Here is a 54,218-nt window from a genome sequence, read left to right on the forward strand (position 1 = left end):
CAAATCCGAGCCAAGCCCAAGCCTCACCATCGACATGCACCGCCTGCAGTCACCGTGCGCGACCACCACAGTCGCGACACCATTGCCCTTCCTCCTTCGTCGATTTCCGACCATCACCTCGCCACACCGACGCCACCGCCTGACTCAACAAGCAACGAGGAGCAAAAACCCAGAAGTTCTGCCACCCACCGAGGCTGGACGACGCCGCACGCACATCGCCGGAGTCATGGCTCTGCTTGTCTCTGTTCTTCGACTTCCGGCGAGTTCAGGCCACACCACCACTATAAATGAGTTCAGGGCATCACGATTTTCCATAGCCCTCTAACTCCGACCCCCCCAATTTCGGCCAGAGCCGCCGCTGGCACGTGGGTCACCCATTGTCACCGTGAACCACCTTATCACCACCACTGGCAACTTGCTTAGCTCGTTTTGGGTAAGCTCAAGTCGAAACCTTTTTCCCATACTGGTTAAGTTCTGTTGGAAAAGTTATGGACATTGATCTTCAAATCCCTAACTCTGTCATTTAATTGGGATTATGTGAGGTTTGTGGAATCTGGAAAATTGAAGCTTTGGAGAAGAGATGAGCTACTGGGTCAGTTTCGATTGAAATCAAATAAGGTGAGAATCACAGACTCTGTTGAATACGAAATTGGATGAGGGTTGTCCATTAACTAGTGTTTTGCTTGCTAGGAATTTGAATGGTTGACAGTGGTGGAATACAGCTACGGTGAGTTCGCTTCTAATTTGGAGAAGAAAGGAACTATTGGTTCAGTCAAATTGGTATCGGGATTGGTAAGGACCTCAAACTCTATTCTGGATGTGAAGTTGGTTGAGTGTTGAATATTGATTGTATTGTTTTTCTGCTAGAGGTCCGAATGGGTTGATGGTGGTGAAGTGCAGCTATGTTAAATCGACCACTAGTCTGGAAGTGAAGAATGGTAAGGGCCTGGGTTTGGTGATCTTATAATGTTGTGGTTAAACGAAATATTGAGTTGGTGGTGATATTGATATGTTGTTTAGTGGAATGGGATTGATGTGAAACTGTCCTTGGTTGATTTAATTTATTAGAGAGATTAATGTTGGATTGGTGATGAATAAGAGTAGTTGCTCCAGACGGTAAACAATGACAATGTCTATAACTATCATTCCGGATACCACGGTTGTAAGAAAAGAAGTAAGATGGTGATTGTTAACAAAAATGTAAATTGCTCAAGTTCATAAGGAATTGGTATCCGAAATGAAGTTATATTGGCTATTGATCATTGGGCCGAACTTAATAAGAAATTCGTTTAGTAAATACTTTGACGATTAAAAGGGAAATTAAGGAAGCTAAGGTATACCAAGAGAATGGAAAAGGTCTAACGAGTTGACCTAAAAATTTAATTACAGATCATTGCTTTGTTAAATTATCCATGTCCCGAAAATTGAGATAAATTTATTTAATGGAATGTTCGGGAATGGAAATTGTCAATTGTTTTCTTAAAGAAAAAGGTTAAAGAAATGAAGGTCAAAGTGTTAAGTACAATCACCATATCCCGAATGATTCAAATGCTACGTCGATCATTTGGGAATGGATAATAGACTTTATCCATTATAGGAAGATCTCTACAAACATAAGTTCTAGATCACTGTTCAATTAAAGGATAATCCGATGGACTTTAAGGAAATTCAATAAATGCTTTAGGTGTTTGGTTAATTAAGTTAATGATGTCGAGTTACTCATTGGTTAATTTTATTATAAAGGACTCGTGCGTGTGCATTTGGAATCGGACGAAGTATTGAAAGTCGGAAACGAAGCTAAGTTTGGGCGAGGACTCCAATTCCAGGTAGGGTGAGCTGTCACTTCCTTGTTAGAGGCTTTTCTATATGTGGAATGCTCTAGTATAATAATATGTTGCCTGCAAGCATGCTTTTGGTTGTTCATTAGTCGATGCCTCGTGATATCCGTGTTTCCATAACTGATAATTGCTTATTGCGAAAACCGAGGCTAGACTTGCATGTTGAGATACTGTACCCATCGTATGTTTGTACTTGTGACCTGAAAGTGAATGGGACCTAGACGCGTAGATTCCTAGGGATCCCACGGTGTCGATAACCGTGAACCTCCGGAGGGGGCCGTGCTCCTATGTTTGTCGAGGAAGAGTGAGTACAGACAGTGAACCAATCATAGGAGACTCAGGGCAAAGAAATGGACACTTTCGCTACTTGTAGTCAGAAGTACTACAAAGTAGTTAGCCGGTTCTCGAAGGATGACGAACCAGGTCGGTCACCGATTTATTTGAGTTTAGCCGGCAGGTAAGTATCTCAGAGCTCCAAGTTGTGTGAAACATGCTGCATATGTTTTATAAAAGAAACAAATATTTGTGGTTGCCTCTTTTTAAAGTATTTTCGATAAACGTGCACAATATTATGTAGTAAATATTTTTGATTATTATTATTATTTTCAAACCTAGCATGGTTGGGTCGGCCCTTACTGGGCATGCGAGGACGAAAGCTCACCCCTACAACAGTGTGCAGGTTTCGAGCATGTGGTCGGGGAGCGTGCAGGGAAGGAACTTGGTCCGGCTTGGTGTATTTTTCTTTGACTTTATTAAATTAAGATCTTAATCCTTTACCGGACTTTGAAGTCTCTTTTTATTTACTTTTGGATTAAATACTCGTTACTCCTCATACTTTTCCCTGAAAAACAGTTTGGTCCATCGCCTTTTAAATTAAACTGAATAGTCCTTATTCTCTCTAATTCTCATATAACAAGTCCAAAATAATCTGAAATGACTATTATGCCCCTCATTTTCTATTTTTATTATTATTTTTATTTTTTTCTCTATTTTTTTAATTTTTCTCCCCTTTTTTTATACTCTCTCTCTCCCTCCCTCCCTCTCTCCTGGCCTCACGGTCTCTCTCTCTCCCTCGACCTCTCTTCTTCTTCTCTTCCTCTGCCATCACCGGAGACCACTGTATTCCGGCCACCATCTCACCAAAAACCTAAACTCTCCCTTTCTCTCTTCTCAGCCGTGCGTCCTTCTCTCTTTCCCCTGACCTCTCGCTCCCTCTCTCTTCTTCTTCCCTCTGCAACCACCGGAGAACACCATCTCCTACCACCATTTCCCTAAATTGAATCTGCATTCCACATCTAGCTTAAACTAAACAAACCTTTTCCAACACAACGTTCATCTCAAACCCAGAAATCTAATACAGTGAAAGAACGAAACCAAGAAACACAGATTCAGAAAACCAAATCCCACTTCTTCATCTCCACGAATCCCAATAATCAAATTCGTCTATCCTCATATCGGAAGCCTTCAAGTCCTTACTCGTCAACCTCCTCCTGGTCCTCGTTGTTGAACGAACGCGCTCTCATTTTGCCCTCCTCCTCTAGCTCGGCAACATCGTTTTACAACTCCGAAGGTGGACTCGGTCCCCGATCCGCCACCCCGAGTCGCTCCCGTTCTGAATCAATATACCAGGGCTCGCGGTCGTACGGCGGCGTCTTGCCGGTAGAGTTCGCGGCGGAGGAGCTTATGCCCGAGACGGTGGATGCTTCGAGGTCTGGGGATAGTGTGTCGGTCACGATTCGGTTTTGACCTCAGGTAATTTTGGTAGATCTGTGGGAATTGGATCAGAGGTGATGCGATTTGGGATAAGGGGAATTTGAATCGTTTGATCCTAGGATTTTTGAACTGAGGTGATGTGATTGAATTGTTTGGTTTTTGGGCCTTTTGGTTGCAGCGAGAGAGAGTATCACAGAGGAAATGCAAAAAAGGGAAGAGGCTAAAGATGCGAGCTTTGAGGTTAAATATATATTTTGAGGAGAAAGATGGAGACTTTGGAATTCTGGAATGGACTCGATTTTGCTTGTAATCTTAGAGCCGAAGAGAATTTGAGAGGAGGAGAAGAAGAAGATGGGGAAGCAATCGGTGAGGATGAAGAGAGAGAGAGAGAGTATAAAAAAAAGGGAGAAAAATAAGAAAAAAATAGAGAAAAAAAATAAAAATAACAATAATAATAAAATTAGAAAATGAGGGGCATAATAGTCATTTCAAATCATTTTGGACTTATTATTCAGTTTAATTTAAAAGGCGAGGGATCAAACTGTTTTTCAGGGAAAAGTATGAGGAGTAACAAGTATTTAATCCTTTACTTTTTTATTTATTTATTTCCTACTCGTTTACCAAAAATTTCGGGAGACCCGTAACCCTGGGGCGCGTCTCTCATACTTGTAGTTACTTAGTGATTTTCCTTCCAAGTTGGGCTCCGATTGTAAGCCCAAATTCTTTAGCCCACTTTAAATTCCGCTTTTGAAAATATGTTGTTCGGTTGCTAGAATGATTTGTCCAAGAAAGTGTTTTGTAAACCAACAATCTAAACCCAAAAGGCCTTGCGATTTCGGGTTGATGAGTTATCAGGATGTTATTCGTAACCGTTCGTATTCATTGTTGTAAATTGCAGTTTTGAATGCCTTAACGGTCACCAATTTGGCTGAAATTTTGTAGGGATGATCTATACATTATGACCTAAAAACTGAACGGTTAAGATGTAAAACTATGATCGGAAAGTGGGGAAAAATGAGAAATCCGTACCTAATCCTTAGGTACGGACGTCCGCAGCCAAGAACCCCTGTATATATATATATATAGGGTTAAAGTCTGTTTAGTCCTTGTACTATGCCTCTCTTATCGTTTCAGTCCCTGACATTCCAATTTAATCTGAAAAGTCCCTAAGGTCTCAATTTCCGTCTAATAGGTCCTTTCCGCAGGAAATTAGGAATTGGCCTTGGGTGAAATGTCCAATATACCCCTCAGTTATTTTTTTTTTTTTTTTTTTCCTTTTTAATTTATTTTTTTCCTTTTTTTCTTTTCCTTTTTAATTTTTTTTCTTTTTTCTTTTTCCTTTTTAATTTCATTTTTCCTTTTCTTTTTTTTTCCTTTTTCCATTTTAATTTATTTTTTTTCTTTTTAATTTATTTTTTTTCTTTTTCCTTTTTAATTTCTTTTTTTGTTCTTTTTCCTTTTATTTTTATTTTTTTCCTTTTTCCATTTTAATTTTTTTTTCTTTTTCCTTTTAAATTGTTTCTTTTTTCTTTTTCCTTTTTAATTTCTTTTTTTTCTTTTTCCTTTTATTTTTCTTTTTTTCATTTTTCCATTTTAATTTCTTTTTTATTTTTTCTTTTTAATTGTTTCTTTTTTCTTTTTCCTTTTTAATTTCTTTTTTTTCTTTTTCCTTTTATTTTTCTTTTTTTCATTTTTCCATTTTAATTCCTTTTTTTATTTTTCTTTTTTCCTTTTTAATTTATTATTATTTTTTTCTTTTTTCTTTTTCCTTTTTAATGACCATCGTATTCTGCTGCATCAGTAGCTCCACGTCGGCGAACCAATCCAGATCGACCCGAAACCCCAATTCTTGTTCTCCACGCCAGCGACCATTTTTCTTTTCCATCACTATTCTTCTTCTTCACTTCTGGTTTTTGTCAACTTGGCCATCAAAAACCACCATTTCAACCAAACCCAAAATCCAAATCACCATTTTGAGCAAGACCCAAAAACCTTAGAGTTTGAAAAAATGGTAGTTTTCAGTGAAAAGTTAAAAAATGGTAATTTTCAGTGAAAAGTTTCCAAATTGAGGCCTGATGTGGAGAGAGAAAGTGGGATTTGAGTGGGAGAGAGAGAAGTAAGCTGTGAAAACAAGAGGGGAGTGGTTTAGAGGCGAATTTCTGAGCTGATTGGGAAACAGATGGGTTGTGGAGTTTGATCGGAATGGGATTGGTGGGTTGAGGAAGTAGAAAGTAGGCAAAACGAAAAAGAAAAAAGAACTTAAAAAGGAAAAAAAATTAAAAAGGAACAAGAAAAAAAGAAATTAAAAAGGAAAAATAAAAAAGGAAAAAAAAGAAATTAAAAAGCAAAAAAGAAATGAAAAAGAAAAAAGAAAAAAGGAAAAAAAGAAATTAAAAAGGAAAAAAATGAAAAAAAAAAAGAAATTAAAAAGGAAAAATGAAAAAAAAGGAAAAAAGAAATTAAAAAGGAAAATGAAAAAAATAAATTAAAAAGGAAAAAGAAAAAAGAAAAAAGAAAAAATAAAGAAATTAAAATTGTAAAAGGAAAAAAATAAAAATAAAAAAAGGAAAAATGAAATTAAAAAGGAAAAAGTAAAAAGAAAAAAAGGACAAAAAAATAAAAAAGAAATAACTGAGGGGTATATTGGACATTTTACCCAAGGCCAATTCCTAATTTCCCGCGGAAAGGACCTATTAGACGGAAATTGAGACCTCAGGGACTTTTCAGATTAAATTGGAATGTCAATGACTGAAACGATGAGAGATGCATAATACAGGGACTAAACAGACTTTAGCCCATATATATATATATATATATATATATATATATATATATATATATATATATATATATATATATATATGAATATGATGTTTAATGAAATACTTTATCATTACAGATCTGTGAACATGATGATTCACTTTTACTACTAGGGGACCGCCTGTTGCAACAATATGTCGTTGATAATTATATCAAAATTGAAACACAGAAGTTATGATGGATTCGTTGCAATCAAACTTCTATTCGACGCGAGTTGTATGATGGACTACAAGACTCGCTAAATTCTGGTGAAAATAATGCAGGTACAAATCTTATCACGTACTATAGTAACATTTAAGGTTGGCTTTAATATGGTTATAATGAAAATATTCATGAAATGTTACACTTTCAAATAGGTAACATTGGTCGCAAGACCGTCTTGCCATCATCATTTATTGGAAGCCCACGTGATATGAACCAGAGATATCAGGATGCAATGGCTTTGGTCCAAAAATATGGCAAGCCGGAAATATTCCTCACAATGACATGCAATCCAAACTGGGAAGAAATAAAAGCAGAGTTATTACCTGGTCAAATAGCACAAGATCGTCCGGATCTAACTACAAGGATATTTCGTGCCAAATTTGAAGAGTTAAAGAATGATGTTATCAAGAAAGGAGTCTTGGGTATAGTGGTTGCATATGTATATGTCATAAAATTTCAAAAACGTGGTCTCCCACATGTTCATATGCTTCTGATGCTCGGTGAAGATGATAAGTTGGCAAACCCTGATGATTGTGATCATATTGTTCGGGCTGAAATACCAAATCAAATTGAAGAGCCAGAGTTGTATAGTGCAGTGTTGGGGCACATGATACACGGTCCATGTGGACGCAAAATCAAAGATCCCCCTGTATGAAGCATGGGAATTGCAAGCGAGGTTATCCGAAGCCATTTTCGTCGAACACATTTCAAGGAAATGATTCTTATCCTGTCTACCGTAGGCGAGACAATCAAGCACATATGCAGTCTGATCTTAATGGAAATACACCAGTGGATAATAGATGAGTTATTCCATACAACCCTTGGCTACTCACGAAATATGATTGTCATATCAATGTTGAAATTTGTTGTAGCATTAAGAGTGTCAAGTATTTGTACAAATATGTCTACAAGGGTCCAGACAGAGTAACATTTGAAGTTCGACCTGAGGATAATCAAGATGAAATAAGAAATTTTGTTGATGCAAGATGGGTTTTTGCACCAGAAGCTTTGTGGAGGATATTTAAATTTGTGATGAACAGAATGTATCCATCAGTGCAGCGATTGCAAATTCATCTTCCCAATAGACACAATGTCTTCTTTAATCCCAATGAACCTATAACAGACATTCTGGAAAATGACAAAAACTCGATGACGATGCTCACCGAGTTTTTTACCAACAATCTATACTATGAAGGTGCGCACCAATACTTATATCGAGAGTTTCCTGAATGATTCAAGTGGGATGGGAAACATAAGACATGGGAAGTACGGGAGACCAACCAAAAAGTAATTGGAAGAATATATACCGTATCGCCTTCAGAGGGAGAAAAGTTCTACTTGCGTGTTCTTCTTAATCATGTTAGAAGACCTACCTCATTTGAGGATTTGAGGACAGTTGATGGCATCTTACAACCAGCATTTAAAAAGGCAGTCGAACAACGAGGTTTGTTAGAAGATGATGATAGTATCAGACAATGTTTACTTGAGGCCTCCAATATACGTATGCCATCATCCTTAAGGAGATTGTTTGTCACCATCTTGGTTTATTGCGAGCCGCATGGGGTACGAAGTTTTTGCCATGAATTTTATCCCTTCATGATAGAAGACTATCCGTCTTCAAGCACCACGGATAATACACGTATCACAAATAGACTTTTACGATACTTGAATGGATTGCTGGTGCAACATAGTAAGTCTATTTCTCATTATGATTTGCCTGAAATGACTGAAGATCGTGGTACAGATTCAACACTGCCAAAGGTAATAGAAGATGAGGTTTCAGTTATCATCCCACAAGAGGATCGTGATGCGGTTCATCGTTTGAATAAGGATCAAGCTTTTGCGTACAACTCAATAATATCTGCTATTTAATGTCGTGAAAATGCTATATTTTTTGTCGATGGTCCAGGAGGGACCGGAAAAACATACTTATATCGTGCATTGTTAGCAACCTTGAGAAGTAATGATCATATCGTATTGGCAACTGCAACTTCTGGAATAGCAGCAACAATATTGCCTGGTGGAAGGACGACACACTCCCGGTTTAAATTCCACTCAATCTTGATGCGTCTTCCACATACTCGATTAGTAAACAATCTGATTTATCAGAGTTGATAAGAAGATCATCAGCAATAATTTTGGATGAAGCACCAATGATGAATCGATAAGCCTTTGAAGCTCTTGATCGAACTTTCAAAGACATAACAGGCATAGATTTGTCATTTGGAGGAAAGGTGATGATTTTTGGGGGAGATTTTCGACATGTTCTTCCTGTTATCCATAAAGGTACGAGGTCTGAGATGGTGCAAGCCAGTTTAATTAATGCTTCCTTTTGGAAGGATGTAAAGATCCTTCATTTGAGACAAAATATGAGATTATCAATGATCCTGAGTTATCAGAGTTCTTACTCCAAGTTGGTAATGGAGAACGACATACTGTGATTGAAGACATAATACAATTACCTTCACCTAGGGTCTTACCATGGGAGGGTAAAGAATCAATCAACCAATTAGTCAATAAAGTGTTTCCTAATTTGGATTGCCATGTAAATGATGCTTCGTATATGGTTGAAAGGGCAATAATTACTCCAAAAAATGATGATGTAGATGTACTCAATGAAATGATCATAAAGCGGTTTCCGGGACCAGTGCGCATCTTATACTCTTTCGACTCTGTTGAGGATGACACAAGAAATATGTACCAACAAGAATTCTTAAATTCAATTTCCCCTTCTGGTATGCCGCCACATCAATTGACGATAAAAAAGGGTGCTCCTATTATGCTTTTGAGAAATATTGACCCAAATATGGGGTTGTGCAATGGTACGAGATTGACTTGCCATGGATTATATTACAACCTCATTGATGCAGAGATTCTAACTAGACAATTTCCGGGAACAAGAGTTTTCTTACCAAGAATCACTCTAAAGAGTGCTGAAAGTTCAAGACTCCCTTTTGAGATGACAAGAAAGCAGTTCCCTGTAAAGTTGAGTTTTGCCCTTACCATCAACAAATCACAAGGACAAACAATACCAAATGTGGGTATTTACCTTCATGATCATGTGTTTAGTCATGGACAGTTATATGTGGCTTTATCAAGAGGAGTTTTAGAGGCCACCACCAAAGTTTTAGTCAAGAAAGGCTCATTCGAAGGCGAGGAAGGGATGTTCACAACTAATGTTGTCTATAAAGAGATTTTACTTCCTTCCGGTTAATGCGATCTTATAAGGTACATATAATATTATTGTTAATTTGTAAAGGCAATTTTAATCGAGCTAAGAAAACTCTATATTTAAACTATTTATATTTTGCAGGACACCATGGGTAACATCCACACTGGCCAGTCTACCTATTTGGGTGATAATAATATTTTCTATTGTTATTCATCATTATATAAGTTGCGTTAGTTAGTTTTTGTTATTGTGTTTAGTTTGTTGTTTGTATGAGCATGATATATAAAAACTGTTGTTTGTTTGTTATGTATCAGTTACGTTTGTATTTTACTTCGTGTAGGATTAAGATGGTTGTTTCTTTTTCCATTTTCAATTTCTAGCGAGGGTTAAGGCTTCTATGTCCCCCCTTGACTAAGTGTACTATTTCGTTTCATTAGGTTGTAGAAATTTTCCTCGCACCGTCGAGGTTCCCTAAATAAAATATAGAAACCCAACCTCAAAATAGTTGCAACATAACTGTTTATGTTCAAAAAAAAATTGTAAATAATTAGGAACTTGTTAATATAGAAACAAAATAACAATTGTAAAACAAGACAAGCGCACGCGCAAGGCGCGTGCAGGAAGGCAGTATTAATAATGGGAATGAGAGTGACACTCAAACTCTGATCTCTTTGCGTTCCTGTGTCCTGCCAGCTCCATTCAAGGTAAACTTGCACCTGCGTTCCTGTGTCCTGCCGCTCCATTCAAGGTAAACTTGCACCTGATTTACTTCTATTTATCTTCGATTCCTTTCCATATTTATCATTTCAAGACACCCAAATATACCCAGTATGCGAGTTGTTAAAGTTTCAACCTTTACTGCTTTGGATCGTTGGTTGTATTGTTTGTTTCGATTTTGGCATGAGATTGAATCAAGTTACTGTGATTAATGAATAAATACACTACACACTTGGGTTTGTAATTTTATGTGCTTCCCTCCTGATCAGATTGCTACTTCCGAATTTTTGTACTGATCCATTGACCATAAAAGATCCAATCTTCCCTTATTGCGTGTTTTGATGGCTTCATGGGTTTCTAGTCATCTTTTTCGTTTCAATATGTGTCATCACATTTTGGTTTCTCCTAATTAGTTTGAGTTTAGTAGATATATTTATTCAGTTGTTCTAATACGGGACTTCGATTTATGATACCCTCTCCAATTGAGTTTCTGTAGTTTGATTCTTGGAATGAATGAATCTGGAAATCTAGGAAACATATGTATATAGGAACGCACAGTAATCATATACGAATGTGTATGTGTTTGTGTGGTAACAGATGAAAAACTGCTATGGACCTTAAGTTTGATTAGTTTGTTCAAGCAGTTGATTATTGTGAAATCTCATCACAAGAAACTTCTTTTTATACTTGGTTTTTCTTGTTTCATAGTCTAACATTTTCTTAGCAACATTTCTATTTGCTTAGTGCAATCAAGATTTCTGTAGTCTTTGATTGCTTATATTTATCAGAGTTAGAAATTTAAGTTTATAAAACAGACAATCCATTGTGGTATTTAGCCTTGTGCATGAAAAACCAAAACTGTATTTGATGGTGCTAAAATGGAAAGCCAAGTTTAGAAGCCCATATTACTGGTCTGATAATTACTGTGATCTCTGTCTAATCCTGAAGGTGCTTGGGGACAAATGGCCTTGGTTACAACTGCTGAAGTCTGCGATGCACATTCGTCGCTCATTGTAAGTGGTGAGCTTCGGGTGCTTGAGCCAATCTTTCAGATATATGGGCGGCGACAGGTCTTCTCTGGACAAGTAGTTACCTTAAAGGTATTCGAAGACAATGTTCTGGTTCGTGCGTTTCTTGAGGAGAAAGGCAATGGCAGAGTTCTTGTTGTGGACGGGGGTGGAAGCAAGCGGTGTGCAATATTGGGTGGCAACCCTGTAGTTCAAGCCCAGAATAATGGCTGGGCTGGTATAGTGGTCAATGGCTGCATAAGAGATGTGGATGAGATTAATGGCTGTGACATTGGGGTGAGAGCTCTGGCTTCCCATCCAATGAAGGCCAATAAGAAGGGAACCGGAGAGAAGCAAGTACCGATAACCATTGCTGGGACAAGGATCAACGATGGGGATTGGCTTTATGCAGACACCGATGGAATTCTGATTTCTCATACGGAGCTATCTGTGTGATTCTCAACACCCTCTGGAATTGATCGTCTCCCTTGGAAAACAAGCTAGTCCCTGCAGCATAAAGTTTCTCAGTTCTGGATGTTTGTTTTTCTGTAGTTGCTCTACTATTGTAACTTGGTTGTATTGCTTCCTTAATTGCGATAATTTTACTGTATTCAGCGACTTACATGATGATCAATATAAATTATGTTCTGGTTTCTGTTTCTACTTACCATTCTAAAGTATACCTTTGATTTTGACTCTTCTTCAATACTGTACATCTTTTGGGTAAAGGCAACAGAAAATGTTGCTTTGACATATACCGTGATAGTGCTACTATAAGTAATGACTATGTTGCTTGAAGTTGTTGCTTTGACATATAGACCAACAGAAAATTACTACACCTAGGATTAGTAAGAAATCGCTAAAAGTTCAAGGATCTTTCATGGGATCATAGACCAACGTGGTCATCTTTGTCACTTACTCCTCTATAAAAGGAGACTCCTTCTCACTTACTCCACATTCCATTACATCCTCATGTAATCCCCTTTGGGCCGCAAGGCCCAACACACATAGTTAAACATTCAAGTGGACCTTAGCGGGAGACGAACCACTATACATCTTCTCTCTCTCTCTCTCTCTCTCTCTCTCTCTCTCTCTCTCTCTCTAACGTTAACTAAACCCCTCGATCAGCTAACATTAACACTATCATTCCTAACTTATTACCTTAAACTAGACTTTTCTTGGTTTTCAAACATATGAATCTAGAAGCACATGTAAAAGAGTGATGGAGAAGGTGGTTTTCATTACTAGAATCTCTAGATTCTGTATTGTGTTAAATAAATAGTTTATCTAAAGCTAATTACTTGACGCTGACTTCTTTTTTCTTTTTGATATCATGGAATATATCAGGCCATGTATTCTAGGATAGCAGCAAATAGGTTTAAATATGAAGATGCAAGGCAATGAATTCCACATTTCACATTTGCACATAAGTGCAGGTAGTTGAGCTAAAACACAGTAACAGAAATCAAAAAGGAAAATGAACATTGTGGATGATGATAGTTACAGTGTAATGACCAAGGCATAGTTGTATTGTTTTATGTGGAGGATGGAAGAAGTAAATTGTGGAAAGCTTCAAGTGTTGTCTAAGTATATATGCCTGATGCTGTTTGATATGTACGTGATCTTTAACTCATTTGTTTTTCTTCCAGGCATTGCCATCTCCCACTACCGGAACTTTTCCATTGCTTCCTCCTAGTGATGACAGTTCAATGCTGAAATTTGCAACTAATGAAGATGTTCGTAGGGGGAGTGGTTTTGATTCATCCTTCACGTTGAAGAGTCAAGGAGATCCTAAGTATCTGCCATGTTATTCTGGTTTTGAAAATCAGGTAATGGTTTCATGTCTTGAATCTTTCTTCCAGTAGTAATAGGGAAAGTTACGATGACATGCCTCCATTTTGGAACTGAGTAGGATTAAACTCTTCCAACAGTAATATGCATGTTTCCTTAAAATGGAGATATTGATCATTTAATTACTGTTGAACATAACTAGTCGATAATTATTATCAATTGCAACTGAGAGAAGTCCATAAAACAAATTTTTCTAATTTATAATATGTTGAATACTATAATAGTGGGAGCTGACATGAGTGAATAGTTTTGAGCAACTACAATGCATTACCATCTAAATTTAGACCTTCAGCTGATGCTGCCATGCTGTAACTAATGTTTAACCCAAACTAGGAGTCAAATATTCTCTTCCACGAACCTGACCATTTAATGGGGCTCGAGGTCCAAACAGATGGCCTGCCCCTTTAAATTTGGTAGATAATAGAAACAACTACATGCATGCCCACCATCTAATGAGATATTTAATATAATTATTTTTAATAGAATATGACAGTTTTTCCATTGCATTTTTTCTTAGGGATCTAATGTTGACTATCAAGCTCTTGTTTTGGAGCAACAACCAATGGATTTTACTAAACTATATGCAGGGATTACAATAAAATCTATTTTGGATTGTGTGCTTTTCGGTGATCTTCTGAACTAATTTTCTATGCAGAGATTACCGGTTTTCATTTAGAATGATTTGATTTGTCACGGTGGTGACATGTGTGTTCCTTAAAAAGAAAAGAATTTTGTTGTTGGAATTAATCTCTATGTTGATTTGTTGTCCTTGAGTCGGAAACGTGTTGTGTAGTTATTAGGGTTTACTCACACGAGCTTGCAAAAGCTTACCGGGTTTTTTGTTTCAACCCGGTGCACTATTCCATGGTGTAGGGGTTATTGTGTAGGTTAGAATATTGAGTGATCGTCATCGAAGCTGAGGTGTACGTTCGGTAGCGTGGACATCGAAGAGTACTCTTAGTTTTAATCTTCCGCTGTGTAGTGAGAGTGGTGGGTGTGTTTACTTATTGAATTGTTGTTCAGTTTAATTTGTAAACTCTTTGTAATATAATATGTAACTCTAAAGAATGAGTCGGTATTGACATTGGTGAGTTTAGTTTGTTTTGTTGGATAGTTTAAATGAAAATTTGTCTTAGTGTTTTCTTGTGCTTGTTAAGTTATCGCGTTTCGGATTCGAATTTCTTTATTTGAAATTCGGGGCGTGACAATTCAGAACTAATCTCTTTTATGGTTCTCAATATACTTCAAGATATGCGACCAACAGATTGCTTCTTACCGCCTCTTAAGGCGTCATTCCAATGCCTCTTCAATAACCTTATTATTATTATTTTTTTTGAATAAATAACCTTATTATTATTTGTCACAAGTAATATTCCATAATTAACGACCTTTCAAGCCCGATATGCATTAGGGGGATCGAGTGGCCAGTTGGGCTCTAACCCGAGTATTATATATATGAACATACATTTAGTGACAAACTACCTTTAAATAACTTTCCATGGTCAACATGTGAACCAAAATTTCATGGCAAAGAATTCCTACAATCTTCCAATATCGAGACTCACTGATGAAAAGTATGACCTATTGCCAAGTACACACCGGATGGTCGTAGTTCGAATTTCTACCTTTACACGTAAAGAAAGAGGGTCCATCTTCACCTTGCTGAATGTGTTTGCAAAAGGTTCACCTTAATCGCGAGTGTCATACAATGACTACATGCTAACAATTTCCACCCCTATATGTTAAGTGACTACCAACCGCACTTGAGTAAGGCATCTTTCTCACATCAAAAATAATTTGAATGTAGTTGCACCTTTTCAAGTTTCTGAGTATTTCTCCTCGAATTCATAGCTTGCTGACCAAAGAACACCTCGCTAGTACGAAATAGTGTAGTGTTGAAGCAATCTACAATTTCAAGAATAACATGTAGGGTAGTGACTCGCATCCACCCCAACATCATAACTCATCTAGATTAACCGAATGAAATCCGAACTATGTTTGAATAATTTCTTATTATGTCACGCCATAGAGAAGATTGCACCACACAAACATGTACTTAACGTTAGGTACTATATAGATATCTTGGAAATGTCGCTTACTCCCATAACCGAACTTGAAGTGGATACAAGCATCAATTGACAAATCATTGACATTGACAACGTACGCGATTAAGCTAAAAGTGTCATGGTGAGAACTCTACATGTGGCTCTTAAGATACAATCTACAAGGTAGACTCACTCAAACGTGATCCCGGAAATCCCAATGCAAGTTTATTTTCATGCCGACATAAGAAAACTACAAACTACTGTCTCTGTACCGTTCTCGATATGTAGATAACGAATTTGTTGAAGATGGTCATAAGCTTTCAATCTTACACATAATTACTCAGCTTGGTCTCCTAAATTTTTCATCTGTCAAGGTTAACTATTATTTTGTTTCCTTTAGCATCCAGCTGCCAACATTTGTGGGGTTCATTCTAATGAACACAGTTACTTAGTTCCAAGACGCTAGAGATTTATTTCGTGTTATTGATTTCTGGTTTAAAATAGACTATTTTAATCAGTATTAATTATTTTGTATCAAAATTTGATGATTGGGATTTAAGGGCAGTGACATGTGTATTTTTGTCGGAGTTTGTTATTATAATGGGAGCAAGTAGGCTCCAGGAAGATTGAGGTTGGATTGTGATATTAGAAGTATTGAGTTTGTATTTGCAGGTTCTAGGTAGTCCACTTTTAGGGGAAGTTCTGCCAAATTTTTGGTAGAATTTCTCATAAGATGGGTCCCGCGGGGTCACTTTAGATTTTAGGGTGAAAGGTGGTGCGGGTTCCGTCACTAGTCGACCTTATTCTTCGACCCGTAAACCCAAAACGATGACTCGATTCCTCCTCTCGATTCCGCCACCTTTGGTTGATAGACCAGTGGCGTTTGAATCTCCTCAGTGGCACAAACTGGGGCTTGGTCCCCTTTAGTTCAAACGTTGAGCTCTACATGCCTATATACTCGGATTTCAGTTTTAGTCGATATTAGTGAAAGCTAGTATTTTCAGTTATAGAGCCACTGTCGTGTTCCACTGTTGAAAGTGGCGGATTTAGTGTTCCTTGGGCATTTTTATCTTTAGTTGTACCTCTGAACATGAATTGATCTTTGAATGTATCTGACTGTCTCGTCCCCCTGAGAAGGGTTTGACCGCGGGGGGGGGGGGGGATGACATGTGACCCCCAGGAAAACTTGTCCTCAACCTAATGGCTTTGAGCGCAAATTGCATTCAAAAACTCGATGGTTCACAATATTCAACCATTCACACCAAGTGTCACATTTCACTACGTTCTTCATCGCTGCGAGAGCAGAGATGGTTGAGTTGGTAAAAAAACCCAGGCTTGAGCTGCCTCTGTTTGCTTTGCCATATGACAATGTTATTTTGATCTTGGCAAGAATGCAGATTTAGAAAAGACTGGACAATACAATTCATGCCGATAATTTCAGAATATTCAAGAATTGAGTTGGCATGTGTTGTGTTGTTGTCCTTATTGGAAAGTGCATTGAAAGTTTAGTTGGGAGTTAATTGATTTCAATGGTTGCGAATAAAACGTTAAGAATTATGGCCAATTTTGAACTCTGTTTGCTGTATTTTCCTTGGTTGGCATTTTGTAGTGAACTTGTTGTACATGTTATAAATGTTGAGAAAGAAGTTGAATTGGAATTGTGTTGAGTTTTCAGGTATCAAAAGGTGAGTTTAAGTTCAGGTATTAAATTGTCTTCTTTTGAAGATTAGGTATCAAAATGTTCAATTGGTCATACCTCAGGTACTATGGAAGAAATTTATCAAAAATGTGAGTCTAAGTTCAGGTATTAAATTGTCTTCTTTTGAAGATTAGGTATCAAAATGTTCAATTGGTCATACCTCAGGTACTATGGAAGAAATTTATCAAAGATTAAGGGATTCCCAAAGAAAAAATTAACAAAATTCAACTCTCTACGATACTTCTCCATCATTGATTCATTCAAAGAAAAAAAGTGAGAAATATAAAAAAGTCTTCATTGTCAAATCTGGATTATGATACGAATTCCCAATTTCATATTGCAAACCGTGCGGAAGTCTTCGGAAAAGCAGTGGAAGCTTCTGAAGAGCAAACTTCCTGAAATAACCTCCAACAAGTTGTACAAACTGGACCAAACCAACCTCACGTTTCCGAGTATATTTAATTCCTCAAGGACAATTAGGTCCAATTACAAAACAAACGCGGAGGCGGCAGTTACATATATATGGTCTTACGAATCCGCGTCCCATCCTATGAATCAATTCTCACAAAAGTCTCAAGTCTGTATATAACAACTTCAACCTCTTCTGTACCAAACCCACCTACACCAAGAAATCACAAAATTCGTATTACAGAGAAGAACATCTAGAGGTAAACCAAGGGTTTTATCGATCAGAGAAGAAAAACTGATCGATCAAGAACAAGAAAAACTGAGTGAGAATGGGAGGTTGCAGACCATTGGGTTTCTTGCTGGGATTGCCTTTTGCTTTGGTCGCCTTGGTAATATCTGTCGTGGGTTGCGTCATCTGGGTTTTTGGGTGAGTTGCTCCATCTTATTCTTCTTCATCATCATCTTATTCTTCTTGTACGTAAATTGCAATGCCTTTCTTTCTTAAATATCTTCATGGATATAATTTGGGAATGCACCGTCTCCAAATTGGGTATTAATTTTCTTGAATAATGTAATCTGTTTGTTTGCCCTAACACACAATATTCGGTGCTTTTCTTGATATTTAAAACCCAGAGACTAGAGTACTATTATTAGATTTCTTGGTGTGTACGTATTAACTTTGCATATGTGCATTTGATTCTTTGCAGGACTGTGTTGAGTTGTTTGTGCCCATGTTGCTGCTGCGTTGCTGGATTAGCAAACATGGCGGTGTCTCTTATCAAGCTTCCTATCAAAATATTGAAATGGTCCACTGACCAGATCCCTTGTTGAGGAAGATGTGAGAAATCTTTAGGAGGTTCGTTGTAGATTTGTTACAAAATTATTTGTTTGGGATTCTTTGGAAAATTCTTGATTTGTAATTACAATGTTCGACTCGAGTTCCCCAGTATTGAAAGAACAGAACTTTTTCCTTTTTTTTTTTTTTTTTTTTTTTGTCTCTGCTCTTTTCCTTGATCGGTTTAAATGGTTCATGGGATACATGACTCGATGATATTGGATCTTGACCATCATGGGTGCAACTTTTCAAATGAAAATTGGGCAATTAATCAATGATGATTAGGATCATCCATGGAATTCATTCAAAGGAATATTTAATGTGGTTTGTGGCTGGCATGAATCAAATGTACTGGTACTCGAGGTTCCCATTGACCGAAAAACCAACATATGGGAACCGAACCTCATTTTAGAGGACTTTTTTGTGGAGGCAATGCAACGTGGCAATTACTAGCATTGATCGGGGTGGTAGACTAGCTACTTCATGTAATTTTGGGCTCACAATTCACATGGAGAGATAGTCACCTTATACATATATTTTGTGAAGAAGAAGAAGAACATTCCTTTCGTCTGTGTAGACATTAGAATAACATTATGACTCATAAATAATCCGGAATTATTTAAAAAGTTATAAAAGTCAAAGGAATGCATATAAGAGCATGTTCAGCAGTTTGCAATTGACCGGCCTCCACGCTCCAGCTATGATTGCTGAGGTGGTGACCATAATTTCCCACCAGTTTATGATTGACCACTGGTGGTATGTTGACTGGCTTTAGAGTTTATATACGGTCACTTTTCGGTCGCATATCCACATCTCGACCATTCAGTTTTTAGGTACTAATGTATAGATCATTTCTACAAATTTTCAGCCAAATTGATGTTCTTTAAGGTATCTAACTCTCTTAAACCAATGGACAAACTAAATTTGTCCAACATGAACCCTACTAGCTTTAAGGCAGTTATCAATGCCTTAACGATCATTAATTTGGCTGAAAATTTGCAGAGATGATCTATACATTAGTACCTAAAAACTGAGCTGTCGATATGTGGATATGCGACAAAAATCCACCATATAGTGTACCATAGGCGACAGTGACACACGCCTAATTTACAATTTCCTCACATGTGTGGGTGTTAGGGCAGTATTTACATTGACTCCTAATTTCTCTCTTGCCATAATCCACTTCTGGTGGCATTTCATGGTATAGCCATGTCAATCGGTTTTCTTACTATACAATGAGATCTATGAGACGGGGAGATTATACATCTCTAGTAATATTGGAGGCACAGAATGCAAAGGGACAATAATGTGTGCTCTTCTAGAGCCATCAATCAGATATGTAAGATCTGAGATGATTGTTATATTAGCCTCATAAGCATAAGCCTTAGTAATGTTTTCTGGACACCATGGATAAAATTGCATTGCCTGAAAGTCACTCAAAACATAAAGTTTGAAGATGACACAAATCAAATTTGCAAGAATTGAACAGTGGATCTCATAGGATATACACGAAGCTTCTGGTTCGTGTTATACAGGTAAAACATGACGTTCAATTATTGTATTGTTGTTTGATGTAGATTAATAACAACAAATGCATTTTGAACTTCTGGCCAAAATGATTATTCGAAATACCGAGTTTAAACTTTATGACCATAACTTATGAGTGAAAGACTTTAGATGGTCATCTAGTTAGTTTGGTCATTGAGGAACTTCAAGTCCTCATGTAATTAAGGATCAAGGAACTACAGGTTCTGATCTCTTTTAATTACAAAATTCACGATCACAAATTTGGGGTATACTCATCCTCATTCGTCATAAACCAACGGTTAAATATCTGCTTACTTTTAAATTGGTGTCAATATAATTCCCTCAAAACTTCAGGTTTGAGGTTGACCGAGATTAAAACTCTTCGATAAATTGTCCATATATCCACTCGAAGCTTAAGGCTCGAGTCTGCACAATTAGAATTTCAAGTTCTAAGGTGGAATGCTTTAAGCAGGCATAAAGAAGAATGTATCAATCGACATATGAAAATTTACTCGAAACTTCTAGTTCGAGTTGACATAAAGTCAAATAAACTATGAATGAATTATATGTGTAATCGAAGCTTCAGGTTCGAAATTTTTTTCTATGAACTGCAAGTTCTAAGATTTTGTAATTTGAACTTCGGGTTCAAATAAATTTGGTGCTCGAAACTTCAGGCTCGAGGTGACTAAAGTGAAGCTTCAAGTTCACTTTTAACTAATTTATACTTTATACTCAAAGCTACGGGTTTGAGTTTTACTGTTAGAACTTCAGGTTCTACTATGAAATTTTGAACTTCTGGTTAAAAAAAAATTACATTCGAAATTCATATGTTCGAGGTATAAGTCTGTTGGTCCGTATGAGTAAAAAAAATTAATTTAAAAGATAAGTACTGTAACGAAAGTACATAACAAAATAGAAAAATTGCAGGGAAGAAAAATAAATAGATAAACTATGCAATAAAATTAACTGTGGAAACTTCTGGTTCCATTAATGAAGAAAATACACAGAACTTCTGGCTTCACAAAATGATAATCTTTTTTCTCTCCTCTAATCACACAAGAACATAATTTTATCTTGTGGAGAACGTAGCTGCTAGCTTTAGCCAAGTGCTCAAAATTGAACTTCAAATTCACATTGTCGTACGGAGGAGGGAACCCCAATACCAAAAAAAAAATTTGAGGAACTTCTGGCCCTCTTATAATTATTGGGGATCAAAAATATGTGAGTTCATATACTCGATTATATAATTCTGAGGATCTTCTGGCCCTCGTAATTGTATAAATTTGAGAGACTTCATGTCGCAATCTCTGAAGAACATCAATCAAGTCGTCTTGTAATCAGATCAAGAGACTTTAGGTCTCGATCAATTTTGATTACCATAATAAGGTGGTCAGATCAAACAATAAATCAATAAAATAGAGGCCAAAAAAAAACCTTGTTCGATCAGTTAAGTTCACCCATACGGTTTGTAGACCAAAGGAAATCAATTGCTTTGATACAAACCAAACAAATTTATTTCCTCACTGCAAATCTTGCATATGTGAACGGTGGTCTAGCCGTAACAAAGCATATATCTATGATACAGAAAAAAAACAAATTTGTTTCGAATCGGTATATATATATCATCTATAAACAATCAGATCTGTAAAACATGAGCCATAAAATTTCATTAAAAAAATTGGTAAAGCAAGCAACGTAAGTGCTAATACCAGCATCAATATTGATATACATTTAAACTATAATTGAATTAGACTGCATATCAAGATCATATTTTATATGATAACGACTTTTGGAGTCAAATAAGTAATAAAAGCATTTATTTGATGAAGGCTGGATAGAATCATCGGGTTGATCATACCATGATCCTTTAAATCTTGATCAATCTGAAATACCTACCCGTTAATCAATAGATAACAACAAATAAGAGAACCAAATAACTGATGAAGCTATATAGGTAAGAGCAAACAATAATCGTTCAATTGTATCGAAAATCATTTTACTTCAAAAAAAGGATCATAGGGCTGATGATAAATATCAATCAAACAAAACTCATAGATCAAGATTTAGGGTCAAGCAACAACGTTGCACCATATGACTCATGGATCATCATAGAGTTAAAAAAATAAATAAATAAAGCACTCAAGAAAACAGAGCAAAACGTGCTGATAACGTGTTATAAAGTTGAGAAAGTATGGAGAGAGAATAGTTGGGAGGAAGTAGAAGTGTTCTCATTCAGTCTCATTAGCCTCTTTTATATAGAGGTAGAGTTTACATCAAAGTACATAACTAATGAGTATTTACATGGACATCCGCATAGATAATAATATTTACAACATATATATATCTATATATATATATAATGGTAACCAGGTGTTTTTTCTTTGTGGGACTGGACTTGCTTGTTGTCTAGGTTGGGATGTTGGGTAATTAAGACTCTCCTCTACAATCAACGAATTACGAACATCTTGCTATGTCTCCTTCGAAGCTCAATTTTTTTTTTTTTTTTCATTTTCTAATGGTAGGACTAGTTCACTAGGCTCTGAGTTCATCTTTTTTACGTTGTTCTTCATCGAAAGGTCTACTGTTTGCCATCTTTGTACTTTGTACTGTAATAATTGATTATGTAAAATTATTTTCTTTTATCAAAATATGTAAAATTATTTTAGTAATAAGAAGGACATGTAAGTACAGCATTAATAAAATTAACTTGTCTGCTGAATCAAAAAAAAAAGAAAAAAAAAAGCATGTGATAAATTAAAGTTGAAAAAAAATGCCATGATCAGCGGGCTGGGAGGGCTTTCGACAGATTTCTGGAACCTTCCACACTATTCTCAAGGCATCAAAACTAGTACGCAATCCTTCCGAAGCAGACACCAAATTGATAATAAACTAGCCACAGCACAAAACCCAGAAGGGTCTAAAGCTCAGTGGTATAGAGGGAGCAACAATGGGAGTGGACTACTACAAGATACTCCAGGTCGATAAGAACGCAAAAGATGAGGATTTGAAGAAGGCTTATCGGAAGCTCGCCATGAAATGGCATCCCGACAAGAATCCCAATAACAAGAAACAAGCCGAAGCCAAGTTCAAAGAAGTGTCGGAAGCCTATGAGGTATATATCTCTTAACTTCATGTTCCCCTACTTATCTATTTCTTTCTGTATTTATGGTTTTAGAATTTCATGTTCATGTACTCGGGATTTGAAATTATTGCCTATCCATTTTGTTGTTTATGATTAATTACCCATTGCCAATCGATGATAGATAGACGCACTCAGATTCAAGACCCCTTATTGCTACTTTAGATTTACAGAGGTTGTCAAGATTGGTGTGTGTTGTGTTTTTTTTTTTATCGAGATCACAGAGTTCCTCAAATGCTTTCTAGGCTCAAAGACTAATCTGTGCCGGAAGATCATGTCAAAACGCTTTCTCCCCCCTGGCCACCAAGAATATATTGGGATTTAACTCCAATAAGCGTTGCCGGGATTCAAACCCGGGTGTGGGGGTTCCACACCTGGAGGCTCTTACCAACTCGACCACATGTGGTGGTTTGTGTTGTGTTATTAATCAGTATTGAAAGTATTACACATTGGATTGACTATAGGTGCTACATCTATGCACTGATTGGTTCGAATAGGTATTAGGCCTTGCCAAATCCAAAACAAAAACTTATCGGTTTTGTGATTGAGGTACTAGTTAACAAACTGAAATTTTCGGTATTTGATAATTGATAGTATCGCCAATTTTGGTACATCTGTACTTGGACATATTAATACCGGTTCTTTGCATTCTAGAGTATCATAATTCTATCATCTGACTTCAACATTTAAGCGTGTTATATATGAGTAACGGTGTCAAAAACTCAAAATTCGGTTTTTGGGTTTTCTGTATGCATTGTTGGTAATATGCTGATACCAAACGACATCAATTCGGTGACCAAGCACAACCCTTTGTAGTGGTTACTAGTGCTAAAGCTTCTGGATTTCATTCATTTTATATTGGCATTTTTGTAGGTTCTGAGTGATCCCCAGAAAAGAGCAGTGTACGATCAGTATGGTGAAGAGGGGCTAAAGGGTCAAGTGCCACCTTCTGACTTTGGAGGAGCTTCCTACTTCTCAACTGGAAATGGGCCAACAGCGTTTCATTTTAATCCTCGGAATGCAGACGACATATTTGCCGAGTTTTTTTGGCACGAGAGGGGGAGGGTTTTCAAGTAGCTTGTTTGGTGATAGTAGCTTCTTTGGTGACGATGCATTTGCTTTTAGAGAAGGTGGAGGTGGTTCAATGAAATACGGTGGTCCTCGCAAAGCTTCTCCAATTGAGAACAGGTTGCCTTGTAGCCTTGAAGAGCTTTACAAAGGAACTAGCAAGAAGATGAAGATATCCAGATATATTGCTGACACCAGTGGGTGAGTAACTATCCATTCATGTATCTTTTATGCGCTGTTAGGAACTTTTGGCTCTCTGACTTTAACATGTTAATTTGGTTTGCTAGTGCTTGCTGTTTTGGAGTTATATAGTTCCTTAGTTTTTCTTTTCTTATTCTTTTTCTCTTCTTCTTCTTCTTTTTTTGTTTTTGTTTTTAGCAAGGGTTTTTGGTTTTACTAGAGTTTTGTTTGTCTTCTCCATTCAAGATGACAGTTGAATGTGTGTGTGAAATGTGAACTTTACACTCTTGCTAGGAAGATACTCATTAAGCAGCTAAAGAGTAATTGCTTCTCATACTATAGATAATCAACACTAATCAAGTAATTCCGTTTTATCCACCTGGAAAAGCATGTCTATTTGGTAACCCTTTGGACTTTGGATAGGTGCTTCTGTCTTCTTATGCACAAGAAAGCTCAAGGCTTTCTGTAATTTAAAAGAAAATACTGCTTTGCCATTCTTGAAGTTTTAATTATTCACAGATGAATGTATGATAGATCTTATCTTCCTTTGTTGTTTATATACTAGGCTATTTTTATTTCACATGAAGTTCTTATTTTTATTATTATCTAATTGTTCAATTCACATTGAAGTATCTAACTATGGGATTCTCTGTGCGTGTATTTTTTTTATTTTTTATTATTGAATAAAAATGGGATTATGTTCTATCGGTCTTTTCTTACAATATAGTTTGCACACTCAGTCTCATATAAATAACAAGAAAATATAATAAGTTGCTATTACATGGTAATTTTTTTTCTTGGTCAATTTGTTAATCTTTCTGACTGGGTCTGAATAAGAAGCTTTATGAATTGAGAGAGGTATGCCTTGGTAAGCAATAATGTTGTAGACTTGTAGATGTAGTTGTCAGCTACAGAAGCGATATTGGATCAGCAGAGTATTAGTGCTTATTTTCAGTTGAGTGCATCTATTACAGGCTTATGTCATTCGAGGCACAGAATTCAGTACTCTTTAGCTGAGTAGCTGAGTTTCTTCTTGAGAACTCAACTATTGGGTTTCCCAATTGAATACAAATTTTCCAGAGCATCTTACTTGTAATGTCGTCCTACAGTGAGTTAGCAATTTAGTTTGTCATGGAAAGATCAAGTTATTGTAGGTTAAAGAAATTCTTGAATGCTGACTAATCATGCATCGTCATTATGTTCATATGTTCTTTCTGTTCAAATAACTTACCAGAGGTGGAGGAAATTATATCGCACAATTATTGTGGATGCAGGAAGGGCATGGAGGTGGAGGAAATTCTGACCATTGACATAAAACCTGGCTGGAAGAAGGGTACTAAAATTACCTTTCCAGAGAAAGGAAATGAACAGCCAAATGTTATTCCTGCAGATATTGTTTTCATTATTGACGAGAAGCCACACAGCGTGTTCACTCGTGATGGAAATGACTTGATAGTGACACAGAATATATCTTTGGTCGAGGCTCTTACTGGCTACACTGTCAATCTCACCACCCTGGATGGTAGGAGATTAACCATCCCAGTCAATAATGTAATTCATCCGAGCTATGAGGAGGTTGTTCCAGGGGAAGGAATGCCAATCCAGAAAGAACCCACCAAAAGAGGCAAGCTGAGAATAAAATTCAACATCAAGTTCCCAACAAGGTTGACAGCAGAGCAGAAGGCTGGAATCAAGAAGCTTTTAGGATACTGAAATTAATCCTAGTGTTCAGAAACTTGAATGAGGGGTAGACCTCGCATGGACATAACTACAAGTTTATGTTCCAAGTCTGAGAGGTTTACTCACTTCCAACTATCAGCTTGGTTTTGATAATACCATTTCCTACTTTGTGCTTAGGTTTTTTAGTGAATTTGCCTCAAAGTTATTACTCATCGAATGAAGATTACTTGGTAAGTGTTATTTGGCCTTGTTTTATTTTGTTAATCACTTAATCCTTGGTGTGGTTTTGACTGGATTTAGTTGTGACAACTATTCTTGCCCTTTGTTGTTTAAACCTCCCTATTATGTGACCTGCAAACAGACAATGGCCGGTTGAACAGCATTGACCGCTCATGTCAACCGCCGTATCAGCCGCCTCATTACAGATCTTAATAAACCGGCGTTAACCATCTCAGATGATTAGTAATTTCTACCTTGTACAGTGTTTCGCTCCAAATATGCTAACTAACTGATCTGACCTTCATTGTAATTTTATTTCAACTAAAAAACAGAAAAAATGAAGTCCAATCATCTGGTTTGATCTGTTTGATAACAGTTTGACGCCTAAACTCTGTTTGACTTGGTTCATCTTTTCTACAGATAAAAAATTATGACCGAAGTTCGCTTAAGATGCATACTATTGCATTAGTAGAGTACCCTAGTTAACCCACTTGATCATTTAAGTTAATGAACAAGGAGGAGCAATCTGCCCTACCAATACATAGTTGGACTACAGGGAAGCCTTTAACCAAAAATTAATTTAAGAATTCTTTCTACAAGTTTCATGTCAGTTTAGTCACTATAGTCTGAAGACGAAGATCTGGTACCTTCACCAAGTTCCATGTCTTGCTGTCCATCATCAGCTATGTGTTCCTCTTCATCCCACTCTCCATTGATAATATCTTGCACCATCAAAATCCCCTTTTGAATCTTGTGCTCCTTCACCTTCATCGTCATCCACCTCATCGTCGACATCATCTTCGTCACCCTCCACGTTATATTCGCCTCCCTCCAATAAGTCATCAGACTTGCCATTGAAGCCACCGGCATAGTCATCCACATGCACATGATCAAATTCATCTCCTGATGCATCCCCATTTTCCACCTCATACTCTGACCTTCCAGAACCGCTTGCATTTTCTGCCGCAGTTTCACCTACGTTCCAATTCTCCTCAACCAAGTCCTCTGGTGATTTATAATAGACACTGTCTTTGGGGCCAGTTCTCTCCCCACCAATCTTAATTATCCTGTTAAACGTTGTCTCCTTGCCTCTAATGCTCCGATTTCCACGCTTTCGCCCTCCTCGTCCACGTGGTCTGCCTTTCCATTTCAGTACTTGCACCTGTACTAATTTATCTTTGGCTGTAACTCTACTCTTCTTCCTAGGATTGCCCCTTAAACCAATTGCCTTTTTTGGCACTCGCCTACCACGAGTTCGACCACGGCCTTGTCCATGGCCAGAGCCGGTAAGTCCACTCCCCAGATACTCCCAGTTGCCTTCTTTGGAATCTTCAGATTGATGTGGAGTTCCTGAGATCTCCTCATTCTTGGAACTTTTCATGACAGCAGATCTTGTTGGAAGCTTCTGGAATAAAAAGTAAAGGGGAAAATATCTAGTCATTAATGGAAAATATCTAGTCATAAAGATTTTCATGAAAGTATCGAGTCATTAATGGAAAATATATCTACTTGGTTAGGTAACAAATTCTTGATAAATCTGTGTCTACTTGGTTACATAACAAATTCTTTAGATATATCTACTTGAGGAAACACATTTACGACTTCCTCAAAACCATGTAATATAGTTACTATTACACCAGGAATGAACTCTGTGAAGGACCAAGATATATTGTCTTGGTAGCATTTGAATCTCAACCTTGTGCTTAATTGTTTTCTTTGTTCTTTTTCTTTCTCAGCCTTGTGCTTATACCAAACCCAAAGTCCAATCAACATCTCTTATTATTTTGGTCAAATAGACATATATTTCTCTAGAAGCCTATTAAAGCCTATTTTGGTCAAATGGAATGCAGGAGAGAGTACATTCTCCCAAGAGACATTATCAGGATCACTGACCAGCAAATAAGTATATGGATATCAAATATATTGCAGTTGATTACATTTGCTTTCTTTATTTCCACTTCAAGTGCACACACACATCTATCTTCTATTGACAAAACCTGAATGCTTAATGGCTAGGAGAAAATTACTGATTACTTGATTAGGGAACACAACATCTGCATGCACTAGCCAAGTGATTCATTCCTCCTCATTATACCCATTCCGGATTATTTTCTAAAATAAATTATATGATATTAAATTATTAATATGATATCACTTACTTTAAAATCCCCAGATTCCTTGTCCTTCTGAGTCGCCAGCTTCTGCTGTAGCATGTTTGAGATGGCCGTATCAAACTCCATGAGCCTAAGAGCCACAGCAGCTGTTGTAAGTGGTATCCATGGAAGCACAGCAACGCTATCAGGAGAAGAAGAATTGCTAGTAACACGTCCTTTTTCATTTGAGGAATATAGCAGCTCACCGGTAGTCTCAAAGTTTGAAGATAAATATTCTATCTTTACAGCACTCTCCAACGATGCCAGAACCTGAAAAAAATATATATAAAAAGAAAAGAAAATTACTTAAGGCGCTCTACATGGTTCAGACTAGTACATGTTGTGCAAAAATAATTTCTGTAATTCATAATTAAGAAATAAAACTAGAAATCTGTTATTCTTTGACAGTTATTATGGTAATTTTGTTGTCAAATGCCATGTGACGCTTATGCTGGTCAAGTGATTATAATGACATTCCCAATACCAACACAGGGAACTTCCATCACCTAAATGAAGGGATATGTGAACTGGACCAAATTGCAACAATTAATAAATTTTGAAACTACGGAAGTCCAAAGTGTAGGATACTAAAAATGTTACCTCTGACTCTGATTAAAAGAATCATCTTTAACAAGCTTACAGAGGCAAGGTTAAAGAGAATGGAATGATGGGGCAGGCTACTAAAACTCTCCAAAAATAAATTGTTATTGCTTCCCAAAGTACTAAAGCCAGTAGCATTCTCAATTCTGTAGAAATTATTGTGTTTGAAAATTACTGGATGTAAACCTCCACTATGCATCGAGTCACTGACCTCTTAATGGTGCCTCTCTACATCTTTTTTACACATGTTCCAAAAGAAAAAGGAAAAAATGTTTCATTAATAGGGAGCAATGCCAATTTGTAACCTGGAGAAGGTCTTCAGCTGTTGACGAGGAATGCAACTTTCTACCCCAAGATTTACGGTTCATGTCGGTCCAAAGAGGTTGAAGAGCTTCTAATGGAACAGAAACCTATCATATGGTGTCAAAAATTATTATAGATATAGAAGTAGAATGAACTGCAGATTATAAAGCAAGAATGTCAAAAGCAGTTACCTCAGTCAAAGCTAATAGCACCTTCAGCAACCTGATCCTAAGGGGAGAAGAACTCAAGCCACGTAAATTACAATCAGAATTCAACTTCAGTTTCTCTTTACACAGTACCACATGTTGTGAAAAATCTATTTCGCCCTTACCAAAAGTTCTATGGCAAGAATGACAGTGATTCTCTTCAAAATAAAAAATTCCACGACAAGAATTACAGATGTCCAGTAGCTGGGGACACCTTTTTTTCCCATTTTTGTCAGCACATAATATTGAAGAACCAACACTTTCTTTCAAAATCCACCTCTCCAGATCTTGATATCTGTTTAAAGCACCAGTTTTCTCAGTTTCGTTCTTTCCTAGCTCAATTGAAAAAGTCATTGAGCTCTCCAACATATCGGAGTCAGCAACAGAAACAGAGCTGGTAGGGCTATCTGTACCACCACTGCAATCATAACCAGAAGGCATTTCAACATCTTCTGTTTTAGCAGTGTCTTTGATATGCCTCCCCCGGTTAGAATGCAACTTGTTTCTTCTAACAGTTTCCTTGAAGAATATTTCAGTCTTCTGCAACATTGTCTGCAAATGGGATTCCCTATACCCACGCACATCCAAAGATGCCAAAAGACCATCAAAGCCCTGCATCCAGACTGTACGAAATGAAACCCCACATGATAAAATAAAAAATAAAAAAGAACAGATGAATAAATAACTAAATAAAAGACTAAAAACAGCAGATAAAAGAAATTAGTGGAAACAAAGAATCCAATAGGTCACTGTTTCACATAATAGCCTTTCATATCAACAAAACCTAGACGACATTATAAATTGCAATAGCACTGCAATGTGGAACAGATATGCAAAAGTCCAAAATAGCTTATAATTCTTTATTTAGAATTCATAATATAATCTAGGACAAACAAACATTGGGAAAACAGAGACTCTTAAAGCAAGCTGGAGTAGGGGAAACCAATAGTAGATGCACAATATATACTTGACAGAACACATAATGCACGCCTAGAGAAAACTACCTCTTCAGAATCAATAAGCCTCCAACGACCGTCATGCAGCTCAACAAAGATCCTGCCACAACCAGGATCATTTCGAGAGGCAGATGTAATAAACTGCCAGTATCTATTATGCCTACGATCCTGACCAAGAGGCAATGATCGATAAACATACATCTCCTCTGCTTTGTGACCAATATAAGATTTTAATTGTTTGTGTGACTTATCAGCAATAAGACCGGGTTGCTGAAATGGGTGATTGTCTGGACCAACAGAGTACTCCTGCATTTGGAGGTTTCCTACAGAAGGAAAACTGTTGATATAATTTTGCTCATTTTGTGGATCAACCATCTGCTCTTGCAGGACGGAAAGCTTCACCGTCGTCTCAATGTTTTTCTCATCAACGGTAGGAGATGGACTTTGCCTATTTTCTGAAGAAGGAATTGTCAGGCTCTGCTCAGTCTTGTTCCCAATGAAAGGGGTATATTGCATTTTGATGACATGTTCTTCTTTTAGACGCCGTTTATCAACTTGCGCCACTGCCCACAATTGCTTCTTTAAAGCATTTGCAGCTTCTAAACGTTCCTGAAAAGAGCTAACATTTCAAATACAAACACTAAACCTGCTTTGGCAAATTATCCAATTTCATAAATATGAAAGGTTAAATACCTCGAGAACAATTCGAATCGAGTTTCCTTCTATTGCCACACCAATTAATGCAGCAAGTGCATTGAGGCGCTCCTCAACACTAAGATCAGAGTACTCCCCTTCTGTAAGTCCTTGAACCCATGGCTCACCAGGGTTGCTATCATCAATCTCTGTATCTTCTTGATCATGATTAGCTACATTGTTGCAGATTCCTGCAGCGTCAACAGAATCCAAGGAACAACCAGTGTCTTCAACCTTGATGGACGCTTCAGAATTGATTGAAGGAATTCCTTCTGTGACATTCCTAAGGTCTCCTGGAGCTTTACTAACCACGTAACTTCCTTTTCCACTTTCCAAAGATATTCCGTCACTGACTTTTCTTGCTTCTTCAGAATTCTGAGCTACTATCTTTGGATTTATTTCAGTGCCTAAATCATCAAACTCAGGATCCTCTACTGCATCACTTTCAGATTCTTCGTCTCTTTCAGCTTCATCAGCTCCTTCAACATCAAAAATCCTACTATTGAATATTTGAATTCTTTCTCTGGCTGCAGAAAGTACTGCCTCGGAATCACTTGTGTCCTTTCTGTAGGGAGCGCGTACACAGTAAGTAGAAGGAGCAGTTCTCTCAAATAGTTTTGAGTCCCTAGACAAAGCAGCAGCTATCGAGGCTTCTGGTGTCTTGCTTGTTGTGAGATCCCGAAGTCCTGATTTCTTGAATAAATAAGCAAAAGAAGTTAAATACTAGTCAAGCAAAAATGCAAGTCATCACATCTTGAGTTACCTGAATCCTGTCTGCAACTTCTAATATGTTAAGGCCCTTGCTCCCCTCAAGAGAAAGAACATGAAATGCTGCGAACTTAACAGTTCCAGGAGTCAAGCAATGCCTTGATTTGCGAGGGTTAGAAAAACCCCTTTCTTGCATAATAGCGAAGGCATTTTTTACAGCTACTCCACTGCGTAAATTGGAAATTATATCCTTGACATCATTACCCTGCAATTGCATCCAGATATATATTACTAAGTCGAATACGAAACAGTACCGTCGAAAAGATAAATATATCACAAGGTAAAGAACTCCTGGAGATTTGTGGGTTAGTATGTTTAAAGTCCTTAAGACTGCAGCAAAAATATGACATCATGAAAATTGATTCATAAAAATGGGGAAACCTACTTTTTTTTTCTTTTTTTAACACAATATAGTACTCCTCTATATAAGTAGCCAAGCACCTTATACCAATGAAGACTAGAGTCACTAGACAACATTAGAAGCCGCTTCTTTTCTATCAACTGATTAAGTATTTTGATCTAAAACATTTTTTGACTAAAGGACTATTTCATTAGCTTATAAGTAACAGAATGTACAAATATTCAGAAGCCAATCCCACGCCCCCAAAGCTCCAACCCCTCCTCATGTGCTTGGCTTATCCTTCTTTCTACCAACAACCTTTTGCTTTCATGCTGCTGGGATTACCTAACTTGAGTCAAATTCCCCAAACAACCTCAACCAGAATTTTAATGGTACAGGGAGGAAAGAAGCAAATGATATGCACTCACTGTGCCATATCGTGCACCAACCGGGAACTGGACAAAGTTGGATCTTCACTTTTGAATGAAATAACAAGCATTACCCTACCATGAGCAACCATCTCACGATTATCATATAACAGAAGGTAGCTTAGCCTTCAACTATCTTACAAGTAAAAGAGGTATGGAACACCGAAACAGATTTGTTACCTAACTCTTTAAAGTATGACACAAAAGGAGATAGAAACAACCCAAGGACTCCAACTTCAACCTTCTACTATGTGGTCTAAAAGAATATAAGTAAACCATCGCTAGCAAACACAGCAAATAAGTAAGCTCTCAATTTCTTATCCCTATTAATTTCTTTTTCCAAAACTTAAAATTCTGCCTGTTTTACGATAAACCAAGACTATAAAGTGACCAGCCTGGTTTACCATATGTAAACAGAAACAATTTAATGGAAGAGCATGAACAAAATCAATGAGTCAAAATTATCACAAATAACAAGTAAAATCCTTGTAAACACATTTGCAAGGTCCCCATTTTCCAATGTGTGATTTTCTTCATATTCTCAGAGAAGGCATCAAAAACAACTAGTTAAAGATTGAAAATGAAGCATAATAATAACTGCCAGGTTAGAAAAAAAGTCACCTCATTGTCCTCATGAAGATAAGCTGGTTCAACATCCCTCTTCTTCAGTTGCGGTCCAAATCCTGCTGATACAGAAAATTGCCGCAATATTTCTGGCCATGTCAGTGGATTTAAGTTGCACTTCCAGCTTTTGATGTCAAATCCCCAAGCATATGCCTAAATCAACATGCCAAAGAAAAATGGTAATCCGAAAGAAAGAACCTAGCAGAAACCAAATTGAAATGCAGATCTACAATAACCGCAGAGCTTCTTACCCCTTCTACAATTTGAGGGTGACCGCCTCCAGGATTTGCAGCGCAGTTCTGATTAGCTCCCACCCCCATAGAGGGTATTCTTGCAACATCTTCAATGTCTTTAATGATGGATCTTAGAAGTGAAATATGTATCTCACCCAACAACCTAGAATCCTGAACATAAGAAAGCAAGTCTTACGTGAAACACACATACATAATAAAAAAAGATAAAAAAAAATAAAAATAAAAAGGATAAGAGCCATGGACTCTCACCAAACCCATTACAGAAGCTAAAGATTTCAACCAAAAAAAAAAAGCACAACTTACATAGTCATGAAAAGCTTGAACGAATTCATCGAGAGTAAATGGCCAAAGCCCAAGAACATCCACAAAAGTAATTAAGAATCTCCATGCCTAAACAATAAGCTTGGGTCAATAAATTGCAAGGTAAGAGTATTTGTAATTATGGATAAAAACATCATTCGATTTCAAAACTGATAATATAGGCCATAGAAAGAAACAATTTGAATAAAACCAAAATAACCAATTACACAATTAGTCCTTTAACATTGAATTAGGTCCTCAATGGATTGGTAAAGAAACAATCAGGTACACGTGACAATCGTTGAAGTCATTAGGCCCTCAATAATGTTGTTTAAAAACATGACAATCGTTGAAGTCATTAGCTATTAAGTAATTATGTTGTATGTGGGGTTGAACAAAGGGCTTTTATTCTTCATACAGAAACAGACCAACAGGTGGTGAAAATCTATGGTGTAACACTGATCTGTCAGAAGTGTGAGTAACACTGGCAACATTTAGGTCAATTGATAACTTTTCACATGAATTATATATTGCCAACCCTAGCCTTGGATCTTATCATAGTGTTCCCAATATTTTAAGCCAAATCGATATGGACTATCATTCCATGAAAGTTCTAGTGAAGATATGTAAAAGATAAATACAAATCATAATCCAACACTGATGGAATTATCAGAGATACTGACTTAACTTAATATTTCAAATACAGACAGTCGAGAGAAAATAAAATCAATATATCCAAATCAGAATCTCTAAAGATCTTAGATTGACTTGAAGTTGTGCATGATGAACATGATCAAAACACTAAATCCAAAGTACGATACATGAAAGGAAATCCTCCAAATAATTGACCTGCATACATCTGGTGTGTGTGGTGTGTCCACATACATCCAGAGCAAATATTCATGGGTCATTTCCTCCAAAAACGATGTGCAGAGAGAGAGAAGTTACATAATTCTAGATAAGAGTCTAGTGGATCATACAAGTCAGGAAAGCAAAAGAGACATAAGAACACTCACCATAAGAAGATTGCCAATGTTCTCCTCTGAATCTATCCAAGGTTGAATACCAAAAGGTTTTTTCAACTGCACAGATTTGGGTGGGAATGTACTCCGCATATCTAGCAATAGAAATTATATAAATAAATAAAGTCCTGTTAGATGATACATACAGAAAAGCATCCATACTAACCAGGCATACAAAGCAAGATTAGGTGACTGAATGGCACTACAGAGGGGAAAAAGATTCAGGGATGGCAAATTATATAAATTTAAATCACAGCAAATAATGCACATTATTTGTCAGTATCAGAAACCTATTTAGTTCGGACAATATCAGATGACTTGTCTATATTTTGATTCTCAAATGAGTGCTACAATATGGCACCTTATGTGTTTTGATATTATTTTCTCTAGTATATTATACTATATGTCGCTAGGTGTATGGGCATATTAACCGAATAAAAATCTTTTAGAGCAAAATATTTGTTTTCTTTTTCTTTCTTTGGTCTGGAAAATAAGAAATAGGTTTAAAAAAAGAATTCAAGAAGGCTAAAAGTATATATATCTTTTGTGTTTTCTCATAACACAGTTTTAACGACCAAAATCCAAACATCAAAAAATCAAACAATTTCAGTATACTGTACAGTCATGATATAGTAGACAAATTTAGTATTATGAAAGTCCATTTCAATTTAAATTAAGAAATATAGATCAGCCTAAAAGTAGCCTATAAAATTTGTCTTACACAAACGACCACAAAGATGAGGATATCCAATAAAACCTTATATTATAAATGAGTCGTAGCAGGTCTATGCCTTCAATTGAGTCATCGATCATCCTCAATAGTTTCATCCATTTTAAATAAAACGTTTTGATGAAAACAAATTAGACATGATCATACTCTCATATAGATTACAACAAGATTTTAGACATTTTCAAGTCACAATAGTTTATACACTACAGACTCATGTAACTGCATATCTAAACTCATATATCTGTGCATATCTAAATTCTCATTTCATTTTTAAAAAAAAATTGTATCTGGATAATCAATTAACTTTTTCTTTTTCTTTATGAGAAGAAAGGAACTAGGCAAATTGTGAGAAAGTACAAGCTTGGAGCAGAGGGACCACAACAATTTACAGGAACTAGTACAAATAAATAAATAGAATCAAAAGAAAACGGAAGTGAGCAGACCTAGAGGATGACTAACTAATCACTCCATTCCAATTACACAAAATGGAAGACAGTTTTTCACTCTTAGAAGCCACTGAAACAGAAGCCCAGAAGGAAGACCAATGAACAATCTTTTCCCACAATTCCTCCACTTCAGCAATCTATGTTCCTCAATATCTTGGCAGTCTACAACTCTATATTGATGTTAAATTTTCTAAAACTTACTGTTCTTATACAATAACTCATTTTATTATATCAAGTATATATTAACCCACGTTTTTATAGTATTCTTCCAATCAAGAAATGTGGCTTCAAGAACTAGGGAACAAGGCAAATGTTACGCCATAGAAAACACAAGGACAACATTTCTCTACAGCAGACATTAAGTTTGAAGTTTGCAAACATCATTGACCATTGTTGGAGATCACCCCACAACGTAATGCAGTGATCCAAATTATCCAACTTTTAGGTCCCATTTAAGGATCCTCATAGCCCAAAATAGCAAAAAAAAAAAAAAAAAAAAAAAAAAAGATCAAATTGGAAACCAATTATTGATCTACCTGTGATAGATGGCAGTGTCTAAGAAATAATCATAGTAATAATCAAATGGCTACCAAATTTTCAAATTACTAATTTCTAGCAGAAAAGACTGTAAAAGGGAGACCTAAAAAATAAGGAACAGTTTAGATGAAAACAAAGTTATAATTGGACAATAATGTTTATAAATAAAAAAATATAAGTTATGTGGATATATCAATTATAGAGGATTGTTGCAAACTATAAATATATCTCTATATCACATGAACATTAACCTGGAGACATACTTTCGAACTCAATAAGACCTAACTCTTGTTACCACATAAAAAGGAAATAATTAACGGACTCCTGTAACAAAACAACATTGCATCCAACTTAAACATCAATTGGGGTTACCTCTAAATGATTCAAGATTTTGCAAGGTTTCATAATCAAGAGACAACATGGAAGGAAGTTCCTTGCTTGATGCAGCTAACTCCATGAGTTCCAGGCATTCATCCTCAATGAGTTCCATTGATTCTTTAGCATTTTTACGAGCAATAGCTCTCTCATTAGCAGCTTTAAGCCTTGCTGCCTCTTTCTCTCTGCGTAATTCTTCTTTTTGTCTCATTTTCTCAGCCTGAGAATATCAAGTTCACCTTTAAGAAATCTTTATACTATAGAATAGCAGCCAAGAAGTAGGTTGACTTACTCTTATTGACTCCTTCTGTAAGAATTTCTCCTTTCGCTCCAGTTCACGCCTTTGCTCCCTTAGGTATCTCTCCTCCTCTCTCTGCTTTTCACGCAATAGCCTTTCTTCTTCCTTCCTCCTCTCCCGATCAATCCTCTCCATTTCTTTCCTCATCTGCTCTTCTCTCTTGACATATCAAACGGAAAAAAAAAGATCAGCATATATAAAGTCCGCAAAACATGCATGATTGGTGAGGACCAAACCTTTTGTCTCAGGATATCTTGTTTTTCAAGCTCTTTACGTATCCTTTTCTCATGGGCTTCAACTTCCCGCATTATTCTTGCTTCTTCACTCTGCAAGAAGTAATAATATGCTTGATATGATGATCAAAATTATAAAGTCATGAATACTGTGTAGAGCATTAGAGACCTTGTGCTTCCTTTCCAATCTTAAAACATCATCCTCGTCATGAGCCACCCTTCTGGCAAATGGTATAAAAGGATTGTTCAGTTGATTAATTGGGTGAGCACTAAAATGAGCATCCATGGTAATATTCGTGAAGTTCTTTCCATGAACATTGCCATATTCTTCTGAAGCAGATGGCAAGAGGTGACCAGCCCTGCCTTGCTGTGACAAAAGATTTAGTCCAGCCATCTGGCTTTGAAATCCATATACAGTGGGTACTTGTTCATTACCATGAATGAACGAGGACACAGTAGATAATGGAATCCTTGCATGGCGAGATTCAGTGGGTGAACCATAGTGGTGAGATGGAGCAGCCCTTTCATAAGTGTCTGTCCTAACAGTTGGCTTTTCTGGAAGAAACTGGTATTCATGGACAGTCCTTGAAGCACCCTGACAATGAACCAAGGGCACATATTAGCTGGTTAACCTTTTGCTTCTTGAGCAACAGATTTGAGTAAATCAAGAAATGCACAATTGTTCCATTAGGAGAAAATAACAGGGCATCAACAAAGGACCAAAGTAAAAAGCAAAAGAAAATCATTTCTATAAAATATTTTGAAGGGTGAAGAGATAATTAGATTACAGGAACTGAAACAATGGTACAAAAAATCTTCATTTACACAGAATTAACAGAGGAACCAATGACATAGTTAGAGAGAAGGAGAGTAGCACCTTCAAGATCGGTGTTAGACAGTATTTTTAGTATTTACTGTATATAATATTAACTACTGGTGTCAACAACTGTAGTTTAGGACTTCATATTGACCTTTTTGTCCTTGGACTATAAAATATTACCTCCTAAGAGATAGACACACAGAATTATAATCTTGTACAATATGAAAAATTTGACAGCATTTTTTTTTATTAAATAGAACCACAAAAGAGAAACAAACCAACAAACCCATGACTTTTAATGGCAAAACGCACAAATTCAGTGGATACAAGAAAACACGCCACTGGGTTCTTTTTTTTTTTTTTTTTTTTTTTTTAAAGTCGAGTGTATCATGTATATTTGCAGAGCATATTAACTAACTAGCTTTGATAGGACATGAAATGAGAATGAACATCAGCAACAGAAATTAACACAATGACAACCAGCTTTGATAGGACATGAAATGAGAATGAAATTATCAAATCCATCAGCTACAAAGAATCAATATGGGGACAACCAACTACGGCCGAGAAGAAAGAGGAATTTTAGTATGAATTACATCAGCTACAGCCTTCATAACAGAATGAAAAATACAAACCTTAATCGGTTTAGCATTAGACTGCTCATATATATTTGCAGAATATGGCCATCCAGATTGCTTCTGCTGCCCAACAGTTGCCACTCCTATATGATTTATATAAAGGGATTCAGGGGGTACTCATTACAAAGTACTGTAACTCACAAAAGGATGCAATCAACCACACATGTCAAGAAATACGAGGAGAAAGAGAATGTACGAAAAAATGAATAAAAAAATACAAACATGTCAAACGAGAATTAAGTCCCAATAATATTGGTTTTCATACAGCATGTGTCCACTCTATTTCTTCGTATTGAATCAGTGCACAGAGGGGAGCATCATGCATTCTAATTCAAACAAGATGAATTTATTCTAGACATATATACAACGATCAAGTTAATCAACACCACCCACATAAGCAATAACGCACTTAATGTGAGATAAGGGAAAACACAATAAGAGAGGGAAGGGAGCTGTCTATCCTTGGAATCCACATTAGTAAACTTAAAGTGGATACAGAACCATCCAAATAAAACAGTTCCCCTTCAATTCAAATACCAACAGCTAGATCCGGCAGATCAGTTAGAATACGGTAACACTAATAGAAGTACCTCATCTAATCCATGAAATAATAATAGGAAGAAGAATCCTTGCTAGTTATGGTTTACGAATTTGTATTGCAGAAAATGAGAGGTGCAGGAAATGACACCCAGCCGTGAACACAAGGCTGTGGTGACAGAACACTAGTTCCAAGACCAATGTGCTTTCAACAAACTCATGGACTCCAAATGAAATGAAATGAAATAAATGAAGTAAAATTTTGAACGGGATAGAAACTACTAGCTTCATACCAGTAGGGTTTTAGGAATCACTCCTAGATATGGTTTAGAAATTAGAAAAATTCTGTCCTCACACCCTCACACCAGCCTTTGGCATTACACTAAAGGTGTCTTGGAATCTCTCCAAGTCACTCCATGCCACACACGAGCAGAAAACCTCGAATGCTATTTTTCACTATTCACCTCCTTTCAAAACTTACAAAGTAGCCTTTCTATAGAGACATTGACACATGATTAATCGAAATCCCTCAAAATAATTCGGTTAGGAATTGTGAAAGATACAACTGATGCTCCTAGCACATGAACATTATGATAAACAACAATCAAAAGACAATAACCTAAAAGTGCATTTCTGCATTGCATTTATAACATAACTAAGGACAAACGCTTTATTATAAAGTGCTTAGTAATCAGATGTGCTTGTTTAATATAGTTTAATACTTGCCTGCGGCATCACATTTCATATCATCCATTTCCTCCATCAACCAGGAGTGGTTCTAAGTTCCGGCACTAATCCTATTGAAGTTGCATGGCACTAAATCTTGTTCATAACATCAATAAACATCACATCTCAAGTTCTCAACTAAGAAAGCAGTAATTATATGCCCCAATCACAGAGACATGCAAACAGCAAAAGAAAGCGCCCAGAAATCCACCGAGCAATTCACAATTAAAATAGCACTACTAATATCCTACGTCTTTAATCAAACTACATGACTATAAGGACTAAGAAATGAAACCAAAAACCGAAATGTACCTACGGAGGAACCAAATGCGCCCGGTGGCAACGGATCAAACTCCAAGCCCAGTATCGGCCCGTCCTCCCTGAATGGCTCCCCCAGCTGCGCCTCCACAAAAGCAACAGCTCGAGCCTCTATTATCAACTGCTGCGGCGGCGGCGGCGGCTCACTCCCCGCCATTTCCTCAGAAACCACTCCAGTCGTTCCAGCCGGAGAGTCCTTCCTCTGCCGCTTCCCGGTGGTCGGCGTCGGCTTACGGTCCTTCAATCGCCGGTGGCAAAACCACATCTGTAGTTGCCGATCGGAAAGATCCAATTTCGCCGACAGCTCAGCTCTCACCGACTCCGACGGGTATTGCTCAGCTAAATCAAAATCCAAAACACACACACACACACTCGCATTCTCATTACACTACCCTCCACTAAAATAAACAAACAAATTCTCAAAACAAAAATCCAGAAACCTGCATAAGCTTGCTCAAGAACTTCCAACTGCGAACGAGTCTTCATTTTGCGCTTGGTTCTGATCTCACCTTCCTGAGCCTGAGCCTGAGCTCTCGTATTCTCTCCCTCCGATCCAGTCTCCATGGCCTCACCTCAACCAAAGCATAAACCCTAGAAACCAAAGCTATCGAGAATCGAAGAAGCGGCTGTGATTGATTGCGAGGTGAGGTGAGATTTGGGGAACAACACCAAAAGCAACAACCATAAATAATAATTATAATTGAATTTGAAGAAGAAAAAGTAAGAGTGTTGGTGTCACTCATTTTCAATTTTAGTGAGTAATAATAATGGCTTCGTCTGCGTGAAATAAATTGGGTGGGGGAGATTTTTAAGATTTCCTATTGTATTTGTCAGATGCTTTTTTGGAATTTGAGAGAGAGATTGATTCAACAAAGGCCTCTGTTTCTGTCCATCTATAAGTTGGGAAAATGTTTCTCGGGTTGTGCGTGCGTGCCATGTGGGGCCAGGCTTGGATTCTTATTACGTTCCAGGAAAAGAAAAAAGAGGCTCCAAAATTCAACGGTTTTCTTCGCGGGTTTTTTTGGTGGCGGATATCAGCTCCTGTAGTCAACTTGAGGCCATGCTTTAGCATATCTTTGTCTTGTACCTCTTCTCCTCGTGATATGGAATGGCTCGTTCTTCTCTTCTGCTAGGGGTCATCATGGCCCGGTTAGGGCCGGCCCTACCCTAAATTTTAGGGCTTAGGGTCGGGCCGGGCCGGGCCAGATTTAGTCAAAGTCAACAAAATTTAGGGTAGGGTCGGGGCTTAAATATATTAACCCTTACCTACCTGAAAGGCCCTAGCCACTAGGGCCGAAAGGGCGGGGTCGGGCCGGGCTTCCGAATAGAGCCGAAACGGGCCTTAATTTGTTTAACAAAAAGAAATATATTATTTTTATTTTTTATCTCAAAATGTGGCTCAATGGTTATCTATACAAGACTCATTGTTTTTTGTTGATCATATTTAATATATATATATATTGGACTTATAAGTTATAACATTTATAAATATTAGTTAAGATGGTTATATTCAATTAACTATCTCTCTAAATCTCCCAAAATTAAATGTTGTTTAACAAATGAAACAAAAATTAAAGAAAATAAAGCTTAGGAAATCAATTACAAAAAGAGATAAGTTGTATGTTATAGACTAAAGAGAAACATATTTAAAAAATAGAAAATTATTAGGGCTTAATTGGGCTGGCTTAAAGGGTCGGGTCGGGCTTGGCCCTAACGGGCTCAAACGGGCCGGGCCGTAGGGTAGGGCCGGGCTTCATTTGCATGACCCTTACCCTACCCTATTTGAGAAAGGGTAGGGCCGGGTCGGGCTTCAGCCCTACGGGCCGGGCGGGCTTAGGGCCGAAGGGTTAAATGATGAGGCCTATCTTCTGCAATCCTTCTTTTAGATTTCAGGTCTTTTGATTTTGATTTAATTTAGCTTGGTATGTTTATTATTGTTGTTGCACCGCTATTTCTTCACAGCCCCCAATACAATCACCTCTACGTAAATAGAGACAGTTAAAATCTCTAAAATTGTTAGGGCATTAGTATCGGTCAAAGGGACATCGACCATCAAAATAGTAGTATTCCCAACTAAGTAGTAGGCTATGTCGATCAGTATGTAACTTACCTTTTGGGTTAGGCAAAAACTGAGAGATGATGGAGCGCACGAAACCCTAATAAGTTTGAGTTGGGGTCCAAGGCTAGTTTGCTTATAATTCTCACTTATTCTACCGTATAAACAGGCCTGATGACATTGCCTATGTGGCTGAGCGGACTGGTTATAATTAGCCGCCACAAACTCTGATCATTTTGTTAAAAATTGTGCTCCAACAATATTACTTATTTGTTTATTAGTGATATGAAATGTTTAATAAATAGTGAATTGACAAGTGACAGAAATTAAGAGTGAGAAATATGACTTTTATTTTTTTAGAAGAAGAAATAACTTTATTTCGTAAAATGATTACAACTGCTAGGAGTGACTTGGTGTAGACTCGTTTTCTCCCATCATAGATGGAACACACAAGCTACTCATCTCCCTCTAATGAATATCAGTCAGAGGCCTATCACTAGTAATAATGAAGATGAGCCAAGGAGGCCCATTCTTTCACCATAGAAAACGCGCACTCTCTCGGGCTACGTAACTGGCAATAGCATGACTAGCTTTGTTACAATCTCACGGTGTATATTGAAAAAAAAAATATGGAGAGAGAAATACGACTATGTCTTTAGCTATTCACAATTCTCTAGTTAAAAATAGCTAATCATTTTACCTAAAGTTAAACTTAAAGTTATTTCAGGTATTTTGCTGGAGTTGTATTTTGTTTCAAAAATTAGTCAAATATGACTAAAAATTATAGTTAGCTATTCTATTGGAGATGGAATGTGAGAAATCATATTGTTTCTTCCTTTTTTGAATTTTTATTTGTTTATTATTTTGCTATTTACTATAGTATCCTTGAATATTAGAAAATATATTAAGTTAATCTACGGTCTAAAGATACCTATGTCATTTCATATCTACTTTGGTTGACAATGTGGATTTTCTTAAGGGTCCTTGACCCAAAGCACCAAAATAAGTAAAAATTAGGAAAAATTTCAGTTTACTACCCTGTACTTTGCACTCAACATCATGTCAGTCTCTCCCCTTTCAATTTGATTAGCAACACCCTGCACTTTCAATTTCAATCAACCGTGTCCAATTTTTACTGTTCCGTCCAAATCGAACGTTAAGCGATGACCTGGCAACGACCAACTGATTCAGTGGGCCCACTTAAAGGGCTAAATTTGACATTTCACACAATTTTCCTAAAAAAAAAAAAATTGGATCGAATGACCATAAAAATCTGCTCAGAGCTCCATTCCTCCATCTCCACCCACCTCCTCTCCCTCGACCCTCATATCAACACCTTGGCCTCGCCGAACCTCTCCAAGGTCTTTCTCCTCTTCTCCACTCTCCTCTCTCTCAGTTTAGACATGTCTTCTTCACAAATCCAAACTCTTCTCCCGAATTACACACTGATTACAACTTCATCTCCGGCTTCAAGAGGCTATTCGTCGATCAATGATGTTCGGGTCGACCCGAATTTCTTTTTGGACAATGGGGTCGATGATGATATACACACCATCGATCGGTTCTTTAACTTGTCTTTCTTGGAGGCTGATGAAGCTTCGGCGCCGGCTCCGATTGCTGGAGTTTCGGGTCAGCCACACCGGCCTTTCGGGTCGGTTGCAGATCTGCTTAGGTCTGAAGGTTGTTCGATCATGGACGCGTTTCTTGATGCCCAAATGATTGGGTTCAACCAGAATACGACGCTGATGGTTTTCATTGCCGTCAAAGACTACTCAAGGAACAGCTCCGATTACTCGGTGATTTTCAGGGAGCACGTGGTCCAGAAACTGCTGCCAACTTTTGAAGAAGGTTTATTATCAATACGATCAAGATAGGTGACGTCCTTGTGCTCAATGATGTTCCAGTGGTCGATCAGGACCTGTACCAGAGCTTCTTTCTAGTTGTTGATGGCCTCAATCGCTTGCTAACGTCACAACATCAAATGGTGAGGCAAGAACAAGACCCAGTTGAGGCAAATGGTGGCGCTGATTTCACTGATGGGTATGAGTAAATTAAGTTTCTTTATCTCTATCTTGCTCTCTTTCTTAGTTCAATTTTGAGCTTTTTGGTTCTGGATTTTGGCACGTTTGTTCCATAATTTTGTGGTTTGTTTTTCTTATCTTCTTATGAATGCAAGATTTTGTTTTGGTTTGTGTTTGGTGAGTGAAAGCAACAGTCTTGAGTAGAATTTGGTTGGGGTTTGGTTGAAGTTTACAAGCTGTTGGTTTTTGAAAAAGAAGCTGAAAATCAGGTTGTTTTTGCTTCTCTTGAGTTGATACCGATTCTTCTTAGTTTTGGTCCCAGAAATCTTCTGATTTCAGTTAACAGTGTTTGCCGACCAATCTGATATTATAAGAGTTATTATTTGTGGGTATGCATCAGTTTTACTGTTTCTGCTCGGAATTTAGCATCCCATCAGTTTCTGATGCAAAGTGATTGGGCAAACTGCAATCTTCCATCTTCGACGAGTCGTCGTCGTCTTCCAAAATTTAGGGTCATTCGATCCAATATTTTTATATATATATATTTTTTTTAGGAAAATTGTGTGAAATGTCAAATTTAACCCTTTAAATGGGCCCACTGAATCAGTTGGTCGTTGCCAAGTCATCGCTTAACGTTCGATTTGAACGGAATAGTAAAAATTGGACACGGTTAATTGAAATTGAAAGTGCAGGGTGTTGCTTATCAAATTGAAAATGGAGGGACTGACATGATGTTGAGTGCAAAGTACAGGGTAGTAAACTGAAATTTTTCCTAAACATTATCTTACTTACCCCAGCAACAGATTTTTGTTCTCGCATACATAATTTAACAACAAATGACCATTTTACCCTCAATCCAATTAAAGAATTACAACCACACGCCACTCTGTCTCCTCTCTCTTATCCCGATCTCTCTCTCTCTCTCTCCCCCCCTCCCTCCCTCCCTCCCCCACTGACCTCCAGCTCCGGCGACTTACCCTTATCATTCGGCTCCGGCTCCAACGCTAGACCCTAGCCCTCCGATCTCTCTCTCTCTCTCCATATCGACTCCAGACCAGTCTCTCTCTCTCTCTCTTCAAATCGACTCCAAACTAGAAGTCGGCCACACCGGTGATGTGGAGGTGTTGTCCAGGCTGAGCCGGAGACATTGGCGCCCGGCAGGGACCTTCGCTCTTGGCCTATAACGACTCTGTTTTCACTGAGGAGGATTTTGTTAGCATTTTGTTTTCGCTAGGCGCCTCCATGCCGTTCCGCTTTTGGCCTAGTCGATCAAGCTAGGCGTCGGGCTGAAAATCAGCCGCCTAGTCGGCCTGGGCGGGTCTGGCTGGGCGCTGGGCGGTCGGGGCCTAGGCGTTTCCTCCATTTTTTTTTTATAACCTTTTAATCCTTAAAACCAAGTTGACGAAACCTAAAACGCTAAAACTCTAAATCGCCGTTTGGCCCATCGCTCCTCTCTCTCCCTCTTTCCGGCACGGCCGCACATGCCCTCTTTTCTCAGCCTCTCTTCGAGTCGTCGGTGACGTTGTATGCCCGTGACTGTCGCTGATTTTCTGGTAAAGTGGTAAGTCGAAATTCTGCCGTTCTGGGTTTAACTGATGGAGTGATGGGTAGTCGCTGATTTGTTGGTAATCTGTAAATCTGGTAGTCGCTAATAGAGTGATGGGTATTTTGTTTTTGATTTTGTTTTGGGTTTTGAGTGAATCAGAATTATTGACGAGAGCACCAAAGGATCCTGTTGAACCCAAAAAGGTTCTTAAAGCAGCTCAAGAACACGGTGCCCAACAGCCCAAGTCAAACTCGTCCTCACCACTCACGACTCACCACCATTGGTATTATGCAGTTCACCCTCGTTGATCCAATTTAGAAATTTACTGTGTTTCTGTTATGTATATTAGTTTGGTAATCTGAATTACTAAGTTGCTATGTACTAATGGAGTAATGGGTAGTCGAACATTAGAACACGAAGAAGAAGTTGTTGTGTACTAATGGAGTAATGGGTAATCTGAATTACTAAGTTGCTATATTAGTTTAGTTTCTGTATCTGTTTTGACTTCTGATTCGAAATAATGAGATTTGGCAGTTTTGGAATTGAATAGCATCTGTTTTGGACCTTTGGTAATTTGGATGGGAGTATGAATCAATTGATAGTTTCTTTTCGAATTTGGTTACTGTCTCTGGTTTGAAACAATGAAATTTGACAGTTTTGGATGGGAATTGAATAGCATATGTTTTGGTAATTTGGATGGGAGTTGAATCAATTGATAGGTTGTATGCTCATTTTTGAATTATGCTATGTTTTGGTAAACTGAAGTGTATATATAGAAATGGTTGATTGGTTATTAAATTAATGGTTAATTTTTATTTATATAATTATATGTTATAAAAATAACAATAAAATTAAAAAAAATTAAAAACCGCCTAGTCCCTGCCTAGGCCCCTAGGCGCTAGTCCCCGGGTTTCCGCCCGACTAGCGCGCATATTTGTAATCAAATATACCATATGCACCCAGAACTCCAAATGCATCCCAATTATTCATTATTAGACAATTCGACAAATTACAAACAGAAAAAAAAACAAAAAAACAAAAAAAAAAACAAAAAAACCTAGCATTTTTTAGAACCTTGGCAACAAGCACGACCACCGGTGACGTCTGACTGGATTTCTGGGTTTGCTTCGATTTGGTGCCCAGAGTATTTCTCTCGGTGGCCAAATCCATTTCTCTCTTTGGTTTTTTTTTTTTTTTTGTGATAAAATGGGGGTAGAAGGCCTAGAAGGAAAGAAAAAATGAAAAAAAAAAGAAGAAGTTATATTGGGGCAATAGAAGTCTCTTAAAGGTCTATTAGGGGGCAATAGACGTTTTGAATTGATGTAATTTTCTCGTTTTTTTTTCTTTAATCAAATTTTTATTTGTCTAAATTTAGGGAGATTAGTTCTCATTCAGGCGACTGAAAGTTCTATTGGGGGGCAATAGATGTTTTGAATTGATGTAATCTCCTCGTTTTTTCTCTTTAATTAAAATTTTATTTGTCTAAATTTAGGGAGATTAGTTCTCATTCCAGCGACTGAAAGTTTTATTGGGGGGTAATAGACGTCTATTGGGGAGCAATAGAGGTTTATTGCCCCTCTATTGGGGGCAATACAAGTCTATTTGGGGGCAATAAACCTTTCCTACTACAGTACTACCTATGAGATCTCCGGTGAGGTTCTCAGAGAAATTCGGTGGGCGGCGGCAAGTGACCGGATTTCGGCGGCCGGTGACTGGAATCCTGCGGCCGGCGATCGGACTCCCCCAAAGTCTCCTATGGCTTCTCTCTCTTCCCTTTTTTTTTTTTTTTCTCTCTCTCTCTCTCTATATAACAAAGGGGTGAGGGTAAAATAGTCTTTAAAAAAAAACATAATTGGGTATTAGGGAAAACCTTATTAGAGTCTTCATAGGTAAGGGGAAATTAAAAAAACTTAATGGGGTAAGTGAGAAAAAAATCCCTAGAATTAAGATAGATTGACAAAAACCATTTTCTTAATAATAGTATTGATAATATGTACATATTGTAACTATGTTTCATCTGTTGGTTCCAAAAGTCAAAAAAATAATTATGGTTTTATCTCTTGGTCAACCCATCATGCGACTATGGTTGAGTGGGCCATTAGTGATTTGGAAACTACATCATCTTCGGAACTAACTAAAAGTAAAAATAAAGAAAGACAAACGCTAAATGACTCTTCTTCCTCAAATTTTGCTTTTGTTCTGGGTATTTTTGCATCTATTCTATATCGAATGGTTGTATTTAAATGCATTTTCAAAAAAATTGAGTTGGGACAGTTGCCTATCATTGCGCCCCCCCCCCCCCCCCAAACAAAAAAAAATCATCCGTCATGCTGCTAATTATAAATTTGACAATAGTTTAAGACATTATCACAAACAATTTTTGGAGCTTAAATGAGTATGAGGATCAAAATTAAATATAAGAAAAAGTTGTTTATAAAAATATAAAAACGTACAGTTCTAAGTTATTTTAAGCAATAATAGACATATTGTTTAAGTAAATCCAGATTGTGTCTGACCCAAACTCTAGGTTACTTGACCTAGTGGTAATAGAGTTTTAATTAGAAATAATCTCGGAGAATCTTAGAGATATCCATTCAATGTATGATTACATTTCCTTGTACAACTCTGATTTTATGCATTGTAATCCTCTATATAAAGAGATCAATGAAAACACAACAATTCACTCTCAAATATCGTTTCCCTAAAACACGTTATCAGTACGAAGTCCTAACCCTGAAACCCTAATTTTGTAACCTTCAATCCCTAGCAACCACCGCCACATATATTGAAGCCTTAGATTCCAAGAGCCCAGAACTTGCGGCGCCACCCCCAGAATCGGCCGGAATCGCTCTGAACCGGCAGTCGGTAGTGACTGAACCGCTGCCGAGACCCTGCGCAGCCCCTGCCGAGATCCCTGCGCACGCCTGCCAACAGCCCTGTAACACTTGTCGAGAGCCTGCGCGACACCTGCGGAGACCTGCCGAGCGCCTGCCGACATTTGCCGAGCGTCTGCCGACCCCCTGCCGACAGCTTGCACACCAGCCCCGCAAGCCCTCGCCTACCCCTTGCACAAGCCCTGCAGCAGCCTCGCCAACCCCCCGCGTGCAGCCCTGCCAGCCTCGCCTGCAGCCATTGCTAGCCAAGCTCCGGTCACCGCCGTCCACCAGTTTCCGGTGACTTTTTAGGCAATTTTCTTCACTTTTCTAGGTATTTTTTACTAAAAGTTCCCGTTTTTGAATTTTTATTCAATTTCTCTTCTTTTTCTCGGGGACTTGCAAACTCCGTTCTTCTACCCCCCATTCTTCATCATAAGGGAGACCTAATTAAGCCGAACTGTAGGGGTTCGTGCTCACTCCAAGCTTGGAGCTTGTAGAGTCCTCCAAACTTAGAGTTTGTTGAGAAGAAACGATCGACCACAAACATCATTGTTCTGATCTAATCCAACCTCTCTTGGAATCAAATTTCTTGGAAGCGACTATGCTCAGAAATTCCTAATTTCTTGGAAGCAACTACGCTCAGAAATTGTTATTGTTTTCATGGTAGCATTTTTTCACTCCGAAACTAACCCTACTTTCTTGTTGTTTTTTCAGGATGAGTAACCTGAATAAGTTGAGCTTCACTCCACTAGAGACAACAGGCGCAGGATACCACAAGTGGGTCCGTGATGTGCGCCAGCATCTTAAGGCTGATGGGATCCTAGATACGATCCAAGAGCCAAGTCAAAACATGCTTACCCCTCAACAACCTGCCGTTTTTGAAGCGAATAGAGCTACTAGAGAGGCAAATGAAGCTAAAGCCATAATTCTCATGACAAGGCACATGAATGACACGCTCCAGAATGAGTACCTCAATGAGGAAGACCCTAGAAAGCTATGGGTAGAACTTGAGCAGCGTTTTGGCAACGTTCGTGACTCCCTGCTTCCTAATTTAGAAGTGAGATGGCATAGCCTCCGCTTCTGTGATTTCAAGTCTGTACTTGACTTCAATTCGAAAGCACTTCGTATCAAGTCCTTGATGGAATTCTGTGGGCAGAAAATCACTGATATGATGTTGATCGAGAAAACTCTCTCTACCTTCCCCGTCTCTGCATTGATGATAGCCAAGAACTATCAGATTGATGTCAATACTGGACGCATCACAAGATTTCATGAGCTTATTGGAGCCATGAACGTAACTGAAAATCATGACAACATAAGGAGCGAAACCCTAAGGAAATGGATAATTCTGGACGTTCTGGTCCATATTCTGGCCCCAAAGAGGATGGAAACCGCCAAGATAGGCGTACACAGAACCGTGGAGATCAATGTGTGAAGAGAGAGAGAGGCCAAGCTATGGTGGTGACGCCACCAAGGATAGAAGCCGTCGTCAACGCGCTCCTAAAGCTCCTCGATCAAGGGAGCCTGACCATAAAGATGTTTGTCTTAGGTGTGGAATATCTCGACATTGGGCTAGGGCGTGTAAAGCATCCCAGAATGTTGCAAACACATACAAGATGTATCGTGAAGCAAGGGAAGCACATTACATGGAACAAGAAGATCAAGATGGCGATCTCGACCTGAGGGTGGAAGACTTTAAAGGCCAAGATCCAGATACTGGCGATTTTGATTAAGTCTTTTATATTTTCCAAGAGATGTAGGTAATTGCCATATTATTTTTGTAGTAAATGCCAATGGTTTAGTTTTTCTTCAAAGTAGGCTCACCCAAAGTAAGTGTGATGTCTAGGAAGGTTTTGAGATAAGTGGTACTTAAGCGAGCCTGCTCCACCGACATCTCTCTACTTACCTAGTCACATTTGCTTTGGAGTTATCGAAAGAAGTTAGACGATTACGATTGTTTTGCATTAGCTAGTTTTTTGGATTAGATTCTCTATAGTGAAAGAGACAATGATGTAATACTGTTGGCTTATTAATAAAAGTTGAGTTATTTTCTTTATGACTCATTTTTAATTACGAGCCTTTTCTTTTAGGAATGGATTCTGGAGAACTGCAATGTCTTGCGGATAGTGCGACTACGCACACCATTCTCCGCCATAGGTAATTATTCTTGGAGATGTTGCCTACATATTCCTCTGTGACTACGATGACTGGGCCATCATGATTAGTTCAAGGACAAGGAATGGCCCAATTCCTCTTGCCAATTGGCACCTTGATTAATGTCGCAGAAGCTCTCTATGCTCCTAAGGCAAATCAAACCTTATTGAGCTTTAAAGATATCCGAGCCAATGGATTCCATGCGGAAACGCATACTGAAAATGGAAAAGAGTTCCCTTGCATTACCTCTAATGATTGCAGACGAAAGCGCATCTTAGAGAAGCTTATATGTCAATCTACTGGACTTTATCTCACTACCATTCGACCTATTGAATCCATTAACGTAATAAGAGAAGATCTCTTGGATTCTGACACATTTTGGCTTTGGCATGACCGACTAGGACATCTTGGTCGTGATATGATGATCCGTATACTAAAAACTTCACACGGACATCCATTCTTTCGAGCGAAATGAAGCAAGAATCAAAGATTAATCCCCGGACTTAGTGTGACCACCGCCGCAGCCGCATCTGGCGCCGCCGCCGTCCACCGCCGGCTTAGGACAGCCCATGTCCCTCTTGACAACGCCTTAGATGGCGTCACCCATGGCAATGGAGCTATGGGTACCACTTCCCGTGGTTCTAAAGCCATGATGGGTGATGTAGTCACAAATTTTGCTTCCAAAGCGCTTCAGACGCTCCAGCCCAACCAAATCCTCATTGGTTGCTTCTAAGGCCCCTCGCTCATTTTGCAAAGTCTGTTCCTTAGGGAAATTAGGACCAAGACCGTCCCGCAAAGGATCCCAAAATACTCATTCCGTTCTTATAGAGAATTCAAGGGGATATCTGTGGACCAATTCAACCATCATGTGGACCTTTTAAATACTTTATGGTATTGGTTTATGCGTTGACACGCTGGTCACATATCGCGCTGTTGTCCACTTGAATTGCTGCTTAAGCTAAACTCTTAGCCCAGATTATCCGTCTACGAGCCCACTACCCAGACCACCCAATTAAGTCAATTCGACTTGATAATGCTGGGAAGTTTACATCGAAAACGTTCGATGACTATTGCATGTCACTGGGGATTGATGTAGAGCATCCAGTTCCCCATGTTCATACCCAAAATAGTGTCGCGGAAGCCGCTATCAAACGACTACAAATGATAGCACAGACATTGGTTATGCACACCAATCTCCCTATTTCCGCTTGGGGATATGCAATTTTGCACGCAGCGACGCTAATTCGTCTACGACCCACTGCCATCTAACCTTATTCTGCGTTACAGCTAGTGACTGGGTACGAGCCTGATATCTCACACTTACACATATTTGGGTGTGCAACTTATGTGTCTATTACACTGCCACAGCGTACCAAGATGGGTCCATAGAGACGAATGGGCGTATATGTTGGATATGAGGCTCCAACTATTGTCCGCGACCTGGAACCCTTGACAGGCGATCTCTATACCGCTAGATTTGCGGATTGTCACTTTGATGAGACAGTCTTCCCGTCGTTAGGGGGAGATAAGAAGACGAATGTTCAACAGGAACGACATGAATTGTTGTGGTCTGTCCCCACTATGTCTCATCTCGATCCCCGTACCGCACAGTCCGAACTTGAAGTGTGAAGAATAATCGAGCTCCAGAACGTAGTAGACACTCTGCCTGATGCGTTTTCTGATATTGCCAAAGTGACGAGATCACATATACCTGCTGCAAATGTGCCTGCAAGGATTGACGTCCCAAATACTAGACGTAACGCCGCTCCTGAGGTACCAGGAGATGGTGCCATTGTCCATATTGGCAGTGATGTGGCATCCATGGCCGCAGGTCCAGCGAGGAAGCACGGTAGACCGGTTAGTTCGAAGGGTCCTCGCCCTAGAAAGAGAGCGAATGAGGCACAAACAAATCCTTTGATCATCGATACTCAAAATCCGTCCCATGAGAATGTTCCGGATTATGGTTATGTCTAAGAGACATCTTTGGGGGACGCCTCAATGTCAGAACCTATCCCTGAGAACGTAGAGATCTCTGTAAATTACACTAGTGTACATGGGACGTGGGAAAGAAACTTCATCATCATTGATGATGTATTTGCGTATTCAGTAGCCCGTGAGATTATTGAGACCGATGACATCGAACCACGCTTCGTTGATGAATGCCAACGTAGAGCTGATTGGCCAAAATGGAAAGAAGTGATCTAGGCAGAACTTGATTCTCTAGCGAAGAGAAAGGTGTTCGGGCCAGTTGTGCCAATACCGCCCAACACCAAACTAATTAGTCATAAATGGGTATTCGTTAAAAAACGTAATGAGAGAAACGAGATTGTAAGGTACAAAGCTCGCCTTATGGCGTAAGGCTTCTCACAACGCCCTAGAATCGACTACGAGGAGACCTATTCTCTCGTAATGGACGTTATTACGTTCCGCTACCTTGTCAGTTTGGTAGTTTATGAAAAACTGAACATGCAGCTTATGGATGTGGTTACTGCGTATCTATATGGGGATCTACATACAGAGATATACATGAAGGTCCCAGATGGACTTCAGTTACCCAAATCAAGTGGCTCTAAACCAAGGAGCGTGTTTGTAATAAGATTGAAACGCTCACTATATGGATTGAAGCAATCCATACTGATGTGGTATAACCGTCTAAGTGACTACTTGATTGGGAAGGGATATGTTAACAATGAACTATGCCCATGTGTGTTCATAAAAAGAACAAGTTCCGGATTTGCAATAGTAGCGGTTTATGTTGATGACATGAACATAATTGGCACCCTTAAAGAGTTGAGGGAAACCGTTGAACACTTGAAGTCCGAGTTTGAGATGAAAGATCTTGGGAGAACACGGTTTTGTCTCGGTATAGAACTTGAGCACCGTGAAGATGGTATCCTGATTCATCAATCAGGTTATACCCAAAAGATGCATAGGCGTTTCAATACTGACAAAGTTAAGCCTTCAAGCACCCTAATGGTCGTCCGTAGTCTTGATCCAAAGAATGATCCATTTTGTCCAAAAGATGACAACGAATATGTGCTAGAGGCATAAGTGCCAAGTGCAATAGGCGCATTATTGTACTTAGCACAATGCACAAGACTGGACATCTCATTTGCCATGAATTTGTTAGCTAGATAT

General features: G+C 38.1%; 4 protein-coding genes and 1 long non-coding RNA gene across 8 annotated transcripts; 4 read left to right on the forward strand and 1 right to left on the reverse strand.

Annotated features, from left to right (window-relative positions):
• Positions 1–472: 472 nt before the first annotated feature.
• Positions 473–1,312, forward strand: LOC133717436 (uncharacterized). Its single transcript, XR_009849622.1, has 3 exons — positions 473–618; positions 691–792; positions 868–1,312. It is a non-coding gene; the product is annotated as an uncharacterized LOC133717436 (long non-coding RNA).
• A 9,053-nt stretch (positions 1,313–10,365) lies between these two features.
• LOC133736736 (putative 4-hydroxy-4-methyl-2-oxoglutarate aldolase 2) lies at positions 10,366–12,134 on the forward strand. The gene is made up of 2 exons (XM_062164334.1): positions 10,366–10,495; positions 11,413–12,134. Exon 2 carries the CDS (start codon positions 11,427–11,429, stop codon positions 11,925–11,927), a length of 501 nt encoding a protein of 166 aa, XP_062020318.1. The 5' UTR covers positions 10,366–10,495; positions 11,413–11,426; the 3' UTR covers positions 11,928–12,134.
• A 5,479-nt stretch (positions 12,135–17,613) lies between these two features.
• LOC133736748 (signaling peptide TAXIMIN 2) lies at positions 17,614–18,449 on the forward strand. Its single transcript, XM_062164343.1, has 2 exons — positions 17,614–17,901; positions 18,182–18,449. The coding sequence occupies exons 1-2, from the start codon at positions 17,804–17,806 to the stop codon at positions 18,303–18,305; spliced, it is 222 nt and encodes a 73-aa protein (XP_062020327.1). The 5' UTR covers positions 17,614–17,803; the 3' UTR covers positions 18,306–18,449.
• A 4,260-nt stretch (positions 18,450–22,709) lies between these two features.
• Positions 22,710–26,175, forward strand: LOC133724833 (uncharacterized). The gene is given in 4 exon segments (XM_062151711.1): positions 22,710–22,948; positions 23,849–24,016; positions 24,018–24,244; positions 25,498–26,175. Coding segments are annotated over 4 exon segments (999 nt in total). The 5' UTR covers positions 22,710–22,783; the 3' UTR covers positions 25,937–26,175.
• Positions 26,176–26,408: 233 nt separating this feature from the next.
• On the reverse strand, positions 26,409–41,304 carry LOC133724832 (homeobox-DDT domain protein RLT2). 4 transcript variants are annotated; one of them, XM_062151710.1, is made up of 19 exons: positions 40,868–41,304; positions 40,422–40,766; positions 38,844–38,929; positions 37,558–37,983; positions 37,392–37,481; positions 37,150–37,314; positions 36,855–37,077; positions 34,764–34,864; positions 33,751–33,837; positions 33,445–33,597; positions 33,191–33,346; positions 31,797–32,006; positions 31,034–31,726; positions 30,389–30,949; positions 29,370–29,996; positions 29,181–29,285; positions 28,482–28,545; positions 28,282–28,382; positions 26,409–27,524 (listed from the first exon to the last, which is right to left on the reverse strand). In XM_062151710.1, the coding sequence occupies exons 1-19, from the start codon at positions 40,989–40,991 to the stop codon at positions 26,820–26,822; spliced, it is 5,022 nt and encodes a 1,673-aa protein (XP_062007694.1). In that variant the 5' UTR covers positions 40,992–41,304; the 3' UTR covers positions 26,409–26,819. The 4 variants fall into 4 exon arrangements, with proteins under 4 accessions (XP_062007694.1, XP_062007692.1, XP_062007691.1 ...); XM_062151708.1 differs by having other exon boundaries at positions 26,409–27,527; positions 40,868–41,303; XM_062151707.1 differs by having other exon boundaries at positions 28,282–28,545; positions 40,868–41,303.
• Between the last annotated feature and the right edge of the window lie 12,914 nt (positions 41,305–54,218).

This window comes from Rosa rugosa, chromosome 1 (genome assembly GCF_958449725.1).
Source record: "Rosa rugosa chromosome 1, drRosRugo1.1, whole genome shotgun sequence".
In the NCBI taxonomy this organism is placed as follows: domain Eukaryota; kingdom Viridiplantae; phylum Streptophyta; class Magnoliopsida; order Rosales; family Rosaceae; genus Rosa; species Rosa rugosa.

What these genes read in the sequence shown, in the direction of transcription:
- LOC133736736 (XM_062164334.1), top strand. Translation starts at nt 11,427, where the DNA reads ATGGCCTTGGTTACAACTGCTGAAGTCTGCGATGCACATTCGTCGCTC.
- LOC133736748 (XM_062164343.1), top strand. Translation starts at nt 17,804, where the DNA reads ATGGGAGGTTGCAGACCATTGGGTTTCTTGCTGGGATTGCCTTTTGCT. An exon ending in TGCGTCATCTGGGTTTTTGG is followed by an intron (nt 17,902 to 18,181) that starts GTGAGTTGCTCC and finishes GATTCTTTGCAG; the next exon opens with GACTGTGTTGAGTTGTTTGT.
- LOC133724832 (XM_062151706.1), bottom strand. Translation starts at nt 40,991, where the DNA reads ATGGAGACTGGATCGGAGGGAGAGAATACGAGAGCTCAGGCTCAGGCT. An exon ending in ACCCTCAAATTGTAGAAGGG is followed by an intron (nt 33,347 to 33,444) that starts GTAAGAAGCTCT and finishes ATGTTGATTTAG; the next exon opens with GCATATGCTTGGGGATTTGA. An exon ending in CGATTCGAATTGTTCTCGAG is followed by an intron (nt 30,950 to 31,033) that starts GTATTTAACCTT and finishes AGCTCTTTTCAG; the next exon opens with GAACGTTTAGAAGCTGCAAA.